Below are 72,089 nucleotides of genomic sequence, written 5' to 3' on the forward strand. Positions count from 1 at the left end.
AGTCCTCATGAATCTCGTGTAGAGGATAGTTCACAACATGAAGAGTATGGTAATTATACCCGCGTAACAACGATACATGAAAAAAATTATGCACGTGCGATAACTGTGGTGGTAGAGCTAAACGATATGAAACTTCACCAATTTTCTCCAATATCTCAAATGGTCCGATAAAACGAGGACTCAATTTCCCTTTTATACCAAAACGTTGAACACCTCTGCAGAAACACTTTCAGAAACACTTTTTCACCAACATCAAATTCTAAAGTTCGTCGGTGACGATCTGCATAGCTCTTTTGTCTACTCTGAGCTTTCTTGAGTTTTTCACGAGCAATAACAACCTTTTCATTTGTGATCTGCACAAGTTCGGGACCCTCAATCAATTTTTCACCAACTTCCTCCCAACAAATGGGAGCTCGACATTTACGTCCATATAACAACTCAAACGGTGCCATATCAATACGAGCTTGCCAACTATTGTTGTAAGCAAACTCTACCAAGCATAAGTATTCATCCCAGTTTCCAGTCCACTCCAGTGCACATGCCCTAAGCATGTCTTCCAAGGTCTGAATAGTACGCTCAGACTGCCCATCAGTTTGTGGATGGAAAGCAGTGCTAAACCGTATCTTGGTACCCCAAGCATTTTGTAAACCTTTCCAGAATCGTGATATGTATCGTGGATCCCTATCACATACTATAGAAGATGGTGTTCCATGCAATCGAATAATATCACGAAGGATATCTCTGATAACTTACTCACTGGATACCCCTTTTGAATAGGCAAGAAATGAGCAGACTTTGTGAGCCTATCAACTATAACCCAAATAGCGTCATTCTTCTTAAGAGTTCTTGGAAGACCCGTTACGAAGTCCATAGAAATATCATCCCACTTCCAAACCGGAATGTCCAAAGGCTGTAATAATCCACTAGCTCTTTAATGTTCAATCTTCACTTGCTGGCAAATCAGGCACTGGCTAACATATCTAGCTATATCTTCTTTCATACCATTCCACCAAAAATGTTGCCTTAGATCTCTATACATCTTTGTGGATCCAGGGTGAATAGAAAATGGTGAACTATGTGCCTCAGCTAATAACTGTTCACGAATAGTGGAATCATCCGGCACACATAAACATTTCCCACACCATATCGTCCCATGCTCATCGACTCGAAATTCAGATTGCTTCCCCACCTCTAAGTTTTGCAAGATTGCCCAAAGCTCACCATCCTGTTGTTGAGCTTCCTTTATCTGCGTGATAAGGTTTGGTTCAATCTTTAGTCTCGCTAAATAACCAACAGACTCATCAAACTGTAGACCAATCTCTGAGCGGTTCAAATCTGATAGAATATAAGGCTGAAGAGTTAAACAAGCTAAAGCTCCTGAACTCTTCCTACTTAATGCATCTGCTACAACATTAGCTTTGCCAGGGTGGTACTGAATGTTAGCGTCGTAATCTTTGAGTAATTCTAAACATCTCCTCTGCCTCATGTTAATCTCCTTCTGAGTGAAAATATACTTAAGGCTCTTATGGTCGGTAAATATGTTACATGTCTCCCCATAAAGATAATGCCTCCAAATCTTGAGTGCAAAAACCATTGCTGCTAACTCTAAATCATGTGTCGGATAGTTCACCTCGTAGGGTTTGAGTTGACGTGAGGCATAAGCAATAACTTTTCCATGCTGCATGAGAACACAACCAAGCCCTTTCTTTGATGCATCACTATATATATCAAATCCACCAGAGCCAGAAGGGAGAGTAAGAATAGGAGCAGATACAAGCCTTTGCTTTAGCGTCTCAAAGCTCTTTTCCCGATCATCGTTCCAAGAAAATTTTATCCCTTTTCTTAAAAGTTGCGTGAGTGGTAGAGCTATCATAGAAAATCCTTCCACAAAACGTCGATAGTAACCCGCTAGCCCAAGAAAACTCCTGACTTCTGTAACCGAGGTCGGTCCGGGCCATTTAGTGATAGCCTCTACCTTAGACGGGTCCATAGTGATACCGTCAGCTGATACAATGTGGCCTAGGAATGCCACTTTCTCAAGCCAAAAGTCGCACTGCGAAAACTTTGCATATAACTTCTTCTCGCGAAGGGTTTCAAGAACAGTGTGAAGGTGGTCCTCATGTTCTTCTTGGCTCTTAGAAAATACCAGAATATCATCAATGAACACAATAACAAAGCAATCCAGATACTCATGAAATACTCGGTTCATGAGATCCATAAAGACGGCAGGAGCATTTGTCAATCCAAAAGGCATGACTAGAAACTCATAGTGACCATACCGGGTACGAAACGCTGTCTTAGAAACATCTTGATCTCGGACCTTCAATTGATGGCACCCTGATCTGAGATCGATTTTAGAGAAAAACTTCGCTCCTTGGAGCTGATAAAAAAGGTCATCAATACGTGGTAAAGGATAACGATTACGAATGGTGATTTTGTTAAGCTCCCGGTAGTCGATGCATAACCGCATGCTACCATCCTTCTTCTTCACGAATAATACCGGTGCTCCCCATGGTGATACACTCGGTCGAATGAATCCACGTTCCAGAAGTTCTTGTAATTGCTCCTTCAACTCCTTCAATTCCAATGGGGCCATACGATACAGTGCCTTAGAAATAGGTTCAGCCCCGGGAACTAGATCAATAGTGAACTCTACCTCACGATCAGGTGGTAACCCTGGAAGTTCTTCTGGAAAGACGTCAGAATAATCTCGAACAATAGGAAATTTCCAATACTGGGTGCATCCACAAACGTATCTTTAATAGCAGCTAAAAATCCTTCACACCCGTGTAATATTAGCTTTTGAGCCTTAAGAGCAGAAATGATTTTGGTAGATTTTCGAGGTTGAGTCCCTTGAAAAATAGATTCGGGAAAATGGAGGTCACCAAAGATAATTCGCTTAGAGTGACAATCAATGGTTGCTCGATGCATAGCCAACCAATCCATGCCTAAAATGACATCAAAATCTCCCATTTGCATAGGATGAAGATTCGCTTTACGAACAATATTCCGACCACAAGCGGGCAATATCTATTGATGTGAGTAATAATAGTAGGATTTCCCATAGGTGTGGAAATAATTAAGGCATGATCCAAAGGAGAAGGCACGATTTTAAGGTGTCGGGCAAATACCTGTGAGACTATCGAATGGGTTGCCCCAGTATCAAATAACACATATACGTCGCGATCAACAAGATAAATAATACCCGAAACAGTACCTAGTGCAATGGTGACTAATAAGAGACAATAGTTGTACGAAACGAGAACCAATGAAACAGGTAAATCACGATCAATAAAAGAAGGAAAAAAATGGGAAGCAATACCTGGAGTATTAGCAACTTCCACTGTAGTCAATGTGAATACTCGTCCTCCAGTATTCTGTGGCACATTAGCTCCCTTATTAGTATCAGCTGCTCGGTTCCTAGCCTTAGGGCACTGTTTGACCATATGCCCCATCTCCCATAACTAAGACAAGCTCCAGTAAGTCGGCGACAAATACCTGGGTGATGTTTGTTGCAATGATTACACAATGGATGCTGGGTAGGATTTTGATTTCCCCTTTGATTCAGTGGTTGAGCCTGGATCTGTTGCTGGTATTGTTGGATCTGACCCTGCAGCAGCCCCAAGAAAACCAATAAGTCTATAAAATCGATCAGTGAAGTCGGTAAGTGATTCATCATTCCGTTGGCGGATACTATGATACTCACGCCGATACGCTCCTTTATCCACCACAGTAAAGTACTTCTCAAAGAAAAGATCACAAAAGCCATTCCAAGTTAGAGTTTCTACAAATGCTGGACCTCCTCTTTCTCTTAAAACAGACTCCCACCAAACATGCACATCTTCTTCCAACTTATAAGCTGCTAAACTAGCCCTGTATTACTCATCAACCCTAAGTACAGTGAAAATCTTCTCAATGTGAGAAATCCAATCGCACTGCTGGTGTGGATGCCTTAGTAAACGATCTCGTTTTATGTTTCACGAAATGAGCTAGCCAATCTTGTATTCCCATATTGCCACCCGTATTGTTCGGTTTTGGGTTTGGATTCGGGTTAGGGTTCGGATTGGGATTAGGATTCGGGTTTGGATTCGGAGTAGGGTTCGGATTGGGATTTGGGTTTGGATTCGGATTACGTATTGCCTGAACCAGAGTTGGCAGTACGGCAGTAAGAGCCTGAGTCATAGCGGCTACAACGGCTGGATCAGGCTCGTTTGGTCCTCCATTATTTTGACGATTCGGGTTGCGTGTCTGGCGACGAGGAGGCATCTAGAAAAACACGTTAGGAATTTAGATAGAAGCAATAAGCAAACAATACAAACTTAGCACATAAGGAAAATACCTAACCCAACATCTACCCAATCTCACATGTCTTTAGTTATTTAGTTTAAATCTTCAACAGGAAAGAGCCTAAAGCTCTGATACCATAACTGTAACACCCCGGCCCGAAAGGGGCTGACGTGTCACCCAATACAGTGATCAGAGACATTTTAAAACTTAACTCAAATAAAACATTAACTCCAAAGGTTTAAAAATCTAAAACCACACAACGGTCTTAACGACAATAAAGATGTCTAAAATTTAAATAGCAAATTATTTTAAACTCCTTATTTCCAACTCTAGCCATTAAGTTTTCTCTCTTCGCGCTTTTCCCCAAGTTCCCCTGAGTACCTGTTTAAGAAACAAGAGAAAACAACAAAAGAAACACGGCTGAGCCAAAAATTGCCCAGTAACGGAAAAATAATAGCAATAGCGGTAACGATCAATACGGTGTTCGATCAATGGTGAAACGATACTATGACAATAACAATGTAACGATACAGTCAACACTAATCAATGGTCAATCAATACGATAAGAATCTATGTGGAAATACCCATGTGAGCCAATGACAATAAACAATAAGCAATGTGTACATTAGCTGCAGTTCCAATGTACCAATATGTAGAGGGGATGTGGGCACACACCCCTATCCCAATACCAATAAGTAACAATAATATCCTAGGATCGATCCATACGCCTCTCAATAATCCATAAACAATAAATACTAATATAGAGACGCCGTGAACTAATCACACCGTCACGGATGGTGCACGTCATCGGTGCCGATGATGACGCCCTATGTCCCCATAGGTGGATGTGCTCGGGTATTGAGGTCAATAAAACGGTACACTTAAGTCAAGACAACTAGTACAATAAGGCACTTCTATGGCAATAATCAATGATCAATGGGAACATGCGATAATGAGTCTAAAGAATTTATCTATCGCATGCAAATCAATGGTAAAGAAGCAAAACTACTAGAAAACAATGATAACGGTTTGATGACCTAGACACGATGTCACGGCCCCTGACCCGGTTTTACCCGTTTCAGGAGCCGCGAGACAGAAATCCTGCGGTATTTAAATTTTTAGGCGACAGCGGAAGTCTTTTTAAAACAGGATCTTTTAATAATTCAAACTGCCCGTTTTATAACTGAGGGATAAAATCCCATAATTTACAATAATGTGATTTCTCCGGGAAATCTTTATTTTCAAAACATGTTTCTTTTATTTATTTACAATGAGCCACTTTTCTAAACTGGGAGTGCTTCACGGCACTTCTCTTTCTTTGCTCACAACATATCACCTGAAACATGTTTGAAAAAGGTTTTGTCAGCGGGGAAATACTGCGTGAATCATTCATTTTACTAAAACGACATATTAGTTATAATTCACAGTATTAAGAGCGATTACAATGTTTCTGATTATCAAACCAACTACCCACGGTACTTTACCACTCGACCCACTGGCCCACCTGTCCAGTGGTGTCTGTGATTATGGTCATATCACCCATTGGCTGCCCCAATGTTGAAGATTATCAAGTAATGTATACAAAACCCCACATACCGGCTGTAATATGGTGATTACAAAGACTTAATCCCTGTAATTATAACTTTGAAAATAATTTGGAGTTTTGTAAAACAATTGATAAAAAGAGAATGACTCACTTTGCAGATTTTACGAGCAGAGTTTAAGCCTTACTGATTTGCCTGTGATTAACCTAATTTAAATAAAATGCACACACACAAACGGGTTAGTAACTAATTCAGCAGTTACGTCAATTCACGAGATTAAACCCTCACAACAATTAATAAGTGCAATACTTAATAATTCAATGGATTCACAACGAATGACAGAGCATAGTCCGAATTCGAACAACACTCAAACATTCAAGTCGAAATCACAATGAATAATAAAGTATCAGCTCAATTTGAGCAGCACTCAAACAATCGTTGGATAGTTATAATCGATCGAACGTTAAATCGTAATAGCGATCGAGTTATTACCCTGATTGCGGCAGCACCTCGTGATTCGTGTGTGTGTTGGGGACTGTTTTGAGTATAACTTTACGTACACAGAAGGTATAAACGTCGTTCTAAAGGCAGAAGGCAAGTCCCAAGGTCGGCTATTTATACAAATTTTTGGGACTCCCTTACGGACCGTATGCCTGATCCCTTACGGTCCGTAAGCTAGGCAGTCTAATTATAGGCTGCCTAGGCTCGGGACTAGGCTTGCTGAATCAACTAATTTAACAAATCAGATTGTCCCAACGTTTTATTTAGATAAACGTCCAACTAGGGTTTGCCCCCCCCTCGAGTTTTAGGGGCCCTGATCCTGATTCCGATTGTTCTGAAAATTTTAGCGCTAATGCAGAATTACTTGGGTGTCTCAATTAGGGTTTTCTTATTGACTAATTATCGTCCTAATTATTGATTTTAGTGACAGTTGTTACACACGATGAGTACAATAACGATATAAAATGCTATGAGAAAAAGACCACAAAATCCGTACCTTAAGCGATCTTTTATGATAATACCAACAATGCTAATTTCTTCCCAACCGTTTGCGAAAACCTATAAAATACATTTGTTCTTGTATTATATCGGTTCTGTAATTATTTATGTTTTAATATAACATATGTTTATTAATTTCCTTATATCACAGCAATGCATTATTATTATTATTATTATTATTATTATTATTATTATTATTATTATTATTATTATTATTATTATTATTATTATTATTATTATTATTATTATTATTATTAAAAACTTCTAAGACTTTCATTCCTGCGTTTCAATGATCAACTAACAACACCTTTTGTTTTTATAATTTTCTTTTCAAATATCTTTGATTTACTTCTCTAAGTTTTACTCTTTGTTTCAAAACCAAGTCATAACTAAGATGGTGATGGCAGCAGCTTCGAAAAGGAAAAAACATGTATTTTGTGTGCATGAATGGGTGGCATCGTACCAGCAGGCAAGCACCTCTACTCAAAGTCATATACATATATGTTCATTACTTGAGTTCCTTGACAACCTTTGATAATTCAATACACTTCAAAACCATCATATATTCTTACGTGTATAATTTAAGACAACTAGTAGGTATAGGTACCTCGAGAGACTGAGAGTTGATGGAACTGAAACAAAGACTGCGCAGAAACTTCGGTGTGTCGGAGTGGTTTTAACGTCTAAGTGGCGAAGACGTGACTGCGTATATCAATAGAAACGACTCAATACGATTTATTCATCTTCATAGAAACATGATACAGTGGGGGATTAGGAAGATTTGTACCTGGGTCAGACAAAGACGAGAAAAAAACTACGCAACGGCCGCGATTGATCAAACAAGAGGATGTGCGGCGGCTGCCAATGTTGCCGGAGAAAGAAAACAAAAATCAATTAACGGAACTAAACAACTAAATTCGAACTAGACTTGGTTTCGACGTGGTACCTTAATTGTGAAACAGATCTGAGCGAAACCAACAATTTTGAGCTTCCGGCAGACCAAAACTTGAAGGTGTCGTAGATACCCAACTGGTGATGCAACGATGACGACTCGCCGGCTGCTTCAGCGTCAACCAATGTTTTAAAAACCGGTAAATACCGGCCGGTTATACCGGTATTATTGTTTTCAGATGTAAATCCGGTACGAAACACCCCGGTAAATAAGTGAAACGACATAAGGTTTGTACCGGCGGTAAAATCCGGTATACCGGCTTGAAACGTAATACCGGTACCGGCACAGGTTTATTTTAGTTTGAGTTAATACATATTTTCAATATATATGTTACTTTATCTTATGTAATTTTTATATATTATGATTATTCGTAACTAAAAGTTCTTATTTAATATTGTATGAAACGAAAATAGTTGATGTATTCAACACTCAAATGGCTTAACATATCGTACACTTTCATTTAAAAGAGCTTGTTGGAAAATTGAACGAATTTCGATTATCTTTTGGATTATTTTTTATTATGGATTTACTTTTGAATCATCTTTTAATACGTAATCATTCATTTTTTGATTAACTTTTGAGTTGATGTTGTAATTTATGAAATTATAGAGTTAGCTACTCAACCCGGTTGAACCGCTCGGTACAACCTGGTTCAACCGGTCGAACCATTTTTTAGACTAATCCGGTTTGATCTAAAAACCGGTTTTTAAAACATTGGCGTCAACGGCAACTCAAACTAGGGCGGAGGTTTGAGGTTGTGCTATGGTGTTGATATGAATATGTGGTAACCGAATGAGATCGTGGGGTGTATAAACGAATATTCAAGCAGATTCTTTAGGCATTCAGTTGAAGTTGAACGTGATAACATCGGAATTTGCGATAGGGTCTGGTGGCTAACTTTTATTTTATTACTATTGTATGTGTTCTAAAATAACACCATAAATTAATGCAGTATGTGCTATATTATTATTATTAGTATTAATATTAATTAGCTTTCTTCTTTTGTGAGATTTTAAAGATTAATAGTTGATGTATTCAATTCGATCGAGATACACATGTATGGTTTTCTTTCTTCTATTTACAACCCTATTTAAACTTTGTTTTCTTTATTATTCTTGATATCATCATAGTATATTAATTATTTAGACTTATGATATATATACATATATATATATATATATATATATATATATATATTTAATCAACCAACGCATGAAGCATTGAATTATAACATAATAACTTGTCAAGATACTTATCTGGTTTATTTGATTGGGATTTTAAAATTTCGTATATTTCAGTAAGGGACCTCCAGAGCTTTAAAAATTGCATTTTTGCATCTTAGTCGAGGTTTTTGCATCTTAGTCCCTCGACTTGATTTCAAATCCCAGATTTTTATAACACTGTCCCTCTCCTCCAACGCTTCTAAAATATCTGGAGAGTTTTCGGACACGTGTTGTTTTACGATTCGATAAAAATATCCAGATTGTTATGAAATTTACTCATTCAAAAACAAAGTGTATAATGTTTAAGTCACCAAATAAAACCTATGCAACATTGCGAAAGGAGACACGTGATAGTGTAACACGACTAGAGTTCATCCTATAAGGGTGTAAGGGGTGCATGCCTAATGAGATGTGGGGAAATTTCCACCCACCCAATCATATTGTGTCATGTCATTTCCCCTCTCATTCTCCCCTCTTGCCCAAAAAAACATAGGGGTGGTTTACCCCAAACCATTTAAAAAAAAAAAAAAAAAACCATGATTGGTTGAATCAAGTCCCCAACGGTCAAATCAAGGCATCCATGCTTCTCCCCGCAAGCGGCAACCTTTCACCAATGGTTCTCCACCCCGCACGGCATATATTGGTGGCGGCGGTGTTTGCCGAGCGAGAAAGGGGCTTGCCGCACCCCTTGCCGCAACCACCCCGTACACCCTAATGTCAAGGTCAATTCTGGACCAAGCTAGCTGCATAAATGTATATGAAACATCTATTTTTGTCCATGCCTTCCATCTACCCTTCACACATGAAAATTGAGAACAAGAATTGAAAGATATACCGCTCATAAATAGGGTGCATAAGAATTAAACCAACTCCCTTCGACCCCTACAACGATCACACGAAAGTAATTTTTTTCGTAACCAGATCATCATTAAACTAGTCGTTTTACTAGTATACCGGTTAGGTTGGTTTCACAAAACAAACGGACTTAAAAATCAAGCACACCCCCTATTTCAAAATAAAATATGGACTAGTTTTATTTATTGTTGTTGCTTTGCATTGTCAACATAATATGGAAGATAAAAATAAATACAACATAATATAAAGCATGAAATATATAGAAGTAAGAAATACAAAATTTGAAAATTTGGTAGAATCGTCGGTCGGTAATTATTAGACCAAGATTATATTAAGCGAAAGCATTAAGGAAAAGAATTAAAATAAGCCAAACACTTTTTAATATTATGAATGGGTTAGAAACGACTAGGTTTTATAATATTGTGTTTATTATTATTATTATTATTATTATTATTATTATTATTATTATTATTATTATTATTATTATTACAAAAACTAATGTTTTGATGATAATATTCTAAAACTTTGAAAGAAAACATTTAAGATGTGGGAATGGATGAAATTTTAAGGGAAGTCATAGTGTTATAAAACACAGGAATGAATCACTACAAGGGGTAAACACATGATCGGCTATCTAAATCATATAGAAGGCCCAGTCACTTTCTAAAGGTTTGTAAAAAGATGTTAGATATGAAATCCATATTCTTACTCTTTCTGTTTTAACTTCGTTTGATACATTACGTACCCGCGAGTAAAGTGATGGATTTCGTTACTTGAACGTTTATTTCTTTCAAATGATTATTTCAACAATTTTAAGTTATATATTTGTGTGTTAGTCCACCCACGAAATTCGCGAAATCTTAGACTAGTGTGGTCTATATATAAACCACCCCTCGTGTAATCATAGTCACATCCCTATAATTTAATACAATTTTCTACTTTGATTCAATTTACCGATTTCATAGATAACTGACGCAGTTCAAAACACCGGGTCAGACCGATTTCTTGGATAGTTCTGATCGACAAGTCCGACCAGTTATGAAGCTAAAGGGTGTGGTCATGACCCTCATGACCCTCCACATAGGCGTCATGTTACCCATTTTTAATCCACAATCCAAAACCATTACTCTAAGGGTATAATCATGACCCAAACCACTATCCACTTTATTTTTTTAATATATTTTTATCTCAAAATGATTAGGGTGAACGGAGTGGGTGCGGTAACCCACTCGGTACCGAACCCAACTCCACCGCCAACCTTTTTACCGAGAACATGTTACCGAAATGGGGGGCATTTTCGGTGAGTGGTCATCGATTTGGTGAGAGGGAGGGAAGGGGGAGAGAGATGAGTGTGTGGTGGGGTCCATTCCTTTTCAACCAATCACACATTTTCTTTTTTTTTTTAAATAGTTTACCTAAACCCCATTAGTTAAACCATCGCCAATGTTTTTGAGCATTAGGTAAACAAATTAGGTAACTTGACATGACGCTATGTGATTGGGTGAATTGTGAGTTTACCTATTTGAAATAGGTAACCACTCCCCTCACCTTAAATGAAAGGGTTGTGATAAACGTGGTTCAATCCATACGAACCACCATCAATCAAAGAGGGTGTTGTATCATTTGATTATATATGACAAATAATATCCCAATCTATGCCCCAAAGCCTAATAATTGCACAAAGACTTTGGTAACGGGTTACATATTTTCTTAAATGGATCCAAAGCCTGAAATATTAATACATATTATAATAATGTTCACAAATAAAATATGTGATAACTACTTGAAGTCGAAGTAGATACAAAAATATTAGAAATTAAACTTTAATGATCACGTGACTTTCAATAACTTTTACATACATTAATCGCGTACACATATTAATATTTTTATTTTATCGTCATAAATAAAAACTATATAAATTCTCTGATCGTCACCCATACTATATTTTGATCATAAAAAACAAAATCCCTTCTTCCTCGTTCAATCAAGTGAACCAACATATATCCAGGCATATTTTTAATAATTAAAATGAAGCAAAAATACATATATCTAATGACTAAATTAGATCCAAATTAACTAGTGGACCAAAATAAAACAAAGATATAAACATCGATTTTTTTTTTTTGGGTAAGAATAGTGTGGTTTAAAGAAACATATACACAACTAGTGCCTGTCTTTATAATCTGATGTGTGGTGTAGTAGGATTTATCAAGTCCCGCTTTATAGCTATTCAAAATAAAAAAAAAAATTGTAAACTATGTACTGTAAACTATAAATTCTATGAGTTTTATTAAGTGCACCACAAAAAAGTAAAGTTAAACTTAGCTGAGTTCCTAAGTCTGACTTAACCATAAAACGCAACACCTCTAACCTAAAGCCGGGATTAGGTAATAGGACTTTTATATTTTGTAAACCGGGATTAGGTAATAGGACTTTATTTTTTGTACTTCAACTCAAAATAGTTATTTCGATTTGCATTTTTTGAGACTACGTCAAACTTAAAAATTAGATTACATTTGAAATAAAAAAAATAAAAAAATTTGTATGTGTCCAATTTATTCTCTAAAACACGCTAATTTCTAAAAAAAGATAATAATCTATAAACATCTTTTTTTTGTTGTCAATTTGCCCATATTTTTAACTCCTTATAAAGACCAAATTACAGTTTTTTTTTTTCTAAAAGGAGGCAAAGTGGAAAAAAAAAAAACAAAATAAATTTGTATTTTATAACGCACAGTCTTTTTAAAAGTTCTTTAAGTTCCTTCTAAATTGAGTTACTCTCTTTTATATCTTCAATCATAAAGCAATTCTTTTATATTTTTAATCATAAAGCAATTAAAAAAAGAAATAGCTTACTCCTGTTTTTCTTCTTCTCCTTGAAATTTCCGAATATTAAAACACTTCAAAGATACAACCTTTCTACTATTCAATGAGAACAAATATAAATATAAATATAATAACATAATATAAATATAAATATAAATATAAATATAAATATAAATATAAATATAAATATAAATATAAATATAAATATAAATATAAATATAAATATAAATATAAATATAAAATAATAATAAAGTAAAATCATTGCAAATTTTCAACATATACAAACCACATGACAGGGAATAGTATCACCCTGTCATCGGTTCAAATGGGCGGCCGCCTCTCCCCCATTAAACCAACCACTTTATTATTTTATACAAACTTTAAAATTACGTTCTTGCCCTGAAATAGTGTTTCTATGCCATTGGTTCAAATTGGCGTGCGAGCAAAACCCATTGGATCAACTAGTTTATTATTTTATATCCACGTTAAAATTACGTTTTTGCCCACAGTCAAAAAATACGGTTTTGCCTCAACTTCAAAATACATTTACCCTTTTGCCCCGAGATAAAAAATACGATTTCGCCATCGGTAAAAAATTACGCTTTTACCCTCAGCCAAAATTACGTTTTCGCCTCAGTTCAAAATAAAATTTTGTTTTTCCCCGGCTTAAAATTACGATTTTACACCAGTTTATTATTTTATACCTACTTTAAAATTACGGTCTTGCCCGCAATTTAAAATTACGTATTTGCCCCAAGTTCAAAATAAATTTATGCTTTTGCTCCCAGCTAAAATTTACGAATTTCCCCTCGGTTCAAAATTACGATATCACCATCAATTCAAATTACGTCATTGCCCCAGTGCAAAATAAAAATATGGTTTTCCCCTAGCTAAAAATTATGATTTTACCATCGGGAAAAAAATTTGATTGTTTCTCCAAGTAAAAATAAAAATATGACTTTGCCCCCAGCTAAAAATCATGTCAAAGAGCTGCCTAACACTCTTTTTACTTTTTATTTATAGCAAAACTGTAGTACTGTTTTATTAATTGATTGAAAATTATTCGGTTATCGCTCCACAATGCGGGCTGAAGATCACCTAGTTACTCTATACATATATAACTATACGTATATATACACACCCACAGTAAAATAAATCCCCAGTCCCCACTACACAGAGAGAGAAGAGTATCCGAGAAGCTCATATCTTCTCTGATTTTGATGCATGAGAGAGAGTAGAGAGAGAGAGAGAGTACTGTACAAGTTTCATATAACAAATAGTGAGGGAGAGTGGGGAAGTTGAGAAAAAACTTCTGCAATTTGAGGTGGGTTTTCTTCAAGTTTCAATCTTTTTTCACCCCTTTTCTTCTTCACTGCATTTTCGGGTTTTTTCTTCTTGTTTAGAGAGAATCATAAAGCTTTAATCTTGAAGTTTCTTTTCACTATTTGTGTATAGATTTATCCACATCAGTAGCTTGATTTCATGGGTTTGCCCTTTTGGGGATGAACTCAAAAAATATTGTGTTAATATGTTTATAAAAGTGTAATCTTGTGGATTGTGTGCTATTCATCCCTTTTCGGGTTGAATCTTGAGTAGTATTTTGGGCATCTTTTGATTTTCAACACAAGCAGTTAACAGTTTGACTATTTGATCTGCAAAGCTTTGTGGGTAGTTTGTATATTTGGTCAACAATGAATAATCTGTAATGTATATTGCTAGAATTTAATACTATTGAAAATCTTAACTTATGATCCATTATTTGTTATATTATTAATCAAGGGTTTTAACTTTTAACTTTTAATCATCTTCCTATAGGGTTTGTTCTTGGAATTTGCATCTGATTGTGTTCTTTTGATCTGATTGCTTGCATTGGATGGTGATTTCTTGGTTTGACTTTTGACTTTTGACTTTTGACTTTTCAACAGGGTGTGTGAAAAATGCTGAGGAAGAGAAGCAGGTCACACCAAAAAGATCAACAAAACATGGGTCAGGTTCATAATCTGAACCCTGATTATCATTCCAATGAGTCTTGTTACTCAAATCCTGAAACTTTCTTGAAACAGAAGCAGAAAATCAATTCTTTTTTCAATGTTCCTGGTGTGTTTGTAGGGATAAACCCTAAAAATCCAGAATCCGATTCAGTTAGAAGCCCCACTTCCACTTTGGATTTCAAGGTTTTTTCAAAACCAAACTTTGGGATTTTACCTATTAGGGCTTGTTCTAAACCGAATGAAGTCACTCAAAAGAGTTGGGATTGTAACAAAGTAGGCTTAAGCATGATAGAATCTTTAGAGGATGAAACAAAACCGTCGTCCGGAAAAATACTCCGGTCATCGGATAGTAAGAGCGTTATTTTTGGACCCCAAATGAGAATCTTGAACAACCCGAGTTTGAAACCGGTCGGGTTTGACTCACTGTCGAACTCACTCCCTAAGAATTACGCGATTTCCCCTCATAGTAATATAAAATCCAACCCTAAACTGATTAATCCATTAGCACAGGAACCTTTTGCTAGATTTTGGTCTAATTCTTTGGATTCTGCGAATTTCGGGTCAAAGTCAACCCATTCAACGACCCGTTTGACCAATCTGAACCCGGGTAGAGATTTAGTTGCTTCACTTTCTGCGAGTGAGATTGAGCTTTCTGAGGATTATACATGTGTTAGAAAACACGGGCCTAACCCGAAAACGACACATATATTTGGTGACTGTATTTTAGAGCGTCACGATAACGAGTTTATTGCTAAATCTTTTAAATGTGAAGAACATGCGATTGAACTTAATCCCTCTGAAGTTGTGAATTCTTACCCCTATGATGATTTCTTGAGCTTTTGTTACTCTTGCAAGAAGAAGTTGGAGGGCGAAGATATCTACATGTACAGGTTCGGTATTTCGGTCTCCAAACCTCTAATCATATTTTCGTCCTTTACGCATGTTTGCTTTTTGTTACAAACCGATCGTTTTGTTCTTGTTGTAGAGGTGAGAAAGCGTTTTGCAGCTGGAACTGCAGATCAGAGGAGATTTCGATTGAGGAAGAGATGGAGAAAAACAACACCGAGGCGGGTTCGTCTTTAGAAACGGAGATTACGCGCAAACCGGACAGCTGTGAGGAACTTTTCGAGACCTCCATGTTCATTGCTGCATAGACGGATAGATAAAAAATTTAAAAAGTTGGTATTTTTGTTAACTTTCGATTATTATGCCCATGAACAATGAAACTGGATTCCGTGACATATTGGGCGAAACCACACCATGAATGATTACCCGTTCGATAAGAGCTGTGTTTCCTGTATTTTTATGGCAGCCATGGATAATCTTGTTTTAAAGTGTGTGGTTACTTATTATATGTTGTTGAATGTGTTTCATATTTCATGGTCTTAATGGTTGATGGTAACTACTGCTAAACCAGCTAGTTTTGTATCCTTATAATATTCTGCACTTTTTTTTTTTTTTTTTTGACATTGATGATATCTCTACTCTTGAGGCTTCTTTTACTTGAGAGTCTTAATATGAGAATGAAATGGTTCTTTCTACCCCTAATACCTCATTGTAAGAAGTTGATGTATTATTATTATACCTCCAAAAATCATGTTATCAAGCAAGTCTACATCTTGTACCTCAACATCACAATTCCATTGATAGTTGTAGGGTACAAGTGTACTAAATGCAGTTTTTTCTTACACAACTTTGTGATTTATTGGCATTATGATATGGGTTTGAAAGTCTTGTATGTTGTACCTTAAAAGCATTCTAATGCATCATTTCTTCCACTACTTTATGATTTCTTGGCATTTTGATATGTGTTTGGAAAATCTTGAGATGCAACTTCTTGTTTCAAGATTCTCATGGAATATAAATGACCCCTTGGCACTCTAATGTAATGACATGAGCTCGGTACCGGTACCAGATATACTGATCCCGAAAATTGCCAAAGTTGGGTACTGCCGTACCGGTACTGAAAAAGATCGGTACGGTACGGTATTTGAAGTTAAAAAGTACATACTGAATTGGTATAAAAAAAAATTCGGTACTGTACCATTCGGTACCGGTATCTTTCAGTACAAGTACCAAAATGCTCATCCCTAAGTTAGGCCATGCGTTGTGCATTGGCGCCCTATCTCTAAATGGAGGATTTTAATTGGTGGAAAACCGTGCCGACCCATTACCTTTCACGCCTGCTAAACCACTCACTAATTCACTTCCACCCTTAGCGCCCATAGGTTGGTGTTTTGGGCGTTACAGGACTGATGTGATTGGGGGCGCCAGACCACAACACACAGGCCTTCTAAAAGTATGCAACTACATGAATGAAAATGCTAATGGGATACCGGTTGATGGAGGATGGGCCTCCACGTCAATGCCACGTGGGATGGGTGTGAGGATTGGACAAAGAGGATGAACCTAAGGAAATGGGGGATGGGCCTAATATATATATATGTGTGTGTGTGTTGTATGTATATGTGTGTGTGAGAGGCCTTTTGTCTTCTTGTGCCCGTCTTCATCGTCCCACCCCAGACGAATGCGACTAAGGAAATGGTGTTTGGGGGCGTTGCCGGCCGTCGCCGGGTCTGGATGACCACCACACCGAGTGGTCTTATGATCTTTGAAACAATGTTAGCAAGCAAGACTTGATCTTGAACCTCAACCTCACATGTTGGTGATTGTACATACACAAGTGTACAACTCTGTGATTTCTTGAAATTCTGACATTGGTTGGAAAATCTTGAGATTTTGATAGAATTGATTTGTGGATCTTCCTCATCATGTTAGCAAGAAAGTCATCATCTTGACATCACAATTCCATTGCTAATTGTACCGTACAAGCATCCTACTGCACCTTTTATTGTACAACTTTGTGATTTCTGACATGGGTTTGGAAAATCTTGAAACTTTAATGGAATTGATTTGTGGGTTAAGGTACAAGTAGTTGATGCATTGATGTGGTTTCCCCTTTTCCATCCATCATGATTGGCCCTTCAATTTTCCAAGAACTTGTTAGCTTTTACAGAGTTGGCCCCTCACCCATGTGTGCATTATTATTATTGTCATTGCATCTTTCTTGTAAAGACTCAATACAACTTTTATCTTCATTGGCCCATGTTATGATGTTGCATGCCTCCTTTATCTTGAAACAGAAAACAATAACAGCCACTGCATTGCATTGCATTGTACACACTTTTTCTGTACAAACAAACTTATGATAAAGTGGCATGAGGGTTTAAACAAAACTACCTCAAGGAGCCAATAAATGTGTTTTAAATTTAATATTGTGGTCTAGATTAATCATATTCTTAACAAAAGCTATAGTTTTGTTACTTTCTAGATTTCAAAATCTTTTCTAGTGACAAGTGCAAACACAGCAGTGCATGTAAGAGAGTAAGGCTGTGAGGTGGTGTGGAAGAGGCTTGGATATGAGGTGGCTGGCTTCAATGGCGTGGAACACTACGCAACCCTTCGCGTGGACATGGCGTGGAGATTTCCATGGGGGTAGAGATTTGGCGTGGAAGAGGTGATTGATTCAAGACATGGCGTGGAGCAATCAAGTGTAGACACGTGGTAGTTTCCACAGGAATAGAAAGTGAAACACCACAGCCCCATTTGTGGAATGATGCGGTGCCTATGTGACGCTTTTCACACCCCATTTCCACTCGGGGGTATACCCATGGTCCCATTTGGTTGAAACTGGTGTTAAACTATGTGGTATGGTTCCACACTCCACTGCAATGAAAACAACCACATCAGCGTCACATCATATTCCATACTATTTTTACATTTTCCACATTTGGAGGGTGTGGTTCCTTACCCTGTTCCGGTTTAAACCGCCACATCATTTTTATTTTTTGAATACAAATAATTGTTTTATTTCTAACAATCTATGACTAAAAAATTAAGTATAATTAAAAACATTATATAATAATTAAAAACATTGCATAATAACTAAAAACATAATACAACACTAAAAGGAAATTTAGTGATCCAACCCGAGTAGTTTAAGAATCTTCGCCTTTAACATTTCAACCCCTTCATGAGCCGCCCTTTCAAGGTGGTCGATGTAGCTTGAGAGATAGGACCACACCATAAAAATTATCATGCCTCAAATGGCACGACTGAAGCCGATCAAGCTTGAGCTGGCGATCTTCTTTATTCTATCTGTACATACAATCTAGATCATGCAAATCTCAAGTTATAAGTTAATCCGTTCAATTTAAGAGCTAGTCAGGATCACAACCATTACACAAACAACGCAAGGTGAAGGCTTGGCATCGACCACCACTCATAGCACCTTCAGCCTTGCAAATGATATCACAGTTTCTATTAAAGAAGCACAAGCCTTTATATGTTCTGCTCAAATATTTGCATGACTTTGTCTTCTCTCCTGTGCTTGAACTTATCTCTGCCATTGTAAACATACTCAAATAAAGACATAATTCAAGTTATATACTTTTGAAAATCGCTTAATGTACAAATGATTAACATATGCTAAGTATTGTAGTAGTTCATTTCTTAATAATAAACCAAATAAATTCTATGAAGGTTGATATTTTTAACAAGATGATTGGTATCCTTAGCACTAAAAATAGAAACAACTTGACACCATATCATAAATTGTCATTCTTGAAGTTATTTGTAAAAGTAGCAAGTGGTTTACAACAAGATAACATATACAACAACTCTATACAATAGTATAGAGAAGAAGAGTAGGAGAGACCTGAAATTATAAGCATCGCCAACAAAAAGAAGCATGTTAGGAAACAATATAGAGAACGGTCCATCAAAATATAACAACGTTGGTTTGTAGATGGCAACTCGAGACGAAAGAATTCATTCACGAAAAAATGGCCAACTTTAGCATGCACATAGAATGATGGCTTCATGTGGTAAACATGTACCAACTTCTACATTATAGGTCCAAATCTTGGCTCACAAGAAACAGTTTGCCAATGTTCGTCGATAATAAAATCACAAAGAACTAAATGCATGCTTCTTAACAGGTTTTCCTTACATGAATGAATTTTGTTTGGAACACAAATGTCTAGAAATATAACAAACAAAGGTATCCCCTAAAATTCCACTCAGAGCAAGAAGGGCCAGCCCATGACGGCATGACATGCGCGAGAGGTGCTATCACACATGGCCCAAAAATTTTAGAGGCCCAGAGAAAAGTTCGCTTTATATAGAGATAATAATATATAGGACCCAAATAAATTATAACAATAATGTGATGCAGGTTGGTTTAGGGCTTCCTTATATTTGAGATGCAAGTTTGAAACTTAGTAGCATCACACTTTTTTTGTTTTCAAAACCGTCAACTGCAGGGAGCCCATTTAATGTATAAGGCCCAGATGCAAAACAACTGCAGGGCAGCCCATTTAATTTTCTCTTATTTTTTTAACTAAATCTTTTACTTATTTAACTAAATAATCTTTTGAAAGTTAAGTTTAATTAACTAAAATATTAAATTAACAATTTAGTTATATATTAATTAAATTTAAAATAAAGCTATGACGTAACTAAGTTTAAAACCCGACAAAAAATAGTAAAACAATAGCCTATTTGGTTTTGGTCCATTTATTGTCCTATCACTGATTTTTATATATATATATATAAGTTTAAATTTAAGGGGGACATTTTTTCCAATCGCATTGTACACCCGGATTCTCATGAACGGCGCTGATTGTAACGCCACGCCTTTCGTTCTATGCCTTTTTCCTTCATTTTAGCCACAAGTGTTATCGTGTCTAATCATGTCTGTTTTTCTGTACATTGCAATTATGCTAAAATCTTGAGATTTAATTATTTGAATCTACAACAGGATGAAGCATTTAGGCACACTTTAAGTTTTCTAAAATCTTCAGAATTCAACCAAATTAAATTCCAAGTCTTCAAATGCATCGACTGCCTGATGAGACGATGCAAAGTTGATCTTTTGGGGTACAAAATCTTGAATCTGATAGCTTTCCGGTGACATTCAAACAACCATTTCTTCGGTTTTTGGATCTTTAAAGAATTGCAGATCAAGCCATTAAGATTCTCTAATTTGGGAACAAAAGAATATCGAAAAGTAGTGGACTCGTCTTCTAAAATGGATGGCAGATAACGGCTGCTAGAGGACTTGAGGATCAAGAATCTTGAAGATGTAGCCTTCAAGCGTATAGGCAAAATAGGTGGTGTGGACCATCCATTTATTTATTTATTTATTGAAGTTTCAAGTAGGTAGCCTTCTCTATCAGAAAAATTCCACCAAGCAGCCCAAAATTGACAAAAGACCTCATATTTATATTTCATCCATACACATAACTGTTAACTTCAAAGACTTGATTAAACCTCTATAAATTCCTCGTGATCGAACTATAAAAGTCTAAAACTTGAATAACAGAAAAAAGAATCCAACTCTTATAGTCCTCTGCTGTATCAACCGTCGCAACAAAGGCGACTCTATACCTATAAGGGTCAACAAAGGATGGTAGTGGTTGTTATGGTAGATAGCTAGTTGCAATAGGAGGGGGGGGGGGGGGTTCACTAAGGTGGTGTTTGTTTTTTCAGATGCAAAAGGTCTGCAGTCTGCGGACCACATCTGCAGGCATCTGCAGGAGAAGAGGTGTAACATACATTAAAGCATAATTAAAATTTATAACTTTCTAATCAAGCTTTTAGTTTGGTAAATCATCTCCTTCAATTTTTGGGTTAGTTTTACTATTGATAGAAAATAGTTGCCGAGTATACAAGCATACATCTAAGCTATGTCGCTATTATTGAAACAATCAAATTGTAACAATAAGCTATATTCAACAAAGGCTGCAAGAGGGTACTATAAAGTTCATCTTTAACAATGAATAATCATATCATCATGTTTATTATGCAAGAATTAACAACACAAATATGCTGAATCTCTTGCTAACAAGGATTAGATCATAACAAAAAAACATACCGCCTGCGATCTTTAAATCTTTAATCAAGATCAAATCACAACACCTCTTTATTTCAAACTCTATATGACTTAATTTTGTTCATCAGTGCCAAAAAGCTTCATTCTTGACGACAATGTCCGAATCTACCCTTCCACCTCAAACTTCTTGGGCGAAAGCTCGCGATACTTAGCAAACTCAACTTTCGCCTCATCGCTCTTATCAATCAAACTATAGATCATTCCTTTACAAAAATAAGGTCTAAAATCATCAGGATCTTCACTAACAAGCTCATCATATCTCTTCAATGCCTCATCAACATTTTTCTTCAAAAACTCAACTTGTGCTATGATCAATCTTACATCTCTTGCCTCTTTCTCGTTCTTTTCTTCTACTTCCTTCTCTAATCTTTTAATCACCACTTCACCCTCTCCACATTTGTCCATCAACACCGCGTTTTCAAACAATGCCTCGAAAGAAAGCGGCTTTCGTGTTAAAATCTGTTCTAAGTCCTCTCGACCCGTTTCATTTTCACCCGTTTCGTTTAACAATCTCTCCATTAAAAACTTCCAATCTCCGTTTTCGGGTTGGGCCAAAACGAGTTTCTTCAAGATTTTCAAGCTTTCTTGATCCTCCCCGGTTTCCAATTTCTTTTCAAGTAATGTTTTCATGGCATCAATCGCTTCGGAATTTGATTCCAGAAACTCAGAAATTTCGGATTCAGATTCAGATATTGTTGTTGTAGCAGTTTGGGTAAGTGGTTCTGCTATGGCTGGGCATTGTTGGAACTTGGAGATTACGGCTGCGGCAGCCGCAGCGAATACGATGGTGCGGGCGGTGAGCTTGAGGGTTTGTGTGATGGGGTTGTTGTTGTGTTTGGTAGCGGCGGAGATGACGGTGGTGGTGGTTTTGATGGTTGGTTGTTTGAAGGGTTTAAGGAGGGGATAAAGGGGGTTTGATTTGGTGAGGTTGATGTTTGAGGGATTTGAAAGTGGGTGGTGGAATGTAAGTGAGAGAGCTGCTGACTCCATTGATGCAGAATGGAGGCTTTTGGTTTAAGTGTTTAGGATCAGGTTGGTTGTGAGTTGTGAGGGGGGAGATGTAAGGGAAAAAAGTAGTTGAGCCAACAAACAAGACTAACAAACTTTTAAAGAGTAAATTGTGATTTTGCACCCTGTGGTTATATCACTTTTACCCTTTTAGTCCAAAAAGAATCTTTTAACATCTGAGCCCCCAACGTCTTCTTTTTTAACCCATTTGGCCCCTAAAAGCAAATGGATGGGATTAGTGTTAGGGGCCAAAAGGGTTAGAAAAAAAGACGTTGGGGGCTCAGATGTTAAAAGATTCTTTTTAGGCTAAAAGGGTAAAAATGATATAACCAGAGGGGCCAAAATCGTAATTTACTCATTTTAAATATATATATTTAACATGTAGCTTTTTTATTTAGTAATTTTCAAACTGGTAAAGTCATAGATACATGCCTACTAAATAATATAATATATATCAATGTGGCTCATTCATTTGGGGTTTATCATGTATATATTTGTACTTTATTTACAGTGTATATGAATGTTAAATATGCAAATCTATTTTAAGGAAACCATGTTGAACACGTGCCTCCGTCTTTACGTTTCATAATTACTGTTTCCGACTTCTACTCCTATACGTTTCATAATTACTATTTCCGACTTCTACTCCTATACATGTTTGTAGTTGTACTCGTATTTTGCACTGTAATACGAATTATTGAATTAAAGAACAAATTTTTAAATATTTTATTACTACAGATGAGAGATCAGTTTCTTTAAAACCCTTTCATAATCTTTAGACTCCATGGATTCAGCTTCTGGAGTCTTGCATTTCTATTCTCTCCAATAGAAAAACCAGTTCCATTTTCAAGAAATCTTTTCTTCATTTTGTATCGTCGTAAATTCATAATATTTCAGCGAATATTGTGATATTGATTTATCCCTCGTTTAGGCGGCAACTTCTTCAATATAAAGAGAACTAGAGCTGAAGGTAGTATCTCCACCAACTGTTCAAACGAAAATAGTCAGTCACACAAAATGCAGCAAGATTTCTCGAAATAATGCGATAATTTTTTTTCAAAGAGTTAAACATAAGACACATTAAATTAAAGCAAGGAAGATTACCAAGTAGTACATGAGGTTCATAACAGGATGTTCCATCACATCCAGGTCAGCAACTCTATGAAATGCATTAAAGCACATCTAACCATCAAAAACAATTATAAAATAAGATTAAATTCATATATTATTATGTACATGTAACGATTTTAGCGACGAAATGCTAACTTACCATGACAGATCTTATGAGGAAACATGTAAAGCAGATACTTGTCACATATCCAACCTGAATGAAGAAAACAAATCAAAATATCATATATATACACACACACACACACATAGATGGAATAGAACGGGCCAGTTTGAAAAAAAAAAAAAAAAAACGGTGAAACATATATTTGCCTCCTGCAACTTCTTTCGCCGGCCTTTTGATTCCACAGGAAAACGTTGCAACATTAAAAAGAGCCTGCAACACATACATGAAGTATGACAATGTAATTTATACATTTAATAAATATGATATGAAATTATGAAATACCTTCCTCCATATAGCAGAAAACCCAAGGCAGCAAACAAACACACTCCTGCAAAGAACATCTTGGAGAGTATCACCATAATCCGCACGGGCTTCCACCAGATTGCTAGCCACAATGCTATCTGTTAAGAAATCAAATTATACGTTAACGTTAATTACGCGCTTCATGTTTCATCCAAAATATAATATTATTTTACCTGAATTGCATAGATTATTCCATTGACTGTATAAAAGGCAGGCCGAAGACAATCAGTCGAAACAGCCCGTGCCTGTCAAAGGTCACTTGCATCAACAATCTGATTATAATGTTTTTGACTGTTTGGATGTTGAAATCTGATTCTTATTGTGTTTACAAATCAAACAATCCGGTTTTATGAAAAATAGATAAATAATAATCTTAACCGAACCTGGTAGTAAATTTCAGCCCAAAATAAAACCAAGAGCGCATAAGTAGTGAAAAATGCAAGACTTGGCACATCAAGCAAGATATGTTTCAGAATCTGATCAAATGAACAATACAAGATCAAAGATTGATATAACCGCCTTAACGAACCGAACGGAGGATTAACAAACATTCTAACCTCCTGTTTCAAGTCTTGAATATCGCGACGAAAAACAAAAATCAAACATCTAACTGCAACAGTAACACATCAGACAACATACGTTTTACAAATCATATATTTTTCTATCACAAAAAAAAAAAAAAAAAAAAAAAAATCAGTGAGAATATGAATATAAAAAATTACAAACCTGCATTAACCACAAAGTTAAGAAAATGAAAAACCTTCTGTGTGGTCCAACCATACTCCGGCACTCTTTGTTGTATCCGAAACAATTGCATCTGCGCAACATAAACAAGATCACACGGATCGTTTACTAAATCACAATTATTATTATTATTATTCTAAACCAAAACACTATAAACATGAATAAATTAGACAACATAAGACTCAATAAACAACAAAAGCAAAATGTAAATGACCATTGCAACAATGGCAACGAGGCCATAAAGAACAGCCATTCCGTGAAAGATTCGATCTTGCCAAACGGGTGTGTCGTTTAATACATGCCACCAATCGGAAGCGTCTTTAAGGGTGAACATCATGATCATTGTGGGATCAAATGGGCCAACGAAGGCCCTATACATATTGCCTGAGTTTCGGTTATCGGTGACGGTTGAATGGGTGATCTGAGGGGAAAATGTGTTAGTGTTGTTTGATGGTATGATGATCAGGATCGGAAGTTTTGTAGATTTACGGTTGGAAGTTGTAAATAGGGTGGCGAATGTGTGAAGGATGAGGGGTATTTATATGTTAGGGATGAACACAAGTGCATTAAATAATGTTTTATAACTACCAGGAAAAATGTGTTATATATGTCAGTTGTCATTTTAAATTGTATATTATATATCGTTTTTATAAAGATATTTTTATTTATTTGGGTTGCTAAACATTTGGTGTTAAAAATGTAACTAAATAAATGTATCAGGTATGTAAATACAAAGACACTATTCTTTTCAGAACCAGTATTATGTTAGAACTGCGAGAACCATATAAATCGTTTTATGCATAGTGTATTGATTATTTAACAGAAAAGACAACACTATTGGAGTAGTCACTTATCAACATAACTATTGGTTCATTGTTTAGATGTTACCGCCTTGTGCTTTTTGCATATAAACACATGTAGAAGCGTCTTTAATAAACAAAATTGAATAATAAAAAAAGTATTTAAAACAGTTCAAAAAGTGTTAAACTTTTTTTTTTTACAAATTTTTTTTTATATGAACGATCTCTACATGTGTTTATACGAAACCTAACTAATAAAACATAAATAAATACATAACTAATAAAATATATATAAAAACAACCCTACACAAATCCAATATTGAGAAATGTCTAAACTAAACTATTTGATCGACTAAATATTTTCAAAACATATAAGTATTTAATACCCACACATTCACTTTAGAAACATTAGTTATGTTGATAAGTGCAAAAACTGAATAATGAAGTTGTATATTTTGTTTTAACTATGATAGAAATTAATTTTTTACACGTACAAATGAATTTTTTAATAGGTTTTTTTACATGGTTTTCAATTTCTCTACTTTTTTGTAGTTCCCCATTGAACCTACTAATGTGAACAAGTTTATTTTTTGAATGATGGATGAAGTCATGAAAAGAAAAACTATTTTTGCTGTCTTTTCTTCTATGAAATTAATGAATGAATACAAAAATATTTATTTTTCAATTTTTTGTTTTCACTAAATATAAAATAATAATAATAATTAAAAAAAGTAAAAACAATCATAATGTTATGTCTGAATTCCAAAACACAACATTACAACAAACTAATGCTACCAGTCAACTAGTCAAGAAACAAGAAACTTGAAATCCAGTGCCACATACATGTAGCAACCTTTTAACTATACATACAAGCTCTTACTACAATATACATATACCCTGCCTGCATAACACAAAAACACAGTGCAAAGAGTAGATTAGGAATGGAATTCGCATAAATAACCTAATCGTAAAAATACTACTGATAAAAGATATTTAAAATAACGTACCTGGAAAAAACATTACGTTCCCAGCCTCTTGACACCGCATTCTGAGCAGAACTTGGAAGTTTCCCGCAAATATGGAGCACCACATTCATCACAAAACTTTGCAGGGCTTGTTGGCTAGACCGTCAAATTACAAACAATTAACAAACTAAAACGGTTAACAGAACAAGATTAAAATAATAAAAACGAGAGTTAAAACAATCACCAGTACATGCAAGCGACCTCCAAGGTGACCAAGTGGTTGTAAACAAGCCATCTGTTGAGACATGGTAGATGAACCTTGTGTGTGCCCAATCTCTGAACCACATTGATTGTGTTGAGAATATTGACCATGGCCCATAGATTGGTGGTTTGGATTCACCATATGAAATTGACCCTGGTGTGGAAGACTTTGCATATGCTGTTTTGATGGTGTCTGTTGCTGACTATGCGGCTGCATACAATTATAGACAAAAGATCAAGAACATGCATCCTTAGGGGGTCTTTCTTGTGTCTAGGGCCTAGGGGTGTTAAACGAGTCGTGTTCGCAGGTTCAACCGGACCCGAACCCGAAAAATTTAGATGAACCTGAATACGACCCGAACCCGAAAATCCTGTCATGCATATGAACCCGAACACGACGCGTTCAACCTGAAATTTGTTTATTTTTTTTTCCGCAATTAATATATTAAAATTAAAATTTACTACAAAAAAACACAAATGTATATAATACAATTACATTTAAATTATAGAAGCTTATGTCAATTTCTCTTTTTAGGTTATAGTTATGGAATAAAATACACACCACCCAACTTAATTTACAACATAAAATATAAATGGGTTAAACGGGTCAACCCGCCAACCCGACCCGTTTAGCTAAAGGAGTTCGCGGGTTCAACCTGAAACTGACTCGAACCCATTTAAACTGAACCCAAACCTACGAAATTCGTGTTGTGTTAGGTTCGTGCCGTGCTTTCGGGTTGCGTCAGAAACTCACACCCCTACTTGTGTCTTGTAAATGATTGTGTGATATTAAATACTCAGAATCATATAATAATCAACTGTAAAAAACAAGAATATTATAAAATAAATCAAATTAATATTTCTAAGGAGCAGATCTTACTTGATAGCCTTGAGCAACAGACATTTGAGAAGAATTATCAGCACCAGGAAATGTCTATACAAATTAATAAAGGCGATATATCATCATTACCTCCGATATTAATATAAATAAACAGAAATATTATATAAAAATATCAGATTAAACTTACTGGAAAACCAGGAATGCTTGAAACAGAGTTGGAACCAGTGCGCCTGTATTTGTGCCTTGGGGCGTAAAACTTGTAGTCAACAGGAGAGATAGCTACATCACTTCTACCAGTCAACCTCTTAAACCTATATTAAACCACAGTTAGTCTAGTTAACCAGGGGCGCAGCTTAGGCTTAGTCCGAGGGGGCGCCCGACCCCCCGAACTTTTCGGCGCGTAGTGTTATGAATAGTTCTTTCGTATAGAAAATTTTTAGGTATATACGTTTCCGCCCCCCCCCCCCCCCCCTGGTTCCGGAAAAATTGGGGGGGGGGGGGGAAGCTTCGCCAATGGTTAACCTATAACTTAAATTATAATCTTGAAGTTCAATTAACACTTGAAGCTTACCACTCTGCATCATCTGTATGTGTAATTGTTGGCTTTTCGATGATATCCAAACCATTGACTACAACGAAACGAACTCGTTTCTCTTCTTGTATCACTAATTCAGGAAACCTTGATCGTGTTTCAAAAGATGTTGCTAGCTCCCGTCTTTTGAATGTGCAAGCTCCTGCTTGCCATACATTAATAAATTTCCGTCACTAATTACATGCAAGAAGTAATATCATTTAATATATGCCATTTTTATTTGTATTGATGTAGACCCTATACGTTTTAACAAAAAACTGCACAAAAGGAAACACACTGTATGCTTTTTCTTGGTTTTAGCAACCAATTATAATTCAAGCGCAAAATAACTACCTTTTCTAGGAAATTTCTTTGCTAGCTTCCTATACAGACCACCAGCAGCTTCAAGTGCTACTCCAATCGTCTTTTCACGCATGCCATCCAGTGAAGCAAGCCTCATATTTACTTCATTAACCAAAGTTTCGTACACGTTTGCCACATACATTAACGGCAGTACAAACTGTGGATCACCTTCATATTGAATGTCTCTTGTCTTTCTCTTGCTCGTTTTATCTTCCACAGATTGAGACATATCAGTCTCAGAATCTGTTACTTCAACAACATGTGAACCAATGAAAGTATCCACAATGAAATCCAGAAATCTTGCTCTTGCTGTTTCTACTGGTGAAATATCTATTAAATAGTACAGTTTAACTTCAGTAATAAGCACGACTAAAAGTAATCTAATCAAAACTCATAAGGCATACATGCAGTGGAAAGTTTAATAGTACCATTGACTGATAAAATATTATACGAATCCCTTGATGACCCACTAGTATCAAGACTTGAGTGACCTCCCTCCACCCCTACATTATGAAGTGGTAAACTATTCTGATAGCTCTCATGCATGCATTCCTGCATATGAAAGAAATAAACTATAAGGGGGCAATGTACATTCTCCGTATGCTGTTAATCGCCTGAAATTAAAAGAGGTGTTTGGCATTGCATTTTGAAAGTGGATAAAACTGGATAATCAGTTTTGGAATAGCTGCAAAAAAACAGCTGATTATAATTGCGTGATTCTTAAATTAAAACGACTTATTTATCTGGTTACCACACCTTTAAACAGCACTAGCACTAACACATCCAAACACTATTTGACTAATTATTCCATAGCACATAATCACTTTCAAACGAAACGCCAATCACCCCCTAAGACGAAAACAATATTTTGCAACCACCCCTAAAACAGTACATATTATGCAAAGTAAACAATAATCAATAACATATGTTAATCAAAAAAGAACTATTTAAACTCACAACAGCACCAGAGTCATCTTCATTGTCCAAGCTCCCATCGGTAACTGCATCGCGGTCAACCATGGGTTCAATAATCTCACCACGTCCATCCACAGTATTCAGATCATGCAAAGAAGTCTCGTCTATATACGAATCAGCCGATCTCAAATTGTACTGTTGCACCGGAACCCTAGCCCCCATCTATCTATTCACATACAATTTCCCCCAAACCAAAACCCTAGAAATCAAAAACCCTAAACACGCCACCTGTGTAATTGAATTTGATTCTTCCACGTGTTCTGGTTTGAATCTTGATCAAGCATCTGGATGTAAAGATGAGATGATATATGTGTGAAGACATTAAAGATTGTGTAATTGAGTGATGAAATTGGGGAAATTTGAAAGTTGAGATGATAACGGCTATATATATATATATATATATGCATGTGTGTGAGAGAGAGCAAAATACGAACCTGAGGTTGAGGATGAGGGTGAGCTTCCGGGAAGTGTAAAGCTGTTACCGAGCCTGTGGCCGATCTCCGTACCAGTTTCCGAACCGGTGATATTGAATGTTTTGTAGTGTGTTTGAGAGGGGTTGAGAATTTACATATTCACCCTTGAAGAATTTGTAAGAGGATAGACACGTCCATGGATTTTGACTAAACCTAGTTGTTGAGCTTATAGAAAGCGTAAAGGAGTCACGTCCCATGCCACCTGCCCACCTTGCATTTTTTTTATTCTCCTTCACGCCCTGCACATCGCTCTAAGGGGCGTTAGTGAAGCTTGGGAAGTTGGAGGCGTGATGTAGTTCATGCTGTCAAGGAAAAAGGTGATGCCATGACGAAGGGGAATGAATTAGAAGAGTCAATAAAAAAACAAATGGCACTCACTTTTTGATCATTCACTCGTTTTTTTAGATGTCACCTACTTTTTTTCGTTGTATTTAAATGTTATTTTAGTGGGTTGTTGACAGTGAAAACTTGTGAAATGATTACACCTTAAAGGTGAAAAAAGTGAGAGAAAGCTTATGACTATGTAGCAGTGACGTGATACTCACTTTCTGATGTTACAGTGAAAACGTGTTAAACCATTACAATAATTTTAGAGCACTCAGGATTGGATGTTTTTAGAAACTTTTAGCTCACGTGAAGAGAGAAGGCGTGATGCGAAGAAAAGCGAGCCTTGGATATTCTTGTGCAAAAACAGGTTTGTGAAAGGGAGAGGAGAGAGGTATTACACATTTTTAAGATTTTTTTTTGGTTGTAAGAGGCAAACCCCAGGCAAGACGAGCATGGGTGACATTTTAGCCTTTATACTCTTAGGGTTGCACGCTAGCCATATACGTGACATTCTAGAGTCTACAAATTTGGCGTATGGACAAACTTTGTTAATTAATAATAAACTCGGTAACATATGTGATTTTAGACAGTTAACTTAAGGATACTTAAAAAATTAACAATTATAACTTTAGTCATGATAAAAGTAATTATAATTAATCTCATCTACTTGATAAATACCAACTCGAAGTCGGAGCGAGATGAGATCAAACGCTCAGATTGGATCAAATGTATTGAAGGCGTTGAGCGAGATGAAACCATCCGTCCTCCTTTCTTATCAAACCGGAGAATGAGCCCTGAATCAACCTCATTTCCTTACCAATATCCCCAACCCTTGATTATTTTGATATTCACCTTCTTTTAATGTGCTATTTCGCTTATACAGTTCACTTATAAAGATCTCTCAAAACTGAGGAAAAAAAACAATCAAAAGAATCAGACATCTATCTACATGATGAGATTACCGAAACCTCATTTTACCGGCAAAACTTTCTCATTGACTTCCAGCAGGACCTCATCAATTGAATTTTGACTCCATGAGAACCATCGACGACTTCAACAAAACATCGTTTAAGAAAGACAGTAACCTTTGATTTCCCATGCAGTTCAAGTCTTTAGCTGTACGATGTACCTGTAATGATGACAAGCAGATATATGATTTTGACTTTAGAATCTTTTCAACAAAGCAATCTTGAGAAACACGAATTTCAAATAATATGTTGAAAGTAACAACAAACTAATGCATACCAGATATGAGAATCGGGTTTATGCTTGACAGACGACGGAATCCTGATCAGGTGCTGAAGAAGGCTTGATCCAAATTTATGACTTCCCGTCTTTCAAGATCAGTAAGTTTGACTGATTGCCAAAGTCAACAGCAGGATTTCCATAAGCATCTCGACCCAAATTCATGATACCCACATGTAAAAAACTGCAAGCAACAAAGAATTTCTCAATTTTTGTATCATTTCTCACTAACACCATTCATAAGTTGTCTTCCGATCATCTCATTTTGCAAATCCTCTGCTTCTCGGGTATTACCGAGCTCATTATACTTCTTTACAAGACAGCCGTAAATAATATCATCCGGATGAACATTGTTTGTAATCATCTCATTAAAAATATTTCTCGCTTCCAAAATTTGATCACATTTACAAAGCCCACAGATCAGAGCAGTGTACGCGTAAAGATCAAGCTTTACACCACTTTTTACCATTCTATCCCTCAAATTCATTGCTTCTTTAACATTCCCATTTTTTAAGTTCCCATCAATCAAACACGTGTAAGCAGTAATATCCGGAATCAAACCCTTTTCACTCATGTCATCAAACAGTTTCATGGCGATTTCTAACCGATCATTTTTACAAAGCCCGTCAATGAGAGCTGTATACACAATGATATTCGGTATTAGTCGAGCATCCAACATTTTATAAAAAAATTCTAGACCCTCTTCGACATATCCAAGTTTGCACAAACCGTCAATTAACACACTGTATGTCACAATCGATGGGGCCATACCGATATCATTCATCTCTTGAAACAAATCAAGAGCTTCTTTTCGTAGTCCCGATTTAAAATACGCATCCATAATTGTCGTGTAAATCACAAAATTTGTATCCGTACCGCTTTTCTTCATTTCCGTAAGTACAACCTTAGCATCTTCAAACTTTTTGTCGTTGCAGAGTCGAAGAACAAGAGTGCCGTATAGCAACAAGTCGGGTTTAATGCTTTTAGATTCCATTTGTTCCCAAACATCGATAGCTTTACTAGTGTTTTTGTTTTTTATGTACCCGTGAAAAAGCGTCGTGTAGCTTTCTAAATTTGGTGTTATACCGGTTTTAACCATTTCTTCGAAAAACTCACCGGCTTCCTTCATTTTACCTTCTTTACATAGACCATCAAGTAATGCTGTACAAGTAACGGTATTAACTGTAATACCTGCCTCGGACATTTCTTTAATCAACCGCACAGCTTCGGCAATACAACCCGCTTTACAGTTTGCATCAACTAAAGAAGTATACGTGAACTCATTGGGAAAAAGGCCAACACGTCTCATATCCATGAAAAACTTGATTGCTTCTTGCAACATTCCTTCTTTACAGAAAGCATCGATAAAAGTGCTGTAAGTTACAACGTTCGGTTTTAACCCGTTTTTCTTCATGTAATGAAGATACTCAAACGCTTGTGGCATTTTCCCAAACTTACAGAAACAGTTAATCAATGCATTGTACGTGATTACGTCTGGACGGCAGCCACTACTTTTCATAGCGTTATACATACAAACTGATTCGGTTAACTGCCCAAGCTTACCATGCCCATCTATAAGCGTGTTATAAGTAACAACATCCGGTGTAACGTTTAACAACTTCATATTGGAATAAAGCCTTTGCGCACCTTCCATATCACCCTCTTTACACAAATAGTCAATCATAATATTATAAGTAAACACCGAAGGCTTAACCCCAGCCCCAATCATATTCTTAAAAAACCTCTTCGAAAACTCCCCTTTACCCACTTTCGTCAATCTCCCCAAAAGCAAATTGCACGAACGCGCTTTTGGAAGAACTTTACACGCTCTCATTCTATCAAAACACGCGTTCGCCTCTTCAAACCTCCCCAACTCCACCAACACGTTAAACAACGTGTCGAACACCCCCCAACCGAACCGACAAGTATCCCTAGTCGCCCACATTACATCAAACACATCCCAACCGGGCAAAACAAGATTCGAACTAATCAAATCTTTCAAAACACCATGAGCATCACTATAACATCTATGAAAAAACAAAATGTGAGCAAGAATACAATACCCCTCACTTGTATGTCGAAAATCCGGTCTACTTTCCGCTAACTTAAACAACTTTAAAGCTAACATTGGGTCTTCTTTCAACTGCAATAACATATTTGAAACACAAATTGGGGCTAAAGCTGAAGCAAACAACTTTTTAATCCTACAATCATCCCAACGCTCATTCTTAACAATATCATAAACAGATTCACGATCAAGACCGTGCCCTAAGTTTTCACAACTGGGTTTGCTCGAAAAAGATCGGAAAAAGTAAAGAAAACCGGTGAAACAAAACAAGAAAGTGTATGATGATGATGTGGGTGATGAAGAATTGGAATAGTAGATGTTATTGGGGTTGAATAAAGATTGTGAATTTGTTGGTGAAGATAATAAGAAGCTTACGCGATGATTAGGGTATCTGGTTTTTGTTCCCATGATGACAAGACTGCGAAGAAAGATGAACATCGTCCGGGTATATTAGGTGGGTGAGCTTCCATTCATTGGTGGTCCATTGATTAGGGTTTTAGTTCAGGTGGTGGGTTAGGGTTTAGCCACCAGGGTTCAAGAAGACAAGCGGCAAGCTATCATTGTGTTGGTGTGTTACTACTGTATGTACGGGTCGGGTTTGGATAGATAGATGGGTTTGGGCTAGTTGTTAATTAGTGGCCCAATATTGCATTGGTAAAAATATAAAAATATAAAAATAAACAAATATGGTTGTTTTCTAGTTTTCTTGGTGCAACAAAAAAGAAAAAAAAAAACAAAAACCAAATCGTATCAGTAATTGAAACCGGTCCAAAATGTGGATTTGGTTTTCGTTCGGTTTGAACTGCAATCGAACTCACAATTCAGTTTCTGTCCAGCTTTCGAATCTATATGTGTTTTTTTAGAAAATTTGGGTTATTCGGTTACCTAATTTAACAGTTGATTGTGTAACTGTGTAAGTATTAAGACTATTAACTGTTTTGTTTCTAAGATTTTATTGAGATAGCCCAAGATTGATGGACTTGGTGAGCCCAATCATCGTGAGTCATCAACCCAACATTAAGTCGAAAAATCTAGATCGAAATTCGAATTGATTACATTTTGGTCTCTAGTTCCCTGCCTCTACTGCTCTACAGGCTTCGACACTGACTTCAGCTGGTAATCGTCCATTTGTCCCCACCCTCTGATCGCAACATTTCTCCCTAGTAAAGACAGTGAAAGTTTACAGAAAGTGAAGATTTAAGTTAGTTATAGTTAGACATGGGAAAAAAACCAATTCGTAAAAGAAAAACGGAAAAACCCCAATCTGAGGGTTTTTAACCGTTTTCTCGTAAAACCGGTTTGAACCCGGCCCGATCCACCGATTTGTTACCCGGTTCAACATCCCATTATCAAAAAACCGGATCTTAAAAAATGGTTTTTTTAACTGTTAAAAATGGGATCCAAAAAATGTAACTTTTGTTTAGTAATAATAAGACCATTTTTTTGACCGTAGGGCCTCTTTTTGCCCCTTTTTTGGCCTTTTTCACCCATTTGCCATACCAAACTAGTATAAATAGATGTTGTTTTGGTTCAATAATACCACTCTCTACTCTTTTAATATTAAAAACGCTCACTAATCTCTTCAATAATCTATAAAACTCTCAAATGGCAACCGGTAGTGGTCAAGATTCAGTTAATGTTGGTACTTTTTCAAGCAACGTGGTGGTTCAGGTTATTCCTACGAAGAGAAACCAAGATATTTGGCAACACTTTGATTTGTGTGATATGACCAAGGGTCAGCAGAAGGCTCGTTGCAAGTATTATTATAAATTTTACGCAAAAGACGCAAACTCCACTTTAAGAAACCACATCCAAAAGCCATATTGCGACGCGTTGAAACAAGAACCGGCTACTGGTCAACTGTCGATGAGCAATGAAGGAAACTTGTGGGCTTACAATGTTGAAGCAACTCAGGAGAAAATTACAAAGTTTGTGATCTAAGAAAGCATGTCATTCAACCATTTTGAAACCAACTTTAGACATGGCTTATTCAAAGAACTCTCTAACCACGCTACACCCATGTAAGTCGTGCTACTATTAGAAGAGATTGTTTAAAAAGTTGGTAAAAAGCTAAAAATGAATAGATTTCTTATTTTGAAAACTTACAAATTGGTGTTAACTTAACTAGCGATGTTTGGTTGACAACGCACGGTTCACCCGACTCGTACATTTGTGTCAACGCCCATTGGGTTGAACCGTCGTCGTGGCAAATGATGAAATATACGATTGCGTTTGAATTATTCGATTATCCTTACACCGGTGAAAATAAATTTAAGGTTATTCACAACGTTATTTAAACTTATAATATACAATTGCGTTTGAATTATTCGATTATCCTTACACCGGTGAAAATAAATTTAAGGTTATTCACAAAGTTATTTAAACTTATAAATTGCAAGACAAAGTTTTTTCAATATCTTTTTATAACGCCTCAAACAATATGGTTGCGGTAACACATTTAAAATTAAAATATCGGCCGGTTTGTGATGGGTTTTTTTCATAGCCGTTGTGTTGCACACATTATAAATTCGGCCATTCAAGACGGTTTAAAAATCACTTTGAAACACAAAAAAGATTGTTTTAAAAGAACATTATGCTATATTTTTAGCAATAGTGCAAGATATATAGTAAATATATCAAGTTTTGTAGAAACGTGAATTCCATATGCTTAGGTCCGTATTGGGATTGCCCTACAAGATAGAATTCCACTAGTAACATGTTTGAAAAGACTATTTTCCAAAAAAAAAAAAAAAAATAGTTTAATAGCCTTTCATGAAATTTTGTCAAGTTGTGGAAAGGTTTCGGCTTACCATCCTTTGGGTTGGGCTTGTATTGAAGTTGTAACCAAAATGCTTCAAGTTTTCAAAACCACAACAATCGCCGCTTTTTCCGGAATTTAGTATCCAACAAGTTCTATAACATTTCATAAAATATATACAATGTGTTTAAAATTAAGTGAGTTAAAGGTTAGAGGTAGATCATATTCGGATATGGCAAGCCCAATGAAGGAAAAGCTTAAGAGATATTTTAAAGAACTACTTGCCGTTTTCACTTGTGTTGCTGCCTTAAACCCTTGCTTAAATATAACGGGGGTTGAAATATTAGTTGAAAAAATTGCTAACGAGTTGGATTTAAACACCCCTCAAGACCCATTTTAGGTCAAGGTTTAAGAAGTCGATTTAACGGCCAACTTACAAATATGTTTGAGGTATAACCTCAAACATTCATGAGTTAATGAGAAATGCGACTTTTGCTGAAAGTTGAAGTGAACCGGATTTTGCTTTATAAAACCATTTATGGGATGAGTCTACTAAACGTAAACATAGTAAAACTACGAGTAGCGAAACCGGGAGGTATGGTGGGTTGAACTTTTTAATGACTTTGACTCCACAAGAATTCAATAAATATGATTTTTTTTGGCTTGGTGGAAAAGTAAGGAAGCTAAATTTCCGATCTTAGCTACCATGGCCCGAGATTTACTAACGGTCCCAGCTTCCTCATAGAACAGTTCAAATTGTTTGTTTTAATGTTTTGTTGTGGTTCTAAAGTCTTTCCACATAGAATATGATGTGTCATTTGAATATTCGGTTGAAATCGATTGTTTTGATGCGGTTTAGAACACAAACAAGAGCAAAAACTAGGAAAAAACATTTATTTGGTTGAGACACGATTATTTAGTTATTTTAACCGAACTGAATTGAATTTGATTTAGTTTACAAAATTTCAAATAGGTTTTGTTCAGTTTCAGTTAGTGGCATAAAAAACTTGCAAGTCGAAACAAATTAACGAACTGATGAACACCCCTAAGTAAAGGTTTTTTCGCGCAATGCACCGTGAAATCTGTATATTAGATTATCACACAAAAAGGATTTTACACTAAAACGGGGGAAGAGTATAACAACTCTCGGTAAAACCGACATCCTCATAATAATTCCGACACCCTAATATATCTTTAAATATATCAATATATCTTTATATGCACCCCGTATGTGAAAACCGAGCCCAAATTAGAATATAACATATTAAATAAATTAAAAACAATAATTATTAAGCTGAGGCGGGCCGCGTAGGGCCTCACCTCAAGCTCATGCGGGCCGCATTAGGATATAATTGGACTCCGTTTAAACCGTTAGTTGATGCGGGCCGCGTACAACATTGCTTAAGTCCATGCGGGCCGCGAGCGTTCTGAATTGTGGCGCAGCCTTGGGCCACCACGTGGCCCAACACGCGTTGAACCTAGGTGGTGACCCGGATCAGCTAGCCTAGACCCCTAGGCCATGCGGGCCGCGTAAAGCCCAACCCATATCCCACGCGGGCCGCGAGAGGATCAGTTTTCAGCCCTATATAAGGCAGCCTCGGGATTTCATTTCCGATCGCTCACTTCTTTCTTTCTTAAGCAAATTTCTATAGTGGCGTTATTATACCCGGGTATTATACCCCCTAAATTAGTGAGGTTCTGCTCTGTTGTAAGTATTATAACCCCTGGATACGTATTAGGTACTCTGCCCGATTGATCTAGGGTTCCGTAACGGCTGTCGTGGTTCTGCCCGACGTAGTCGTTGGAATGCCGTCTCGGGGAGGGTATTACTAATGTTAAAATGGGTTATTATACTAACACACGTGCATTTGTGTAAATTATAGATTATTCCCAGGAAATCACTACTGAAAACCCTAAAACAGCAATGTGAGTAATCTCCTTTTTGTTAACAGTTTTTACAAAACCTTAACATTTTTATAATGTAATTTAGCAGTGATTGAGTCTTTGTAATTCTACAATTACTGCCGGTATGTTGGGGTTTTGTATACAAAATGTGAGTAACGTTACCATTGGACGAAGAGTTAGCCAATGTGTAATATGACCCACCAGTCAGGATTGACAGTACTGAATGAGTAATTTGGTAGATATAAACATTGTAATCGCCCTCAATACTGTTTAAATTAAATTAATATCTCTTGATTAAACTGAGATTCATTCACCAGTATTTTCCACTGACAAAACCTTTTTAAAACGCGTTTCAGGTAACACAATGTGAAAGCCAATTAGAAGCCAGCTGGACAGCACTGAAGGCTTGGAAAAGTGGCTATAAAAGTTACCTAAATAAAAGAAAGCGTTTATTTCAATAAAGTGGGATTTATCCCTGTAATTCAGCTTGTAATAAAAACTTGGGTTTTACCCATTTGTTTAATATTATAAAACAAGGTGGTTTACTCTGATTAAATATTTCCTAACTACGGTCCTGATGAAAATTTCCGCTGCCAAATAAATTAATAACGTGATACCACCGCAACTGGTTCGCGGCCGCCCGTTCCCGGGATCTAGGGATCGGGGGTTGTGACAGAAGGTGGTATCAGAGCTATGCCACTGATTCAGCCACAGAAGTGTTCCGCTGACATCAAATTCAAATTGTTAGGAAATAAATTACGGAAATACGTGCATAATTGTATTTTCTTGTTAAGTGTTATCTGACTATTTGTTAGTTTACAGTATGAGCGACCAAGGACCCTCTGACGCGTATCGTCAATTGTCTGGTTCGCCTAGAAGTGAAGGCACCTCCTCTTCTCAGCCTGCCCTCTCAGGGTACTCTGCTGATACGGAAGAAGGAATCTTTGTGTTTAAGGCTCAGTCTGAAGAGCCATTTCCTCAGAAAAAGAGGGGATGGTTCAGTAGGGGAGCACACGAGCGTAGGAAACGTCTGAAAAAGTTACAGGATCAGCGAGTGTTAGCCGCAGCCAAAAGAGAAACTGATGCCTATGCCCAGGATATGCTCAATAGGGGTATAGCCAATATCCACATTTTAGCAACCACTGCAGCTGACCCAAACCTAGAACAAATGCTTGCACCCCAACCACAATTACCAAATCCTGACCAACCCATGGAAGTAGAAAACCCTGAAAATCAACCAGAAATGCATAATTTCAACCCAGAAGAGATACCTAGGGTACCTGCACCCAATCCACTAGACCCAAACAATTACGACCCCTGGTGGAACGAGGTTAGGGACTATGTGCAACAAAACCCAATTCAGGAAAATGTGCCAATGCCCAATCTAGGAGCCTACCCAGGATTAGATCCTCAAGATCCCTACAATATTAACGATGCATACATTAGGGAGATCTTAGAAAATCCATACCCTTACCAGGCCCCGTACCAGGAACCCGCACCTCAGATTCCAAACCCAGTCCTAGAACCTGCACCCCCAATGAGTGCAGAAAATGTCCAAGAACTTAGGACTTTTGGGGAGGAAATTTTAGAAAACAGTGAAAGAATGCGACAGGTGGGAGAGCGTCTCGTCTGGAAGTACGACGAGCGCAATATGGATTTCTGGATGAATCCATATCAGTAAACGTGATGACAGGACGATAGTAGTAATAATAATATAATATAATAATATAATAATATATGTGTGTATGTGTTAGAAAAAAAAAACTATGGATGCATACTATTAGTATTGTAGCTTTACATTTCAGTCGGTACTGTAATTTTAATTTCTGTACTGGTGTGTATTGATGCATACTATATAAATAGAGTAAAAGTCGCAATGCTCGACGCTTTTGGACTAAAAAGTGCGTGTCATGTGATTAGCTATATTCAAATATTATTTGTGATATTAATATTTGGTAAATGTTTAAAATTCAGATGGCCGACGAGGGAAATCAAGAAAATCTGAATAACGATAACCAGAGTAACAATAACGTGGTTAACGAGAATCTGAACAACAATAACAACGGAAATCAAATGGATAATAGTGCTGTTCAACATATTGTGGCACAGGGAATTATAGATGCGATGCCATTTATTATTCAAACAGTTCAAGAAGCGAATAATAAAAGTAAGCATAGCAGTAAGCGACCAACTGAACCGGAACACAGCGTGAACAATGGACTCGTACTTCAAGCGCCCATCCCCAAAAGAAGAAGAACCATGCCACATGGTTGTTCTTACAAGGAATTCTGGTCCTGCAAACCAATAGAATTCTCGGGCAATGAAGGACCCATTGCAGCTTTACGCTGGATAGAGAAAACTGAGGCAGTTCTGAAAATAAGCAAGTGTGCGGAAGAAGATAAAATAATGTTTGCTTCAAATCTGTTTAAGAATGCAGCTCTAGAATGGTGGAACACTATCCTCCAATCCAGAGGAAGTGATAGGGTTTATAACATGGAATGGGAGGAATTCAAGAACATGGTAGAAAGGAAATTCTGCCCTCCCAATGAAAAAGAACAAATAGCAAATAAGTTTCTGAATCTTAGAATGACTGGGGTAGACAGTAAAGGTTACACTACCACATTCTTTGAATATGCCCGGATAGTACCAAACCTTGCGTTACCTGAATCAGTATTAATCTCCCGTTACATCTGGGGATTAATTGGGGAGATTAGGCATGTAGTCAAGGCAGCTAGACCCCAAACCATAGAGGAAGCTGTAGAACTAGCCAATACCTTGACCGATGAACTAGTAAGAACTAGGGAAGAAGATCAGAGGAGAAACTTATCCCAAAGGCTTACCCAAGAATTCCGTTCTGGGAATTTCAACCGTAGGAATGTAGGTTCTACATCTGCACCTTATTGCAAGCATTGCAAAAGGAAGCACTCTGGAAAATGCTCCATATATTGCAATTTTTGCAAAATATTAGGTCACAAAGAAGAAGACTGCAGGAGAAAAGCCAACAACCGAATATGCTTCAATTGTGGAGAAAAAGGTCATATTAAGACAAACTGTCCAAAGTTGACTCCAGCTGCAAACAACAAGAATACTAAAAATGCTAGAGCATTCGTTTTGACTGCAGACGAAGCCAAGATGATTCCAGACGTCATTGCTGGTACGTTTTTAGTTAATGATATTTTTGCTAAAGTATTATTTGACTCTGGTGCAAACCAAAGTTTTATTAATACTTCATTTTGCAAACTCCTAAATCAACCATTAACTAAACTACCACAAGAATGTCTAGTAGAAACCGCAAATGGAGAAACCACTAGAATTTCTGAAATCTTGCAGGAAGCAAGAATAGAAATTTTTAATCAAAAGTTTATTGCAAACCTTTACCCAATGAATCTGGCTGGATTTGATGTTGTGTTAGGTATGGATTGGTTAATAGCCAATAAAGCCAGTATTTTATGTGATCAAAAGACAATTCAATTAAAATCACCAAGAGGTGAAAAGATCTCAATTAAAGGAGATAAACCCTTTAGATCCACTAAATTCATCTCTGTGATGAAAACTGCAAGTTATATAAGAAAAGGATCTATAGTGTATTTGATTTCTATAATCACTAACACTAAAGGAACAGAATTAAAAGACATTCCAGTAGTGTCCCAGTTTTCAGATGTTTTTCCAGAAGAATTGCCAGGATTACCACCAGACAGAGAAGTTGAATTCAGAATTCATCTGTTACCAGGGACAGCACCAATTGCCAAAGCACCTTACCGTTTGGCACCCGCTGAAATGCAAGAACTAAAGAAACAATTAGACGAATTGTTGGAAAAAGGATTCATACAGCCAAGTTCATCACCATGGGGAGCACCAATATTGTTCGTCAAAAAGAAGGACGGATCAATGCGTATGTGCATTGACTACCGTGAATTGAACAAAGTCACGATTAAGAATCGGTACCCATTACCAAGAATCGATGATTTGTTTGATCAACTTCAAGGAGCTCGATTTTTCTCTAAAATCGATTTAAGATCAGGATATCATCAATTAAAGGTACAGGAAGAGGATATTCCTAAAACCGCCTTCAGAACAAGGTATGGTCATTATGAATTTACTGTCATGCCATTTGGTTTAACCAATGCCCCAGCCGCATTTATGGACATGATGAACCGAATATGTAAGCCATATTTGGATAAATTCATAATTGTCTTCATAGATGATATTCTAATTTACTCTAAAAGTAAAGAAGAGCATGCAAAGCACTTGCACTTACTTTTAAGTTTATTGAGAAAAGAAAAGCTTTATGCTAAGTTTTCAAAATGTGAGTTTTGGTTAGAATAGGTACAATTTCTCGGACATTTAGTGAATCATGAAGGAATTCATGTAGATCCAACAAAAATCGAGGCAATTACTAAATGGAAAACCCCTGAATCACCAACCGAGGTTAGAAGTTTCTTAGGATTGGCCGGTTATTATAGAAGATTTATTCAAGATTTTTCTAGAATAGCCATTCCTTAACTAAGTTAACGTGTAAATCTGTTAAGTTTGAATGGGGACCAAAACAAGAAGAAGCTTTTAGAATCCTTAAGCAAAGATTAACCCATGCACCTATATTAGCATTACTAGAAGGAACTGAAGACTTTGTAATTTATTGTGATGCTTCTAAATTAGGTTATGGATGTGTGTTAATGCAACGTCAAAAGGTTATAGCTTACGCCTCTAGACAGCTTAAAAGTCATGAAGAAAATTATTCAACCCATGATTTGGAATTAGGAGCTATAATTTTTGCCCTTAAGATTTGGAGACATTATCTTTATGGTAGTAAGTTCACCATATTCACAGATCATAAAAGTTTAAGATATGTTTTCGGGCAAAAAGAGTTGAATATGAGACAAAGACGCTGGATGGAATTGCTTAGTGATTATGACTGTGATATCCAGTATCATGCAGGAAAAGCCAATGTGGTGGCTGATGCTTTAAGTCGAAAATATTATGAAAAGCCAAAAAGGGTACGTTCTCTTAAATTAAATCTACAAGTAGATTTAAATGAACAGATTAGAGAAGCACAAGAATCAGTAATCAAGGAAGATACTGAAAAATTAAAAGGAATGATTAAGGAATTGGAACAAGGAACGGATGGAATTTGGAGATTCCATAAAAAGAGAACCTGGATACCTAAATTAGGAAACTTACGTCACCGTATATTAGAAAAAGCTCATAAATCTAAATATACGATGCATCCAGGAAATGATAAAATGTACCAGGATTTAAGGAAAAATTTCTGGTGGATAGGAATGAAAAAGGATATAGCAGCTTATGTTTCTAAATGTTTGACTTGCTTACAAGTTAAAGCTGAACACCAGAAACCCTCAGGTTTGTTACAGCAATTAGAAATGCCAGTCTGGAAATGGGAATTGATAACAATGGATTTTGTTACCAAATTACCCAAAACAAGAAAAGGTAATGATACAATCTGGGTGATTGTAGATAGGCTAACCAAATCAGCTCATTTCTTACCAATGAAGGAAACCTTTAGCATGGAACAATTAGCCAAATTGTATGTAAATGAAATCGTTTCTTTACATGGCATTCCTTTATCAATTGTTTCTGATAGGGATAGCCGTTTTACCTCTCATTTTTGGTCAAGTTTTCAAAAAGCAATGGGAACCAAGCTGAATCTAAGCACCGCGTATCATCCTCAAACGGACAGGCAAAGTGAAAGAACAATTCAAACAATGGAAGACATGCTTAGAGCCTGTGTAATTGATTTCGGAGGTAATTGGGATGAACACTTACCTTTGATAGAATTTTCTTATAATAATAGTTATCACACAAGTATCAATGCTGCACCATTCGAAGCACTTTATGGACGAAAGTGCAGAACCCCAGTCTGTTGGGCAGAAATTGGAGAAAAGCAACTATCTGGACCCGAGATAGTACAAGAAACAACCGACAAAATTATTCAAGTCAAGGAACAACTGAAAGCAGCAAGTGATCGACAGAAGAGCTACGCTGACAATAGACGCAAACCATTAGAATTTCAAGTAGGAGATAAAGTATTATTAAAAGTCTCTCCCTGGAAAGGAGTGGTAAGATTCATCAAAAGAGGAAAGCTAAGTCCCAGGTATATTGGACCCTTTAAAATTATCAGAAGAATAGGACCTGTAGCTTATCAGCTACAACTGCCAGAGGAAATGGCAGGAATACATGATGTGTTTCATGTATCTAATCTCAAAAAGTGTCTAGCCGACAAATCACTCGTAGTACCTCTCAAGGATATAGAGGTTAATGAACAACTCAAGTTTGTGGAAAGGCCTCTACAGATTGAAGATAGGAAAATTAAGAATCTCAAGCACAAAAGACTAGTTTTGGTCAAAGTGAAGTGGGACTCCAAAAGAGGACCCGAATACACATGGGAGCTTGAATCAGAAATGCAAAAGAAATATCCACACTTGTTTCAGTAGATCTCGAGGACGAGCTCTAAAACAAGGTGGGGAGGATATAACAACCCTCGGTAAAACCGACATCCTCATAATAATTCCGACACCCTAATATATCTTTAAATATATCAATATATCTTTATATGCACCCCGTATGTGAAAACCGAGCCCAAATTAGAATATAACATATTAAATAAATTAAAAACAATAATTATTAAGCTGAGGCGGGCCGCGTAGGGCCTCACCTCAAGCTCATGCAGGCCGCATTAGGATATAATTGGACTCCGTTTAAACCGTTAGTTGATGCGGGCCGCGTACAACATTGCTTAAGTCCATGCGGGCCGCGAGCGTTCTGAATTGTGGCGCAGCCTTGGGCCACCACGTGGCCCAACACGCGTTGAACCTAGGTGGTGACCCGGATCAGCTAGCCTAGACCCCTAGCCCATGCGGGCCGCGTAAAGCCCAACCCATATCCCACGCGGGCCGCGAGAGGATCAGTTTTCAGCCCTATATAAGGCAGCCTCGGGATTTCATTTCCGATCGCTCACTTCTTTCTTTCTTAAGCAAATTTCTATAGTGGCGTTATTATACCCGGGTATTATACCCCCTAAATTAGCGAGGTTCTGCTCTGTTGTAAGTATTATAACCCCTGGATACGTATTAGGTACTCTGCCCGATTGATCTAGGGTTCCGTAACGGCTGTCGTGGTTCTGCCCGACGTAGTCGTTGGAATGCCGTCTCGGGGAGGGTATTACTAATGTTAAAATGGGTTATTATACTAACACACGTGCATTTGTGTAAATTATAGATTATTCCCAGGAAATCACTACTGAAAACCCTAAAATAGCAATGTGAGTAATCTCCTTTTTGTTAACAGTTTTTACAAAACCTTAACTTTTTTATAATGTAATTTAGCAGTGATTGAGTCTTTGTAATTCTATAATTACTGCCGGTATGTTGGGGTTTTGTATACAAAATGTGAGTAACGTTACCATTGGACGAAGAGTTAGCCAATGTGTAATATGACCCACCAGTCAGGATTGACAGTACTGAATGAGTAATTTGGTAGATATAAACATTGTAATCGCCCTCAATACTGTTTAAATTAAATTAATATCTCTTGATTAAACTGAGATTCATTCACCAGTATTTTCCACTGACAAAACCTTTTTAAAACGCGTTTCAGGTAACACAATGTGAAAGCCAATTAGAAGCCAGCTGGACAGCACTGAAGGCTTGGAAAAGTGGCTATAAAAGTTACCCAAATAAAAGAAAGCGTTTATTTCAATAAAGTGGGATTTATCCCTGTAATTCAGTTTGTAATAAAAACTTGGGTTTTACCCATTTGTTTAATATTATAAAACAAGGTGGTTTACTCTGATTAAATATTTCCTAACTACGGTCCTGATGAAAATTTCCGCTGCCAAATAAATTAATAACGTGATACCACCGCAACTGGTTCGCGGCCGCCCGTTCCCGGGATCTAGGGATCGGGGGTTGTGACAAAGAGTTAGAATGAAAACCCATTTTGGTTGAGCAAACCGTGAAAACATTGTGTTTAACTATCTAAAACAATGTGTTTTTATGAAAATTTTATAGAATGTAATATACATATTTCCAAGCGTTTTAGCAAAAAAAAAGGTTTGGTTTTGCAATCCAGTCAGGTTTCGGACATCTGTTTTTGGCGGAGGTTATAGTATTCATGACCAACCGAAATCATCAACAAAGTTTATCATTTTGTGCTTTGGTGAATCATATATTGAGGTTAAATGGATGGAATTCATCCTACCTCCTTGCATGACCATTCTCATGGCACTTTGATTTACATTCATAATATGTTAACTTTAAATTCTGAATCTAATCCGTTAAACAAAAACCGCAACTCACACACCTTCGATTTCCTCTTAGGGTAACTTCAGTGTTCCATAAACTCAAGACTCGTCAAACTAACTACGTGGATTTACTTCGCAAACCGTGAGTATACATGACCCTCTTTCCGTTTTCACACTTTTCGGTGCAATATATATATATATATATATCCATATTAAAACTCACGCAATCACACTTATGCTATCATACAAACGAATCCTTTAATACATGCTTTATACGTTTATAGTTTAGAAATACATGCATGCTAGAAGCTATTCTTGCACTATACTTTGTCATTAACTTCGCGCGAGCCTACCTTAACATGTATAACGTTATAGGAGTAGCACACCGCCCTTGTTGGGTCTATGTTAAGTAATCATACAAACAGTCTTGTCGTTGCGACGACAAGATTACGCTAGTGGAATCTTTGGGTTGACACGTTTGTGATGCATGCTAGTTCATGATATGTTATGCCTTAGTATACATTTTTGCTATGTGGTTCTCGTTAAAATTATTTTATACATATATTAGTATGCTAAACTTGTATGCTCACCAATGCTTTTGTGTTGACATGTTATTTTAATATATATTGCAGGAGCTTGATGTTGATGCGTTGAAAAAGAAATCTAGTAGGATGGACTAGATACGCACTTAGTTAAAATTTATGTTTTTGTTGTCTAAATTGTTATGTTATAATTTTTGTAATTTCCTTTGAAACAATGTATTTCTCTTAGTGTGAAATGAAAATCGTTACTTTAAATAGTTGTCACAAATAGTCATGATGAAGTCTCTTGCAATCTCGTTTTTATCTCATTCTAATGTTTCCGCCATCGGTTGGGATGTGACATCATGTTATACAAATACTTGTTTAATTCATTCACTAGCATGCTAAATTTCAATGTGTAATATATGGATGCATACATTTGTTTATTTTAATTGTCATGTGATGTCAGTCTATTGTATTCTAGCATGTCATTGTGGATCTACGGTTGACTAGGTTCTCCACTGCCATGTGTTGTAGCCTAGTATCGCCACCATTTAAGATTTACCCTTTGGGGCTCGAGTCTCGTGTAGTCTTAAATTCAAGTTATCATATATTCGTTTGATTCATGTGTTCACTTGGTTGTTTGTTTTGTATACATGTTTACATTGTATGACTTGTTGACATATTATCATCTATATACTGACCTTGGTAAACATGTTAAAACCCTTTTCTTAAAAATAATTACAATTAATCATATAGGAATTACTCACCAACTTATTGTTAACCCAAAAATTACTTCATGCATGATACAGGTACACAAGTTTGAGATGAGTCCAAGATAAATACACATAAGATGTGCCTTAGATAAATAACTGGGTTTTATTTCATGGATTATGTCTTTTGCTACTTGTATGAATATTTGGATAATTCTATGTTTTGTATGACAATTTAATTTAGTTGCTTTATATATTTAAACTTATAATAGTGTCGTGAGCTATGGACAATCATCATGCCCCGTACTAATCCGCTACGGGTGAGGGTGTGACACCCCGCGTATGTTTAATTGGTTCAATGTTGGACCCTGGGTCCTAACGTCGTTAAAGTCAACATTACAAAGCAAACGCTCAACAGAAAATGAGGCTTATTATTGTAATTTCTCATATTATTTCTTAGCTATGTGAACATCACACCCTCACTATAACAAACCCGATTCACCATTACACCCTCGCTTTCAAACCAAACTCTCTCAGCTCCGACTCCAATTCCAACGATCCTCCAACAATTACAATTACGGCGATCCACATCCAAATCGATCATTTGAACAAGTTGCAATACCGATTAGGACCATGTTCCTCACCATACTACGATTTATTCGAAGTATATATGTATACCTTTAACAGTTTGTATATATAAACATCGATTAAAATGGTTCCTTATTGTTTACTGTTTACCGCAGTGGTTAATGATACCGTACAGGCCTCCTCATGCCCCATCTTCACAACCTATTGGATTTCAAAAACCATCACAACCCGTGTCATTACATTTTAGTCGCTTCATTGACAGTAGCATATTTAATTGGCAACCGCTACTCACACCCTCAAGGTAACATCATGAAACCTTTCATGTTGTTACACGTATGATTATTGATTTAGTAGAATAAATGATTTTTGTCACACCCCAACCGATGGCGGAATCATCGGGGCGCGACACTGAGCGAAACAGATTGTCCAGAAGTTTCCACAACAACTATTATTACAAATCCACTTTAAATGATACGTCCCATACCGTATCCCAAATAAATAAACAAGTTATCATAGATAACAACTAGGCAAGTATTTCTGTTCTGACAACCCAGATTTAATTATTACAAACCAAACAAATAAATAAAATATTGTTCAATGCTTCTAAGACCCGTCTGGACAAGATCTACAGACAGCTAAGCCCTAGACTCCTGCTCAGACAACTATTTGTTGGGGGCCTCTACAAACTTATTCTAGCCTCGCTTCCCTAGCAAGAATGCATCTTAAACACCTGTCACATACGTTAAAATAAAGTCAATACAAAATGTAAAGGTGAGTACACAAGTTTGATAATAGCATATAGAGTTCGAATAGTTTACGCATAACCAGGCACGTACACAGAGGAAAACGAAGCATGTTAATTATCGACATGGGACCATCGGTACCAATGACTGCGGGTTGACTGTCCGAGACAGTTCGCAATACATGATTACCACCGTAATCCATGCAAGTAATTGTCCTTAACAACCCCCGTGTGAACGGGTGTTGAGTCCAAACTATAGTACTATGTTGCTAAGGCAGGTAGATAGCACTCCACGTGTAAACATAATAAACAACATTCATTTAGTCAAGTAATACATGCGATTGGTTAGCGTTCAAATAGTTTGTATAGTGTAACTGATTGTGATTTTGATAGGTAACGTATGTAACACCCAAAAGTGCTAAAAGCAAAAGGGATCGAGTATACTCACAGTGATGGATTATGGATTGAAGGGAGCGCTGAGAGTAGGTTAGCCTGAATAGTTCGATAGTATAATGATGAGTATGCGGAAATGCAAACAAGTGAAATTGGGTCGAACAGTCTGGTCGATCGAACAGCAGGTTCGATCGAACATCCCTATCCGTTCGGTTGGGCTAACCGTTCGGTTAGTCTGTTCGATCGGCCGGGAGGCTCGATCGACTTGGACAGTTCAAGTGGATTGTTTCTTCCTTTGGGAAGGATGTGTTTGTGTATGATGGTTTGAAATTTTGAAGTTTTTGCAGCATTATTTGGAAACATTGAAGTATCCTTACCTTTCAGGTCGGTCGATCGAACGGACCGTTCGATCGGTTAGTCCAACCGATCGGTTAGTCACCTCAGTGTAATTCCTTGGCAGGGTGTCACTCGACCGGGTGGTATGCTCGATCGGGTGGCACTCCAATGCATCAAACGAGTTGAAAAATGGTTAAGTGTTGAAGCGTAATATCTCATGATTCGAACAGTAATGTTTACCAATCGAGTAGTATATTCGATCGAACATCACTTCGTCAATAGTACACTTCATGAAACTTGTAATGTGTGGGTCCATGTGCTAGCCGATCGGCTGGCCCGGTCGATCGGCTGGCATGTCCGATCGGCTGGGCTGTTCGTTCGAACAGCCTAGCCGTTCAGCCAGCATTTCTGACCTGGTCGGCCTTTAGTCTAACACTTGGCTGTTTTGTTTGTTTTGATATGATTTCGAGGTATTTCGACAGCAAGTTGAACCATAGAACATGGGTTCTTACTTGTTTCACTGGTTCGGACAGGAATCACCCAAGTCCAGCCAGTGAACTGTTCGGAACGGTAGTTTAACGTTTAACCCGAAATCGGTGAACCTCGTAGTTAGAATCCGAACCTTGAACCGTGTGAATGTTAGAGTGATTTGTGAGCTGGTTCAAGCTTCGTTTCTACCTGTTTTAGTGTGTTGAGTGAAAAAGAGTTGAAAGAAAGTCGGAAAATCCGTCTTTCAATCTTTCACACCGTGAAATGTTAAGATCTATGACAGGTCCTAGTTTGTTTATGTGGAAATCAGTTAGATCTAAGCTATTCATGGCTGAATGAGGCCAAAGTATGGTGTTCTTCAAGAACACCACGATGACATCATCCAAGATCACCTAGATCTTGGTGATTTCACAGTTAGAAATCGAGATTTGAAACATAAAAGGGTGTAGATTCGTGTAATGATCAAGAACGTACAAGAATTAGAGTGAAAACTTACCGGATTTGAGAGAAATCTGAGAAAAGGTGAAGAATAAGGCTGGTTCGGTCAGAGCTTTCCAAAAGTGGAAATGGAGACAATGACAACCCTATTTATAGGCTTCCAAAAGGGGAAAGGGTCAACCGATCGGCCAGGAGTTCTGGTCGAATGGGCTGCTCGATGGAACTGCCTGTTCGACCGGCTGGCCTGTTCGATCAGGTTCTCCTGTTCGATCAGCAACCTTTTTCGAGTGTTTCGCGACGATTTTTGACATTTCGATTTCGATGAATGATGATATGAATGCGGTAGAGTTTCCTAATCAAATTACTTTCAGTTCCAACTACTATATCTAACATAAGCATCCTAGTTTCACATTTCGGTTTCGATTTTCGATTGAGTTCGATTGCTTTCCGAGTTTCGATTCGATTTGATTGATTCACCACACATAACAACATAAAGTAAACACGCACAAATAACATATAAGGCACACACACGTATTAACCGCACCAAAGTTCGCATAATTCGAGGTTCGAGTTTGATGATTGATTTGATTGGCTTGATTATCGATTAATAAATTTTATCGCACTGCTACTTCCTGCTATCCAAGGTCGATTAATGATTCACATTCGATTAACATTCGATTCATTTTGCTTAGACAACATTTACTCCACATAATACAAAAATTAAAATAGATTAATTACAAATAAAAGTCAACTTTGACTTTGACTTTCGAAAACACGGGGTGTTACAGCCTCCCCTTGTTTAGGGAATTTCGTCCCGAAATTAGGCTGGAAGCCGTACATCACCGTGATTTTACCAATTTGATGCTTCAGATCTATCTAAACAACTGCGGGTACTTGGCCTTCATGTCGCTTTCTAGTTCCCAAGTGAACTCCGCGCCTCGTTTACTTTCCCATCAGACTTTCACGATAGGGATGCGAGAGCGTCTGAGTTGCTTGGTTTGGCGATCCATGATTTCGACAGGCTTTTCCACGAAGTGTAACGTTTCGTTGACCTGAAGATCGTCGAGCGGTATGATGAGATCATGATCAGCTAGGCACTTTCAGAGGTTTGACACATGGAAAGTCGGGTGGACGTTACTAAGTTCCTCCGGTAGTTCGAGTCCGTATGCGACTTTTCCGATCCTTTCCAGAATCCTAAGAGGTCCAACATATCGAGGCGCGAGTTTCCCTTTCTTGCCGAATCGGACTACACCCTTCCAAGGTGATACCTTTAGGAGTACGTAGTCACCAACTTCAAATTCAAGGGGCTTGCGTCTTTTATCGGCGTAACTTTTCTGTCTGTTTCGAGCTTTCACCAAGTTGTCTCGAATCTGGTGGATTTTGTCGGTCGTTTCTTGTAGAATCTCGGGACCGGTTAACCGCGAATGACCGATCTCGTGCCACACAATAGGCGAACGACATCTCCTACCATATAAGGCCTCGAATGGTGCCATTTGGATGCTGGCATGATAGCTATTATTGTACGAGAACTCGATTAATGGCAGGTGTTTGCTCCAACTACCACCAAAATCAATAACACACGCACGGAGCATGTCTTCAAGAGTACGGATCGTTCTTTCAGTCTGTCCGTCTGTTTGTGGATGAAATGCAGTACTCAGATTTAGCGATGTCCCAAGGGCCGCTTGAAACGTTTCCCACAATCTTGAAGTAAACCGAGCATCACGGTTAGAGATGATGTCGCGAGGCGTACCATGATTACAAATGATCTCGTCGGTGTAGATTTGGGCTAGTTTTGCCACCTTGTAGTCTTCTCGTATCGGCAAGAAGTGGGCTAATTTGGTTAGACGATCAACTATAACCCAAATACTGTCGTGACCTGATGGCGTGGGCGGGAGCTTCGTTATGAAATCCATAGCTATACTCTCCCACTTCCATATAGGTATCGACGGTTGTTCGAGTAAGCCGGAAGGTCTTTGATGTTCAACCTTGACTCTTGCAAAGGTTAAGCAACTTCCAACATAGAGGGCGATATCCCGTTTCATTCCCGGCCACCAGTACTTATAACGAAGATCCTGGTACATCTTGTCAGCACCGGGATGAATGGAGTATCGGGATTTGTGGGCTTCATTCATGATAATCTTTCGCAAATCGGTCCTCTTGGGGATCCAAATTCGGTCCAGTTAGTAGAATATCCCATCGGATTTGCTTACAAGCTGAGCTCCATCGTGATGAATCCTCTCTTTCTTCAATGTACGCTCGTTAAAGCAAGCATGTTGGGCTTCGCGGATGAGGGTTTCGAGGATATGCTGGGCTTGGATATTTCAGATACTGAGCACATAACTCTTTCTGCTGAGCACGTCGGCAACCACATTCGCCTTGCCTGGGTGATAACGAATCTCACAGTCGTAATCGTTGAGGAGTTCTACCCATCGGCGTTGACGCATATTAAGTTCCCTCTGATTGAAGATATGTTGTAAACTCCTGTGATCAGTGAAGATCGTACACTTGGTACCATACAGGTAGTGTCGCCAAATCTTTAATGCAAAGATAACTGCGCCTAGCTCGAGATCATGGGTTGTGTAGTTCTTCTCGTGGATCTTGAGCTGTCGAGATGCGTAAGCTATAACCTTGTCCCGTTGCATGAGAACACAGCCAAGACCAAGGTTTGAAGCATCACAATAGACAACGAAGTCGTCGCTTCCGTCGGGCAGCGTAAGAATCGGTGCATTGCACAACATGTGCTTGAGGGTTTGAAAGGCAGTCTCTTGTGCAGTTCCCCACAGAAAAGGCTTGTCTTTATGAGTAAGAGCGGTAAGCGGCACATCGATTTTGGAGAATCCTTCAATAAATCGTCGATAATAACCCGCTAGTCCGAGAAAAGAACGAACTTCAGACGGGTTCTTAGGCGTAATCCAACTTTTGACTGCTTCAATCTTCGCGGGATCGACGTGTATTCCTTGACTATTCATGATGTGACCCAGAAACTGAACCTCCTCTAACCAGAATTCACACTTGGAGAACTTGGCATAGAGTTGGTTCCCCTGAAGTAACTCGAGAACCAAACGTAGATGTCGTGCGTGTTCGGTCTTCGATTTGGAATAGATCAAGACATCGTCAATGAACACGATGACGAAATGGTCTAAGAAGGGCTTACACTCGCGATTCATTAGATCCATAAAAACCGCGGGTGCGTTAGTTAAACCAAAAGGCATAACAATGAACTCGTAGTGGTCGTATCGGGTTCGAAAAACGGTTTTGGGGATGTCTTCCTCTTGAATCCGCAATTGATGATAACCTGAACGCAGATCGATCTTCGAGAAACATTGGGCACCTTGCAGCTGGTCAAATAAGTAGTCGATTCGGGGTAGAGGGTATCGGTTCTTGATGGTTAGCTTGTTCAACTCCCGATAATCGATGCACATCCGGAACGACCCGTCCTTCTTTTTGACGAAAAGGACTGGCGCACCCCAAGGAGAAGTGGTCGGGCGAATAAAGCCTTTTTCAATCAATTCCTGGAGTTGGTTTGATAGTTCCCGCATTTCGGATGGAGCGAGTCGATAAGGAGCTTTGGCAACCGGGTTAGCTCCAGGAATGAGGTCAATACGAAAGTCGATATCACGACTTGGCGGTAGTCCAGGGAGATCATCAAGGAACACCTGAGGAAACTCACGGACCACTAGAACGTCTTTAACTTCAACTTTCTTTTTCTTTTCCTTCTCCGCTACTACAACGTTGGCCAAGAAGGCTCGGTATTCCTTGCGGAGATACTTGCTGGCTTGAATACACGACATGAGCTTGAGACCTTTCGACGCTGTTTCACCGTACACACATAGAAGATCACCATTCGCGAGCGAGAATCGAATCATCTTATCAAAACACACAACTTCAGCATGGTTTTCGCGAAGGAAGTCCATGCCTACTATGACGTCGAAGCTTCCGAGTTGCATCGGAATAAGGTCGATCGGGAAGATGTGATTGTTGAGCTCGAGAGTACAATCACGGAGTACAGAATTAACGGCGACAGTTCTTCCAGTAGCGACTTCGACTTCGAATGACGACGAAAGATAAGAGCGCTTACGACTAAGGAGCTTCTCGAATTCAAATGACACAAAGCAGTTATCGGCTCCAGTATCAAACAAACACGATGCATAAATACCATTCACAAGGAACGTACCATTGACCACTAGACCCACTGGATGATGATATGAGCATGTCGGGCAGAGTGGGTGAGGGCCTGTGTATGCACGCTTCGCTGGCGGTGCATTGATCACTGGAGCTGAGCGTTGGTGCTGCTGCTGCTGAGCTGGTACAGCTTGGAGAGGAACAGCAGTTGTTGCGGCAGCACAGCTCTTGTTGCTGGAGCTGTTGTTTTTCTTCTTCTTCCTTCTTGAAGACTTGGAGGATTAAGCAGAGGCGGGTTCGGTGGATGCTATTGTGGCTTGGTGCAGAGACTTGGTTTGCTTATCCCAGAAACCAGCCTTTACCCGCTTGTTGTTGATCTCAGCGGCAAGCAGGTAAGTTTCTTCAGTCGTTGCTGGTTTGGAGGCGTGAACAAAGTCGGCTACACAGTCGGGCAGGGCTCGAATGTACATCTTGATGGTCATCTCTGGAGTCTTGACTTGGTCGGGACAGATGATACTGAGCTGCTTGAAGCGAGCAGTGAGAGCAGCGTTGTCTCCATCCTTCTGCTTGATGACCCAAAACTCGTCCTCCAGCTTTTGGCGTTCATGAGGAGGGCAGAATTCATCGATCATAATTGCTTTCAACTCCTCCCATGTCAGCTCGTAAGCTGCATCATTCCCACGCTTGTTTCGTTCGGCCGTCCACCAGTCTAGAGCACGGGCCTGGAAGACGCCTGTAGCATTGAGAGTGCGGAGATTTTCAGGACATCCGCTTTCTCGCAGAGTGACTTCGACCGAGTCGAACCAATGAAACATGGCAGTAGGGCCATCTTCGCCGGTGAACTCCTTCGGTCCGCATGCCTTAAACTCCTTGAAGCTAAAAGCAGTCTTGCTGGAATCCTTAGGGGTATCAGCTTGAGATCCCTCAGACGACTTGCTGGCATTTTCATACACCTCACTCATAGCTTTCGCCACTGATTTGGAGATGATAGCAGCGAGACGCCTGTCTCTCTTTTCTTGGCGGGTCAGACGTTGTCGGGATCCAGACGACGACATGGTCTGCAACAGACATCGTCACAGGACTCAACACAACGTAATCGAATCTCACCTCACACGTCTAGACTACTAAAGCTTAGGAACACGAGTAAAGCACAAATCACATAATCACGAAAGGCACAAAGATCCACATAACCACAGAAGCACATAAGCACATAAAGCACAGATTCACAAAAGCACATAAATACATACTCATTTTATCACAGAGGCACATAATTTCATGGAATCCTCCTATCGGCACACTGTAGCACATATGATATCCTGACTGCCTCTAAGTTTCGAATATAGCGGTCGCTTATAGTATATCGAGTAGCATAATATAGTATAGCCTAACTTAGTCGTATAGCATAGCATAGCATAATATCGTCTAGATTGCATCAACTGGAGACCGAATTGAGAGAAAATAGCAATACGAGTCGTGTATGTTGATTGAAATGATAGCAAAATTGAATAACATCCGAAAATATAAACACGTAAGCAGGTAAAGTACATAAAATCAAGAAGTCATCAGAGTACACGATTGCGATTCTTAGAACCGAAACACATAAAATCGAGAGATAGATTGTCTGCGGCTACTAGACATCGACTAACCAAAGCAATTCAACTATTCACAGTGGACTTGTCGTCACTTTCGGCTCTAGGAGTTGTGTTTCTGCCTCGATTCTCGGGCGTTTCACACGTATTTCCTAGGTCATACTCGTGAGTTCAGGTCGTTGGAGTCCGTCGAATGCTTGGGTGGGATGAAATAAAGTTCGAAACAAATTGCCAAGGTTAGGGTTTCACCCCTGGCTTAGCAATTTCTTCCTTGTTTTCAAGAAAATTAAGGAGAATTTTCATCAAAATGCGGGTTTCACCCCTGATTTGGTATAATCCTCCTTGTTTGTTGGAGAAAATAATGAGATAACATGAATAGATGGGTAAAATCAGCATAGGCCAGACAATTTGGTCAGGAGTTTGCGGTTTTCACACCTAATCCTGACATAAATCACTGGCTTTGATTGAAATTCGAGTGCAGTGATAGCGAAGAATAACATAAATAAGCATATAAACTTGGTCTGCTGGTTCCTAGCTATAGTCTGGGTCTCTAAGACAGCGACACGGACTAGGTCGTGTCCAACCTAATTCCCTATAGTTATGGCTCTGATACCAATCTGTCACACCCCAACCGATGACGGAATCATCGGGGGGCGACACTGAGCGAAACAGATTGTCCAGAAGTTTCCACAACAACTATTATTACAAATCCAGTTTAAATGATACGTCCTATACCGTATCCTAAATAAATAAACAAGTTATCATAGATAACAACTAGGCAAGTATTTCTGTTCCGACAACTCAGATTTAATTATTACAAACCAAACAAATAAATAAAATATTGTTCAATGCTTCTAAGACCCGTCTGGACAAGATCTATAGACAACTAAGCCCTAGACTCCTGCTCAGACAACTATTTGTTGGGGGCCTCTAGAAACTTATTCTAGCCTCGCTTCCCTAGTAAGAATGCATCTTAAACACCTGTCACATACGTTAAAATAAAGTCAATACAAAATGTAAAGGTGAGTACACAAGTTTGATAATAGCATATAGAGTTCGAATAGTTTACGCATAACCAGGGACGTACACAGAGGAAAACGAAGCATGTTAATTATCGACATGGGACCATCGGTATCAATGACTGCGGGTTGACTGTCCGAGACAGTTCGCAATACATGATTACCACCGTAATCCATGCAAGTAATTGTCCTTAACAACCCCCGTGTGAACGGGTGCTGAGTCCAAACTATAGTACTATGTTGCTAAGGCAGGTAGATAGCACTCCACGTGTAAACATAATAAACAACATTCATTTAGTCAAGTAATACATGCGATTGGTTAGCGATCAAATAGTTTGTATAGTGTAACTGATTGTGATTTTGATAAGTAACGTATGTAACACCCAAAAGTGCTAAAAGCAAAAGGGATCGAGTATACTCACAGTGATGGATTATGGATTGAAGGGAGCGCTGAGAGTAGGTTAGCCAGAATAGTTCGATAGTATAACGATAAGTATGCGGAAATGCAAACAAGTGAAATTGGGTCGAACAGTCTGGTCGATCGAACAACAGGTTCGATCGAACATCCCTATCCGTTCGGTTGGGCTAACCGTTTGGTTAGTCTGTTCGATCAGCCGGGAGGCTCGATAGACTTGGACAGTTCAAGTGGATTGTTTCTTCCTTTGGGAAGGATGTGTTTGTGTATGATGGTTTGAACTTTTGAAGTTTTGCAGCATTATTTGGAAACATTGAAGTATCCTTACCTTTCAGGTCGGTCGATCGAACCGACCGTTCGATCGGTTAGTCCAACCGATCGGTTAGTCACCTCAGTGTAATTCCTTGGCAGGGTGCCACTCGACCGGGTGGTATGCTCGATCGGGTGGCACTCCAATGCATCAAACGAGTTGAAAAATGGTTAAGTGTTGAAGCGTAATATCTCATGATTCGAACAATAATGTTTACCAATTGAGTAGTATATTGGATTGAACATCACTTCGTCAATAGTACACTTCATGAAACTTGTAATTTGTGGGTCCATGTGCTAGCCGATCGGCTGGCCCGATCGATCGGCTGGCATGTCCAATCGGCTGGACTGTTCATTCGAACAGCCTAGCCGTTCGGCCAGCATTTCTGACCTGGTCGGCCTTTCGTCTAACACTTGGCTGTTTTGTTTGTTTTGATATGATTTCGAGGTATTTCGACAGCGAGTTGAACCATAGAACATGGGTTCTTACTTGTTTCACTGGTTCGGACAGGAATCACCCAAGTCCGGCCAGGGAACTGTTCGGAACGGTAGTTTAACGTTTAACCCGAAATCGGTGAACCTCGTAGTTAGAATCCGAACCTTGAACCGTGTGATTGTTAGAGTGATTTGTGAGCTGGTTCAAGCTTCGTTTCTACCGGTTTTAGTGTGTTGAGCGAAAAAGAGTTGAAAGAAAGTCGGAAAATCCGTCTTTCAATCTTTCACACCGTGAAATGTTAAGATCTATGACAGGTCCTAGTTTGTTTATGTGGAAATCGGTTAGATCTAAGCTATTCATGGCTGAATGAGGCCAAAGTATGGTGTTCTTCAAGAACACCACGATGACATCATCCAAGATCACCTAGATCTTGGTGATTTCACGGTTAGAAATCGAGATTTGAAAGATAGAAGGGTGTAGATTCGTGTAATGATCAAGAACGTACAAGAATTAGAGTGAAAACTTACCAGATTTGAGAGAAATCTGAGAAAAGGTGAAGAATAAGGCTGGTTCGGTCAGAGCTTTCCAAAAGTGGAAATGAAGACAATGACAGCCCTATTTATAGGCTTCCAAAAGGGGAAAGGGTCAACCGATCAGCCAGGAGTTCTGGTCGAATGGGCTGCTCGATCGAACTGCCTGTTCGATCGGCTGGCCTGTTCGATCAGGTTCTCCTGTTCGATCAACTACCTTTTTCGAGTGTTTCGCGACGATTTTTGACATTTTGATTTCTATGAACGATGATATGAATGTGGTAGAGTTTCCTAATCAAATTACTTTCAGTTCCAACTACTATATCTAACATAAGCATCCTAGTTTCACATTTCGGTTTCGATTTTCGATTGAGTTCGATTGCTTTCCGAGTTTCGATTCGATTTGATTGATTCACCACACATAACAATATAAAGTAAACATGCACAAATAACACATAAGGCACACACACACACACGTATTAACCGCACCAAAGTTCGCATAATTCGAGGTTCGAGTTCGATGATTGATTTGATTGGCTTGATTATCGATTAATAAATTTTATCGCACTGCTACTTCCTGCTATCCAAGGTCGATTAATGATTCACATTCGATTCATTTTGCTTAGACAACATTTACTCCACATAATACAAAAATTAAAATAGATTAATTACAAATGAAAGTCAACTTTGACTTTGACTTTCGAAAACACGGGGTGTTACAATTTTAGGCTTAAATGTTGAACTCTGGATATTGTGAAACCAAACTGGCATGGGTTGGTTCGGTTTTGGTTAAGTTGGTTATCGGATTTCAAATGGTGGTTTGGTTTGTAGTTCCGTTGAATCGGTTAACCACTTATATTTAAAGTGATCATCAACATTTTAAATTTGGTAGGAAAGTACACATGCAAATGCATATATATTGGAGTAAACCTCACTTTAAAACAAACAGTTTGGGGCCTTTAGGCCCCTTTAAGAAACTTTTTGTTGTCTACAACTTCAACTATGAAAAGCGCTACAATATACAACTCTCTGTGAGTTGACTGTTAAGTTGACCGTTTGCAAGAGGGGTGATTTGGTAATCTCACCTCCTGATTAAACTCATGACACTTTACAACAACCTTCACTGCTACCACCAATTTACATGTTTATACGTCTATGGTCAAATAATAAGTGGACTTAATAAATATATACACTTTTAAACAATGTACCAGTTGTACTTAGAATTGAAGATTGTATAATGAACAATGGCAAACATATAATGACACCACACTTGTCGTCCTTGTATCGTGGAGATTGTGACCTCAACATTGGTTTGTTACTATAAATGCAGGTTGCTTTGGTTCAGGAAGTGTAGAAATATCACTCGTGAGCATGGCATTTGACATGGTAGGACGATCATCGGGATCTTCTTGCACACATAAAATACCGACCATGATGCACTTCAGTACTACATTCGGGTCACAACTTGTTCCATTAGATCTATTGGATTTCCATCTTTCTGTTAGACATGCATATTTATATTTATAAGCTAGATACTATCACTTTCATTATTCGTTTTATTATTATTAGACATAAGTAATAGCGGTTATCGCTATTAATATATATGTATATATACTCTGTATCATGATCTTCATAACTATCAATTTATTTTATGAACGTTTACCTTCATTCTTCGAAACCCTAAGTCAGAATTCTAACAAAGTGGTATCAGAGCCACATCGATCATATCCCCGTAATCACAAATATCGATCAAAACATGAATCAGGCATAAGGAATTCAAACTCAAATTCCCAAACTTACTGGACAGAATTATTACCATTGGCATATTCAGATTAAAATTTTATTCGAATCGCAAGAATTATGGAACATTGTTGATGAATGAATTCAAGATCTGGGAACGAATCCCACTGAGGAGGCAACGACAGTTCATAAAGATTCAATTAAGAACGACAAACGGGCATTACACATCATTTTTCAATTAGTAAATGATATAATATTCGAAAGAATTTCTCTTGCAAAATCATCAAAAGAAGCATGGAGTATTCTGCACAAATCATACAGAGGAGAAAATTGGGTAAAAAAAATTAAACTCCAAACTCTTCGATGTGAATTGACGCACTGAAAATGAAAGAAGGAGAATCTATTGAAGATTATTTCAATAGAACAATCCTTATTGGTAATCAGTTACGAATAGATGAAGAGAAAATTAGTGAACAATGAATCATAGAAAAGATTCTACGAAGTTTGACTCGAAACTTTGAGTCGGTGGTAATCGCTGTAGAAGAAAAAAACCTAGATGATGTATCGACCGAAGAATTAATGGGAATTCTTCAATCTCATGATTTGAGATTGAAACGTTATGAAGACACCCCTATAGAACATGCATTCCAAATACAGAACTCTAATCAAGACAGGTTCAAACAATCCCGGAATGATGCAGGAAGGAAGAGGACGCAGTAAAATTAGAGGTCGAAACATGAATTTGATTAGATGTACAATTGTCAACGACTTGGCCACACAGCCAAGTTTTGTCAGCGGAAGGATGAAAGCGAGAAACCTGATAATATGTTAATTCATAAAGACGATGAAACCGATGAACAAGACGACACGATGTTCATGATTTTCAATATGGAAGAGATAGTCAAAGATGACTGTTGGTATTTAGATAGCGGCTGCAGCAATCACATGACAGGAAACAGAGATATGTTCATCAGACTAGATGAATCATTGAAGAAAGAAGTGAGGACAGGTGATGACAAGAGATTGGAAGTGCTAGGTAGCGGAGACGTATCAATCTCAATTAGAGGACAAGTCAGGAAGATACCGAGTGTTTTTTATGTGAAAGGTTTGAAACATAACCTATTGAGTGTGGGATAAGTCATACAAAAAGGATATTCAGTTTTGTTTCAAAAGGATCGATGCATCATCAAGGATGCAAGTAATGAAGCTATAGGTGATATTAAAATGACGAGTAACAAAATGTTTCCTCTTCATCCTGTAAGTGATCTAAATTTTGCAATGACCATGACAACGAAAGATATGTCAGTTCTATGGCATAAAGGGTATGGTCATGTGAATATGGATACACTAATCAATATGGGAAACAAGGAGCTAGTACTCGGACTACCAAAAATTACGAAAAGTGAGAGCATATGTGAAGGATGCATTTCAGGAAAATAAATGAGGAAAACGTTTCCAAAAGAAACTACATGGCAAGCCAATAAACCCTTACAACTGGTTCATTCAGATATATGCGGGCCTATGAGAACTGAATGGATAGGAGGATGCAGGTATTTCATTACCTTTATCGATGATTATTCAAGAAAAACCTGGGTATTCTTTCTCAAATACAAATCAGAGGCGTTGAATTATTTCAAAATATTTAAAACCTTAAATGAAAAACAATCCGATCACTCAGTTAAAACACTAAGAACTGATCGAGGAGGAGAATATTGTAGTAAAGCATTCCAAGATTACCTGAAGCTAAACGAAATACGTCATCAAGTTACAAACAGTTATGCTCCCCAACAGAATGGGGTAGTAGAAAGGAAGAATAGAACGTTAATGGAACTGAGCAGAAGCATGATGAATATCAAACAATTACCGAATTGTTATTGGGCGGAAGCAATAGCATGTACCACGTACATTTTAAATCAAACAGTCACAAAAACAAGACCCAATATAACTCCTTACGAAGCATGGAATAACCAATGTAGAACACCTCAAGGTGTTTGGCTGTTTGGCTTATGCTCATGTTCCTAAACAACATCGAGATAAGTTAAACAAAAAAACTGAAAAGACGGTTTTTGTTGGATACAGTGAAAATAGTAAAGGATACAAACTGTATAATCCACAAACCAATAAAATCATCATCAGCCGTGATGTAATATTTGATGAAAACAAGAGGTGGGTCATGGACTCAGAAGCATCTGATGTCCCGTTTGTCATCTCCGATAACGATGATCCAAGTCCAGCACAAAGGGAAGCAGATGTGGATGGAGCTCAAGAGGAACCAGAATCTGGTCAAGAGCATATAGTTGATAACTGATGCGGGCCCAAGTGTGGAAGAGCGGGCTATTTTGTATTTGGAGGCCCAAGATCGTGTAACAAAAGGGGCTTCACTAAAATGGCTCTAACTTGGGCTACGGGGGTCCGTTTTGGGCGTGCGACCAGGCGAAACGAACGTGAGAACGAGCTCCATCTTGCTGCAAACGCCTACGGTAGTTTGGGTCGTCTTCCGGGCCAAAAAACGCTTATTTCCATGAGTTATTTTATGTTTTGTGTTTTTTAGTGGGGTTTTTGGACTTTTATTTTGTTCTAGATTTTGGCCCAAGTGTGTTTTAGGCCCATTTTCGAATTTCGATCTTTATTTGTATGTTGCTAAAGCTAATGAAAAGTTCAGAATTGAATTTTGAAACTACCGAATTTTCACTTCAAATTCCGTGGCCATTGGGTTGCAATTTGGGGGTTGGGGAAGAACTACACGGGTATTCTTAGAATCAACGTGTTTGATCTTCGTTTCCGTATCACGCGCTACATCAATAACTCATGATCGCCTGGAAATTGAGAAGAGAATCAAGAAGCAGACTAGTCATAGTCACATGAGAATGATTCATCTTCAACAGATTCGGAGAATGAAGTTATCAACACAAGGAGCATTGATAGTTTCTACAGGGACACGAGGGCTCTCAGCGAAGCAGAAGTGCTGCAGAAATACAATGAAAATCAAGTAGTGAACTTTGTTCTTTATGCAACAAGTGCAGACCCAACTACGTATGAGGAGGCTAGTAAGGATAAGAGATGGATAGAAGCAATGAACAGAGAGATAGAATCTATCTACGAAAACCAAACTTGGGAGCTTGTAGAACCTCCAAAACACCAATAGGTGTGAGATGGATCTATAAAACAAAGTATGATGAAAAAGGAAACATGGACAAATACAAGGCCAGACTAGTGGTAAAAGGATACAAGCAAAAATATGGAATAGACTATCAGGAAGTATTTGCACCGGTGATCCGATTTGAAACAGTTCGATTAGTATTAGCTCTCGCGGCACAATATGATTGGCACCTTCATCAGATGGATATAAAAACAACATTTTTAAATGGGAAATTAAAGGAACAAGTTTACATAGAACAACCTCAAGCTTACATCAAACAAGGAGAAGAGAAAAAGGTATGTCATCTCAAACGAGCACTATACGGTTTGAAACAGGCACCGAGGGCGTGGTACAACAGAATAGATACTTATTTCTTGCAACACAAGTTCAAAAAATGCACCTATGAGCATACTCTCTATGTTAAGGACACTAATGAAGGAAAACTAGTGATATGCTTATATGTAGACGATCTAATTATTGTGAGCAGCTCTCTGAGGCTGATTTCTGAGTTCAAGGACACAATGAAAAAGGAATTTGAGATGACTGGTATGGTAGATTGCATTACTTTCTCGGTATGGAAGTACTTTACGAGAATGGTAATATAATTTTATCTCAAAGGAAGTACATGAGGAATTTATTAGAGAAATATAGAATGGATCAGTGCAACACGGTTTCCACACCATTGGAATATGGTCTCAAATTGTCAAAAGATGATCCTGAAGAATTTATAGATGAAAGTGTGTATCGAAGTCTGGTAGGAAGTCTGATGTATCTAACAAACACGAGACCAGATATTATGTTTGCAGTAAGTAAAATAAGTAGATTCATGGAATGTCCTAAGAAGAGTCATTGGGAAGCAGCAAAACGCATACTAAAATACATCAAAGACACTTTGGATCAGGGTATCACTTATTCTAAAGGAGGAAAAAGAAAGCTCATGGGTTTCAGTGATAATGATTATGCATGGAATATAGATGATAGCAAGATTACATCCGGATATATTTTTCATTTAGGATCAGGACCCATATCTTGGCAATCAAAGAAGTAAAAGGTAGTAGCGTTATCCTTAACAGAAGCAGAATATATGGCTCTAACTTTAGCCTGTTGTCAAGCAGTGTGGATAAAAGGAATCTTAGATGAACTGCAAGGAAAAGAAGATTACCCTATACCTATATTTTGCGATAATAAATCTACCATTTGCTTAGCAAAAGACCCAGTATACCATGGAAAGAGCAAGCATATCTGGGTCAAGTATCACTATATCAGAGATTTAATCAAGAAGGAAGAAGTGGCAGTAATTTTCTATGCAACCAAGGATCAAGTGGCTGACATTAAGACAAAGGCTCTACAACCGAAAGATTTCTCTCGTCTTAAGACCCTGCTACACTGATCTAGCTTACGGGAGGGTGTTAGACATGCATATTTATATTTATAAGCTAGATACTATAACTTTCACTATTCGTTTTATTATTATTATTAGACATAAGTAATAGCGGTTATCGCTATTAATATATATGTATATATACTCTGTATCATGATCTTCATAACTATCAATTCATTTTATGAACGTTTACCTTCATTCTTCGAAACCCTAAGTCAGAATTCTAACACTTTCCACAACTGTCTGAAATTCACTGTTCGATTTCAAGTCAAATTACAATATCACAAATGAAACTGGTCCAATCATAACAAATAACAAAATAACCCTGATGCATTCACTATGATTTAACTTCAATAACTCAAATTCATAGTTCAATTTCCAATCAATTCACAACTTCACTAATGAAATCGATTCAATCAAACAAATAACTAAACAAAACCTAATCAATCAACAAATAATAAATGATTATCGTAAGAAGGAAGGTAGAAATTGACGTAACCATAGCCTAGGGATTTATGCAAGAACCAGTCTCTGCAAACACGAACTGAACTCACCGATCCGATCATGGAGAGAAGTTGAAGGAGGTCGTTGTCGGTGATGTGAATGAATCAGCTGGAGGAGTCGGTCACGCTTGGTACAATGGAGGTCTTGGATTGTGATTTGGGGTGAGGTCTTGGATGGAAATGGTTTGTTCGTGATGCAGGTGATGGAAATGGGGTGGGGTCTCGGTGGAGATAGATGTTGAAATGGTTTTGGCCTTTTGGGGATGGTGATGCAAGTGTCTTTTAATAATAATAATAATAATAATAATAATAATAATAATAATAATAATAATAATAATAATAATAATAATAATAATAACAATAATAATATAAGAAACAAGGGCAATAATGTCAATTCACAACATTTCTAGCAGTTAACCTAACGACCAACTCACAGAGAGTTGTATCCTGTAGCGCTTTTTTAAGCGTCAAGGTTGCAAACCAGAAAAAAGTTTCTTAGTGGACCTCAATTGATTTTGGCCCCAAACCACATGGTTGTAAATTAAGGTTTCCTCCATATATTGACTTTAATGAGACAACGGTTAATTCAGTTATGCCCCACTTTAAAAACCGTAACAATTCAGTTAAATCGATAATTATGGTTTGATTAGTTCTGTTGTTGTAAGCCCACACTTTCTTAATGTGGAAGCCTAGTTTGGTTTGAGTTTAAGGAATGTTACAAAACCCAACATAAATTATTTCATATACGGTAAACATAGAGGCTGGTGCACAAAAAAACCAGTCCTGATTTGAATATGGAATCAGAAACTACAAAACCCAGAAGTGGGTATTGCTAGGAACTTAGTATAGAAGATCCGGTTCCACACCACCCTGCGCACTAGTTATATATCTGGTTGTAGCTATATGATTTGAAATTGGTTACACCTAATCCGAACCGATCAAACTATTAGAAGTTCGTAAACGTAATTCATATATTATGTATTAAACTTAGGACATGTATTATTTAATATGTATGTGTGTAACGATATGTTCGAAGGGGTGTGACTAATGGTTGGTATCAGTTCAAATGGCGGTTATTCCCGCCAAATTTCAACCGTCTTCACAACCGTTCCTCTTCTCAATGTATATATGTCTGTTTCCGGGAACTTCACTCGGTACCAAGACAATTTCAACCGCCAAATTGTCCATCATTCAATATTTACGAATAACATACAAAACCCAGTTCATCATCATGAATCCAATGAATGATGATGCTTCCGCTAGTTATGATTCTGATGTCTATCAAAGTGGTATCAGAGCACCAGGTTCCTTTGATCTTAGGGCTACATCTACAACGTTTCCATGCCAACACTGTGCAGATGAAAGAAGGGAAAGAAAGTGGCTGAAGCGGTGTTATTTCACATAATAATCCAGACCATCAAATATCAAACTGCAAGAAGAAAGAAGATGATGAAGAATCCCAACTAATTCGTCTCGTTATTAATACCGGAGTGCAACGACAGAATGACGAAGACGAAGATCACATAAGCGGTCAGAAACAAGAGTATCTCGTCGCCGGAACCGACGGAGGTTTCTGGTCGGAAATGTGGTATGTTAGTAAAACTCTAAAACACCAGTTTTCTGGAAATTTAGATATGTTCAAGCGCATTAAATGTATGACTGATGTTGAAACGAACACAGGTGAAAATTATTTATATTTCATTAGAGGAATAGGTGTTGTTGATGTTATGTCTGGGACGAAGAATATCCGAGTTCAAAGTGTGTTTTACACACAAGACATAGACAGAAACATTGTAAGTTATGATCAATTAAGAACACAAGGGTTCACGGTGAAGTTCACCGGAGACAAATGTAAATTGTTTCCAACCTTTAGTATTCCCCTAAACAATAACATAAACATAAGATCAGGATTAACAAGAGAAGAAGAAATGGGTGTTATGGAAAAACAGAAGATGATGTACAAAGAATCGGAATTTATGATGTTCAAAACGAATTACTTGAATAATTATTTCGAAAAACTTGAAATATCATCCAACGAACCAGACTGGAACGTGATGATACTTCAAACAATGAGATTCAAGGAATTCTTAGATTGTAAGGCATTACTCGACATGATAGACAATGATGAATATGTTAGAAAGTACAAGTTCATTTTGCAAACAAAGTTTGACGAAATGGTGGAATGGTTTATAACGAAAAAGTTGGGGGTGACAACCAGACCGATTCCTGCTTATGCCTCAAACAACCGAAGGATATGTCTGCTGGATATGTATCTGATAATAGAACGAGAAGGAGGACACCGATATGTGACGGAAAATAATCTCTGGCTGATGATAGCCAAAGAGATGGGATTCGAGTATAGTGATGGTGATATATGCGTCTGGTATACGCAATGTATTTAGATGTCCTGGTATATTATCACAAGTTTAAAACTGTCCAGTCACAAGTATATGACAAAGAGAAGACAGAAGAGAAAACAACGCTGGGAAGGAACACGGAACCAAGGAGCAGCCGAAGTGAGGGAGACACTGCAGAACAAGATGCAGGTCAAGATATAAGGGCTGAAGTTAATCAAGTGGTTACGGATGATCTGTCGTCGAAGCACTATGCGTTGTTTACCAACAATGGATGGCATGAAAACAAGAGGAGGCATACAAGACGAAGGTTTGATTTCAACAAAGCTCGAGCAGCAATGGATGATGCTAATGAGAGTGTTCTTAAATATTCCCGTAAACATGATTATGTTTAGGGGAGAGTATTAGAAGTTCGTAAACATAATTCATATATTATGTATTAAACTTAGGACATGTATTATTTAATATGTATGTGTGTAATGATATGTTCGAAGGGGTGTGACTAATGGTTGGTATCGGTTCAAATGGCGGTTATTCCTGCCAAATTTCAACCGTCTTCACAACCGTTCCTCTTCTCAATGTATATATGTCTGTTGCCGGGAACTTCACTCGGTACCAAGACAATTTCAACCGCCAAATTGTCCATCATTCAATATTTACGAATAACATACAAAACCCAGTTCATCATCATGAATCCAATGAATGATGATGCTTCTGCTAGTTATGATTCTGATGTCTATCACAAACTCGAAAAAAAACCTGAAACCGGAACCATACCGAACCGATTACTTCTCTCCCCAACAACCGGTTTCATACCCGACCCAGTTTTACCAATACCCAGTTAGTGACTTGTCTAGAACCGAATCCGGCTTTGAAAAAAACCCGGTTTTGAGTACATGTAGGCAAACATATCCGGATTAATTTTAATTAATTACACTACACTACACTACACTACTTTTCAAGTACAGATGGGGGTCTCCCTAGCAGCTCTCTATTCGCTAGGATAGAGGTATGGTGAATAGAGGTATGGTTTGCCTACAACCCATCATTAGCTATTAGTGGAATTTTACCAGGTATGGTTGGTATTTTTGTATAGGTGTCAATTTCTAAAATTTTAATTAAGTGAGAAGTGATAAGTATGATTTAACTTGAGACTATAATGTGTATACTAAACTGAAGGGTAAAACCAACATAAGATACATATAATTTTTTAGTAATGGAAATAAATTGTAAAACTAACTTCTTTGTATTACATTGAAAGACCTCGACTATGAATGGGTTTTGTAACTAGTTAACACAGGAACAACAAGCATATAGAAGACGGTGACAAAGAAACCAGTTCCAAACCCGACGAATGCAAGCAAACGAGTGACAGAGTGTTCCTCCTCATTAGATGCTGCGGGAGTTTCCAACAACACTTGAGGTCTTTCACAGTATTTCAATGAATCTTGATGACATAAGCCAGGGTTTCCTTCAAAGCTAGCATCAGCAAAGGTCGAAAGTTGACTTCCAGAAGGAATTACCCCGGTGAGATTATTATATGCAACACTAAACTTCGATAACATTAACAACACCATGAAAGATGAAGGGATTGTTCCAGTCAAACTGTTATATGACAAATCCAGGGTCTGTAGGTTTCTCAGAGCTGATAAAGAATCGGGAATCGAACCTGATAAATTGTTGTGTTTGAGATCCAAAACAACTAGCTTCTTCAAGTTTCCAAACTCTGGCCAGATTGGTCCGGTTAGGACGTTGCTACTAAGGTCTAATAGTTGCGGAAACATCCTGATATGATAGTCCTGCAGTGTCAACCATATCAAATTTCTAGAGTTGTAATTCATGAGATCCGGGGCCAGATCATCTTCTAATGAAATCAGGCTTTGTAATTCGGTTAGATTCTTGGGTATCTCTCCGGAAAAGGAATTGTTTGATAAATCCAAGTAGAAGAGAGACAGGAAATCACCAAATTTAGCTGGAATCGATCCTGTCAAGTGGTTAGACGATAAATCCAGCAACTGCAACTGTGTTAAACTGTTTAGCCACGATGGAAGGCTACCAGTGAGCCCGCAATTGGAAATCACTAGAGCTTTGAGTGTTTTGAACTGTAAATTGCTATCAGATGGCAGCTGTTCACCGTAGAAGTTCATGGTAAGAACCAAAATGGTAAGATTGGGGCTATGTTGGAGGACTTCAAGAGTTGACGAGAGGTTACTGAAGCTGCAACTGGCAAGTGAAAGGTAAGAAAGAGATTCAAAATTCTTGAAACTTTCTGGGATTGGGCCTGTCATGAGTTTGTTACTCGAAAAGTTTAAAGCTTTTAGTTCTCGACAAGATGCAAGATTATCAGGTATTGTACCCGAAAAGTTATTATTGCTCAGATCAAGTGAGGCAAGATTAACCATCTTCAAACAGTTAAAGTCGATCGGACCGTCCAACGAATTGTTTCTCAAGTTAAGAAAAGAAATGGTTTGGGAGTTTGACAATGATGGAGGCACCCCACCAGACAGATTATTTGAATGAGATACGAAGCGACTCAAACTCAGAAAGTTATGAAAGACATCAGGTATATTTCCTGAGAACCTGTTGGATGAAATGTCCAAATGTACCAGTGGACTAGAGGAATTACCGATTCCTGTGAACTCATTGTCCTGGAAAGCCAGTTTGTACAATCTTGGTAATCCAAGTAAGAAGTCTGGTATGATACCGGAAATAAAATTGGAAGCAACAGACAGATGTTCAAGAAAAGTGCAATTCCCCACTTGAGGTGGAATGATTCCAGTGAAGTAATTTGAAGCGAAATCAAGAACTCGAATTCTGCTGGAATTAACACATAAACCAAATGGAAGGAAACCTCTAAGGTTATTATCAGAGATGTCTAATACTTGAAGTGCAGGCAGATTTATGCTAACTGGTAAAACGCGGTTAAACTCATTTCCACTTAAATTAAGTTCTTTCAAATGGGTGAGATGAAAAAGGGGAACTGGAAGAGGGCCTGAAAGGAAATTGTGTGAAAGATCGAGTGTTGTAAGCTGATCTAAATACGAAACTGAAGTAGAAATTCGACCACCTGATATTTGATCAGGGAGTTGTAGTTTAACAATTCTGCCTGATGAGGAATTACAAGTGACACCTATCCAGTTGCAGCAATAAGAAGAGGATGAATTTGCAGGCCACCATCCATCAATTGGTGAATACAATGCATTCATGAAACCCGTTAATCCTCTTAAGTCGTTGGGATTGCATGTCGGATTCTGTGAAATCACGAGAAGCTGAGTTTGTATAGAGATCAGAACAAATACCCAAAGCCTTAAAGCTACAACCATCTTATTATATATCAACTGATAGACACAAAACAAGAATAAAAGGTTTGAGCAATGGGGACTGTTGTTTTTGAATACACCGACTTCGAGAAGGGGCTTAATTGGAAGTCAAATATCATTTGTTGTTTCGTGTGTGATTAACACTCTTGTAGTCTTGTTCGACGGCTGTTTTGGCCAGTCAAAGATTTTTTATTTGTTGTGGAGTTATTATTATTATTTTTT

General features: G+C 37.8%; 7 protein-coding genes across 9 annotated transcripts; 2 read left to right on the forward strand and 5 right to left on the reverse strand.

Annotated features, from left to right (window-relative positions):
* The first annotated feature begins 13,835 nt into the window (after positions 1–13,835).
* LOC110903758 (FCS-Like Zinc finger 10) lies at positions 13,836–16,287 on the forward strand. The gene is made up of 3 exons (XM_022149547.2): positions 13,836–14,010; positions 14,612–15,567; positions 15,663–16,287. The coding sequence occupies exons 2-3, from the start codon at positions 14,624–14,626 to the stop codon at positions 15,829–15,831; spliced, it is 1,113 nt and encodes a 370-aa protein (XP_022005239.1). The 5' UTR covers positions 13,836–14,010; positions 14,612–14,623; the 3' UTR covers positions 15,832–16,287.
* Positions 16,288–17,466: 1,179 nt separating this feature from the next.
* LOC110903760 (defensin-like protein) lies at positions 17,467–19,651 on the reverse strand. 3 transcript variants are annotated; one of them, XR_002572160.2, is made up of 3 exons: positions 19,395–19,580; positions 18,667–19,079; positions 17,467–18,403 (listed from the first exon to the last, which is right to left on the reverse strand). XR_002572160.2 is itself a non-coding variant. In XM_022149548.2 (3 exons), the coding sequence occupies exons 1-3, from the start codon at positions 19,558–19,560 to the stop codon at positions 18,780–18,782; spliced, it is 387 nt and encodes a 128-aa protein (XP_022005240.1). In that variant the 5' UTR covers positions 19,561–19,651; the 3' UTR covers positions 18,573–18,779. The 3 variants fall into 3 exon arrangements, 1 of the variants encoding a protein (XP_022005240.1); XR_004860394.1 differs by lacking the exon at positions 17,467–18,403 and having other exon boundaries at positions 18,573–18,848; positions 18,915–19,079; positions 19,395–19,630; XM_022149548.2 differs by lacking the exon at positions 17,467–18,403 and having other exon boundaries at positions 18,573–18,835; positions 18,915–19,079; positions 19,395–19,651.
* Positions 19,652–21,564: 1,913 nt separating this feature from the next.
* On the reverse strand, positions 21,565–22,712 carry LOC110903757 (protein SLOW GREEN 1, chloroplastic). Its single transcript, XM_022149546.2, has one exon. The coding sequence runs from the start codon at positions 22,620–22,622 to the stop codon at positions 21,738–21,740; it is 885 nt and encodes a 294-aa protein (XP_022005238.1). The 5' UTR covers positions 22,623–22,712; the 3' UTR covers positions 21,565–21,737.
* A 603-nt stretch (positions 22,713–23,315) lies between these two features.
* On the reverse strand, positions 23,316–25,513 carry LOC110903756 (protein TOM THREE HOMOLOG 1). The gene is made up of 10 exons (XM_022149545.2): positions 25,196–25,513; positions 24,964–25,054; positions 24,795–24,847; positions 24,621–24,713; positions 24,411–24,482; positions 24,217–24,335; positions 24,081–24,144; positions 23,911–23,964; positions 23,745–23,822; positions 23,316–23,626 (listed from the first exon to the last, which is right to left on the reverse strand). The coding sequence occupies exons 1-10, from the start codon at positions 25,358–25,360 to the stop codon at positions 23,534–23,536; spliced, it is 882 nt and encodes a 293-aa protein (XP_022005237.1). The 5' UTR covers positions 25,361–25,513; the 3' UTR covers positions 23,316–23,533.
* A 993-nt stretch (positions 25,514–26,506) lies between these two features.
* Positions 26,507–34,444, reverse strand: LOC110907390 (putative pentatricopeptide repeat-containing protein At2g02150). The gene is made up of 10 exons (XM_022152383.2): positions 32,023–34,444; positions 29,740–29,919; positions 29,211–29,334; positions 28,774–29,112; positions 28,420–28,582; positions 28,036–28,159; positions 27,888–27,941; positions 26,991–27,218; positions 26,789–26,902; positions 26,507–26,682 (listed from the first exon to the last, which is right to left on the reverse strand). Exons 1-9 carry the CDS (start codon positions 34,306–34,308, stop codon positions 26,801–26,803), a joined length of 3,600 nt encoding a protein of 1,199 aa, XP_022008075.1. The 5' UTR covers positions 34,309–34,444; the 3' UTR covers positions 26,507–26,682; positions 26,789–26,800.
* A 30,439-nt stretch (positions 34,445–64,883) lies between these two features.
* Positions 64,884–65,357, forward strand: LOC118479530 (secreted RxLR effector protein 161-like). Its single transcript, XM_035974090.1, has one exon. It carries the CDS (start codon positions 64,884–64,886, stop codon positions 65,355–65,357), a length of 474 nt encoding a protein of 157 aa, XP_035829983.1.
* A 4,458-nt stretch (positions 65,358–69,815) lies between these two features.
* Positions 69,816–71,870, reverse strand: LOC110907389 (phytosulfokine receptor 1). Its single transcript, XM_022152382.1, has one exon. The coding sequence runs from the start codon at positions 71,868–71,870 to the stop codon at positions 69,816–69,818; it is 2,055 nt and encodes a 684-aa protein (XP_022008074.1).
* Between the last annotated feature and the right edge of the window lie 219 nt (positions 71,871–72,089).

The sequence above is a fragment of the Helianthus annuus genome, chromosome 6 (genome assembly GCF_002127325.2).
Source record: "Helianthus annuus cultivar XRQ/B chromosome 6, HanXRQr2.0-SUNRISE, whole genome shotgun sequence".
NCBI lineage: Eukaryota > Viridiplantae > Streptophyta > Magnoliopsida > Asterales > Asteraceae > Helianthus > Helianthus annuus.

Excerpts from the sequence above, each read along its gene's own strand:
- LOC110903758 (XM_022149547.2), top strand. The coding sequence starts at position 14,624 with ATGCTGAGGAAGAGAAGCAGGTCACACCAAAAAGATCAACAAAACATG. Across the intron at positions 15,568-15,662 it reads GAAGATATCTACATGTACAG|AGGTGAGAAAGCGTTTTGCA; the intron begins GTTCGGTATTTC and ends TTCTTGTTGTAG.
- LOC110903760 (XM_022149548.2), bottom strand. The coding sequence starts at position 19,560 with ATGAAGCCATCATTCTATGTGCATGCTAAAGTTGGCCATTTTTTCGTG. Across the intron at positions 19,080-19,394 it reads GGCGATGCTTATAATTTCAG|AGATAAGTTCAAGCACAGGA; the intron begins GTCTCTCCTACT and ends TTACAATGGCAG. Across the intron at positions 18,836-18,914 it reads CTTGCGTTGTTTGTGTAATG|ATAGAATAAAGAAGATCGCC; the intron begins GTTGTGATCCTG and ends TTGTATGTACAG.
- LOC110903757 (XM_022149546.2), bottom strand. The coding sequence starts at position 22,622 with ATGGAGTCAGCAGCTCTCTCACTTACATTCCACCACCCACTTTCAAAT.
- LOC110903756 (XM_022149545.2), bottom strand. The coding sequence starts at position 25,360 with ATGTATAGGGCCTTCGTTGGCCCATTTGATCCCACAATGATCATGATG. Across the intron at positions 23,965-24,080 it reads GGCGAAAGAAGTTGCAGGAG|GTTGGATATGTGACAAGTAT; the intron begins GCAAATATATGT and ends TTCTTCATTCAG. Across the intron at positions 23,823-23,910 it reads TCCTCATAAGATCTGTCATG|ATGTGCTTTAATGCATTTCA; the intron begins GTAAGTTAGCAT and ends TTTGATGGTTAG.
- LOC110907390 (XM_022152383.2), bottom strand. The coding sequence starts at position 34,308 with ATGTTCATCTTTCTTCGCAGTCTTGTCATCATGGGAACAAAAACCAGA. Across the intron at positions 29,335-29,739 it reads AAGATGACTCTGGTGCTGTT|GAATGCATGCATGAGAGCTA; the intron begins GTGAGTTTAAAT and ends TTTCATATGCAG. Across the intron at positions 28,583-28,773 it reads AAAGAAATTTCCTAGAAAAG|GAGCTTGCACATTCAAAAGA; the intron begins GTAGTTATTTTG and ends TATGGCAAGCAG.
- LOC118479530 (XM_035974090.1), top strand. The coding sequence starts at position 64,884 with ATGGAAGTACTTTACGAGAATGGTAATATAATTTTATCTCAAAGGAAG.
- LOC110907389 (XM_022152382.1), bottom strand. The coding sequence starts at position 71,870 with ATGGTTGTAGCTTTAAGGCTTTGGGTATTTGTTCTGATCTCTATACAA.